We start from the raw sequence: 66,511 nt of genomic DNA, 5'->3' as shown, positions 1-66,511 counted from the left end.
AACACAACTCTAATTTTAAAAATTTCTTGAAAAGTTTAAAATATTTGATTTCTAATTATATATGATGAATTCTCATCAAATTCACGATCTATTATTTTTCTTCTAATACTCGAATATTAAAATTATCAAACGTGTTATCTAAACATAAGAAATCATAACATCGATCAAAGTCTTTTCTGAACCTTAAATTTTCAAAATATTAAATGAATAGTTACATAAAAACATTATCTATATTTTATTTAAAGCAAATATGAAATAATATGTATAAAAATAACTTGCTGACAAATGTTGACTATATATTTGTCCACCCAAATTACCTATTTATTTAGTTTTTGCTACTCAAGATATAATTGAATTATCAAAATTTCTCAAAAAACACACCCCATTGTATCACCCAAAAAAGAATATAAACACAATAAACTTCTATTAGTTTTTTACTCATATTCACCAGTCTAATATTATCAATTCATGATATCAATAGATTAAATGAAGATGTTTCGTTAAATGTGGATATTCATTTAGTGAGTAGGTGTAATAATAGCGGTGTTCAAATTTTTTGATCAAGTTATGAAGTTTTTTAAGTTTTAACTTTTAAATATTCATAAATACACAAAGTAATACTATAACAAAAATAATATATTCAATCTATTTGAGGAATTTTAGAAAAGGCAATGAGCAAAATATACATACTTCATTAACTGGGTATATAAGCTATTAACCCAAATTAGCATAAGAATTTTATGGCTTATTAATAAAATAAATTGAATTAAACCTTCTATTATAAATATTAAGTATCAATTTGTTTCACAATTATAGGGTTAAGTGGACAGAGGGTGCAGTGATATTTTAATTTATAGAGATGTTTCATATCATCTTGTCTATGCGTATTTATATAAGATTATGCATTAACTTAAAAATATCTGAAAATTGTCAATGTATATATTTAGCTTATTGAATAGGGATGTGTTGGCATAACCTTTCTAATACAAGTCAAGTTTTAAGATGATGAGGATCTGAATGGTGATGGAATTATCATTATTTTAGTCTTGACATATTTTTTTCTCCTTGAAAGCATTCATCTTTTGATCTTTTCTATATTTTTAAGTTTCTTTCTTCCTCTTTTTGAAAATTGAATGAAAAAAATTAAGTTTTTTTTAATTGAAAAGATAAATTGTTATGTATTATGAATGAAAAGATGGAAAAAACTAAGAATTTGAGGGAAAAAAATGTCTGAGATTAATATATTATAAATTTACCTCACTTATTTGATGAAATTTTTTAAATTTAAAAGAGTTGATAGAAAATAATATAACCAATAAAAATTATAAAGAAATTACTTAAGAAAAAAATAGGCAAAGCAAGAACATATAATTTTTTTCTATATAAAAATGATAAATGTATGACGAAAACGCACATATATCAGAGTTTCAATTCAACATAGAAAACAATCACTATTCAAAGTTATTACAAAAGTACAAATACATATTGAAATTTTAAGCCGAAAGTAAAAAATATTAACAATGTCCAATAGCTATGAGAAATGTATCATAGGTAATACAAATATACAAACAAGAGAAGAGAGTTTTCTTATTCTTCCAAGTATATTCAAGTGTTTCCCAAATCTTCAAATGTACAATAAAATCTTCAAGACCTCTATTTATATTGTTACATAGAGGCATACAAAGAGATAACAATAAACATGGCATTAATCCTTGAGAATGTGGGGAAGATCGAGGGGTGTATATAGAAAATAAATGAGAAAAGGTGGTGGAGGTGTGGGTATTATTACACATAATGATAGAATTACACCTTGAAGTTATGAACATCAACAATTAATATAACATATTTACAACAAAACATTAATTATTCAACAATTATATAAATAATAACTACATTAAAATGAGGAGAAAAACTAACAAATGCTCAAAAAAAGGAGAAAAAGATAAATAGGAATGGAGGTCATAGAAAGGTGTCACATCACTTTGTTTATATCTAGTTTTATAATATATGTATATATATATATATATATATATATATATATATATATATATATATATATTTCTTATTTTACACTTAATGAGAAGTTTTTATAATCACATAAATTTTATCACATATTTAATTAAGACTACAAATTTCAAAAAATTTATTACCACACAAACACTATATAACATATTTTAAGTCACAAATTTAAAAAGAGTCCATTCCTTTTTCAAACTTTGCCGTGATTCACATGTAACATCTGACAATTTTTTAATTTAATGAGTTGCGTGAAAGACTATTTAAGTTAATTCTCTATTTTTTAAAATTATATATGTGGGTATGCCTATGTGTATGAAAACAATAAAATTTTAAAAATATTGTTATATTCTAAATACATAACTTCAAAAGTATAAGAAATTTAACGGAAAAGAGCCAAAAATATTCTAAACCTATTAAATGTGGATCAAAAGACAAAAATACCTTCCTTACACTTATTGGACCAGATCAATATCCCTAATCTATTCAATTTGATTACAGAAATGCTCTTTCTTCCACCTATTGGACCAAATGACCTCAACGTTGGATGGATCAATCGTTTGATTCAATAGGTGGAAGGAACATCAATTTCTTATGTCAAATTCAATAGATTAGGGACATTTTTAACACAAAATTTTAATAATTCAAGCCATTCAAATTCAAAACTTAGATATGCTTGTGTTCATGACATTTGGCCATCCACTTTGCTTCATAGAATTAGAAGAGAAGTGCGATATGCATCGCTTTCATATGCATTAGAGTAGCTAGTGAAAAACGTGTGGAAAATTGCGTAATTAAAGCAAACATGTGATATGTATTTATAATGCATCATTATAGTTTAAAAGAATTATAATTTATAGCTATAGTTAGAAATTTATTGCTATTTTTCTCTCCTCTCATCCTCTCTCTCCACTCTCTCTCTGCAATCTCTCCATCGCCTCTCTCCTCTCCCTACCCCTCTTTCTGTCTGGCCTCTCTCTGCCTTCTCTTTTTTAATACAAATATAAATGATAGCAATCAATTATTAAATACAAATGTTAGCAGTCAATTATAAAAATACAAATGATAACAATCAATTATACAAATACAAATTATAAGTGTCAACTATACAGATCTTTTTTAGTGATACAATATACAAACAAATACACATGTATTCACTTATACAACATTGATACAAATGATAACAATCAATTGTACAAATACAAATATTGAACTTGATACAACATTGATACAATTGTATTCGATGATACAAATTACAATACAATTACAATTACAATTCTTTTCATATGTACATATACATATTAATTACATATATATAATTATCCAGCAGATATACAAATACAATCATTGATATATATACATATATACTAGTTACATATATATAATTATCTAGCAGATATACAATTACAATTCGCCTCTTTTCTATCTCTCCTCATCTAATATGTAACTACAAATCGTAATTAAGTAAATTATAACTATTTGCCTAATTATGTTTATAGTTTTAACTATTTTTAAAATTTCCTCAAAAACGTATCTAGGAGTGTTTATGGCCCAGTTTGAGTCCTTTTTTTCTTCTTCTTAAAAAGAACAAGTAAACTGTGTCAATTTACTAAAAATCATAAATCGAATCAATCAGAAGTTAATTTTTTTCTGTTTCAGTTTATTTTTCATTTCCCCCTCGACTCTTTTCTTCATACGCAGTACAAATGATTGTGGTAATTTCAAGAATAATCACTTCACTTTTATTTTACAGTACCAAAGTCACAAAACTATTTTTTATAATATAAAACTCACTCAACTTTTTCCAAGTATAGACAGAGCCATTATTAATGAATCTTCAAATTAGACACAAAGAAGACATGCCACAATTTGTAATGACTAGTTATATAAAGGAGGGATTACACAAATTTCATAGTGTTAAGAGTTAATTACATCATATTCTTATTTTTTTTTCAAATTATAAAAATTCTTTAAATTTGGTGGAATCCGGATACATCCCAAAACGTCCTGATGTATCCGACCGATACATCGGGTAAAGTGATGTATCCGGGAATAGGAGAGAGTAGGAATTTTTGTAATTTTTTCCAAATGATAGAAAAATTTAAAGAATATGATAAAATAAGTTGTGTAGCTAGGTAATTTTTCCATATATGAAACATGACTTCTCAAGGAAAAAATAAGTAAACTTTACCTAAATCCCATAATGGAAAAGTTTAATTACTATACATCCCTCATTGTATCAAAATTACCCGATATCCCCTTTTTTCAACTTTTCTGATACATTAGATTTGTATCTGATACATCAATTATCCAATCAGTAATTAATGAAGATCATCTATTTATGGATAGTATCTTAATATAAGGGATGATTGGTTCTTCAAATCAATTAGTGATCTAATTAATGGGATTAATTTGGTTAAAAAAAGAACGGTTGTGCAGTTGAAGATTTAAGCCAAAAAAAACAGAGCATAAAAACAAACCAACTTCGTTTCCAATTTTTTTTCCAGTTTGGGTTATGTATCTGATAGATCAGTTATGTATATGATACATCAATTGTTAAAAAAAACAATTGTTATGTCCATGAAGATTCAAGCCAAAAAACATAGCGTCGTCTTGAATGGAAAAAACAGAGCATCAATTCATACCGAAGTTGATTTCAATTATTTTTCAACTTTTGCTGATACATAAGTTATGTATCTGATACATAACTTTAGCTATAGAATAGTTAATGCACATCAGCTATTTATGGATAAAAGATTGGCTCTTTATATCAATTACTGATCTATTAAAGAAGGCGACAGTTATGTAGATGAATTTTGAAGTCAAAAGTCAGAGCATCGACTACAAGGAAAACAACAGAGCATCAATTCAAAGAAAACTTCGTGTTTCATCAATTAATCGATATGAATATCCTGATACTACTGAGACATTCTGGAGTTTGGCAATCCGATATTACTTATGAACAATACAAAAGTGATGGAATCGTTGTCGGTGACAATGTATCTTACTCAAATTTAAAAGCAGCAATCGCTGCTGAATTGAGTGTGGATGAATCAGAGAAAGAAATTGAAATCCGATACATAGTTGAAGGTAACTCGTCGCCAATATATATTCGTAATGATATGGGTGTTAATCTTTACATAGAGTTGAAGAAGAAAGAGCCTAGTTTCGTGAATTATCCCCTGTGCATATCAAGCTTTGATATAAAAAGATGTGAGATAAAATCATTCGACAGTACATCTGGAGCAATCGTTTGTGCCGAATCAAATGCGAATGAGTTCCATAATTTTGATTTAGAAGAATCTGGTAAAGTTGCAAGTTGTTATATAGCAGAATTGGAGTTGACGAACTACATAGATGATACAAATTATGCGGAAGTGAAGGAGAATCAATTCTATAAGGATAAAGCAACTCTAGTTGATGTAATGGCCAAATACAAAATCAATAATGAATTTAATTTCAAGGTTAAAAGATCCGACAGTAAAAGGTATGCGCATATTCTGCATTTGGAAATTTTGATGTTGGATAGTATCCAACAGTATGTATCAGATACATATTACTGTGTGTATCTGATACATTCTTAAAGTAAAATAATTTTTCATGTCATGATACATCAAAACTACATTTCTGCATTTGGAAATTTTGATGTTGGATAGTATCCAACAGTATGTATCAGATACATATTACTGTGTGTATCTGATACATTCTTAAAATAAAATAATTTTTCATGTCATGATACATCAAAACTCCATTTCTGCATTTGGAAATTTTGATGTTGGATAGTATCCAACAGTATGTATCAGATACATATTACTGTGTGTATCTGATACATTCTTAAAATAAAATAATTTTTCATGTCATGATACATCAAAACTCCATTTCTGCATTTGGAAGTTTTGATGTTGGATAGTATCCAACAGTATGTATCAGATACATATTACTGTGTGTATCTGATACATTCTTAAAATAAAATAATTTTTCATGTCATGATACATCAAAACTCCATTTCTGCATTTGGAAATTTTGATGTTGGATAGTATCCAACAGTATGTATCAGATACATATTACTGTCTGTGCATGATACATTCTTAAAATAAAATAATTTTTCATGTTATGATACATCAAAACTACATTCCTGTAACTCAGTTAAAAAATGATAATAATGCTGTCAGTATGTATCAGGTTCATAATACTCTATGTATCAGATGTTTTTTTTTAACAATACATACAAAGAAGCATGTATCAAGTACATGGGTTGACACACTTCCTATCAGTATGTCACTGTATTTGTTGATATTATAAATGAAAAAATATTGATATGATACATGTCATTTTTTTAATACAAATGCAGTTATGTGATAGTATGCCTTTCAGAAGGATGTTGTTGGAGAATGAAAGCTTCATGTTGGAAAAAAACGGATATATTCAAAGTTAGATATTTCAATAGTGAACATTCATGTGCACTGAGAGATAGGATTTTCAACAAAGTTCATGCTACAAAGGCTTTTGTTAGTGCATTCACAGCCCCTAAATTGGTTAATCATAAGAGAATTGTCACCCCTAATGATATACGAGAGGATATTAAATCAGCGTATGAAATTGATATTACCTATCAACAGGCATGGCGTTCAAAAGAGCATGCTTTGCAGATGTTAAGGGGAAAACCTGCTGATGGATATAGATAGCTGCCTGTATATATACATATTCTAAAAACCGTATATCCAAATTCGTACATAAGTATGCACAAGTCATCAACTGATGAATTCATGTATTTGTTCATAGCGTTAAGGCCCTTGATGAGGGGGTTTCAGTTTTGTCGACCAGTAGTTGTTGTTGACGGTGCACATCTTAATGGACCTTATAAAGGGACGTTTGTATCAGCTAGCACACTTGATGGGGCAGGTATTACTTTCTTATACTGTTTCTTATTGAATAATAGTGTGTCATCTCATTTTTCACGTTTGTTGTGATTCTGGTGAATTCTAATAACTATTGTATCGCTATTATTGATTTATTAGGTTGCATATTGCCGTTGGCGTATGGTATTGTTGATACGGAAAATGATTCATCATGGACGTGGATTTTTCAGAATTTCAAGAATGCATTTGGAGAGAGGGACAATATGTGTGTTGTATCAGATAGGAACGAAAGCATAATCAAGAGTGTAAGCATGGTATTTCCCAATGTTCCTCATTTTGCATGCATATGGCATATATGGAAAAATGTGTGTACTAAATACAGAAGGAGCAAAGCTGTACTAAGTGACATCTTCTATTCAATGGCCAAGGCATACCGAAAAGATGAAGTCGATAAATTAATGGCCAAAGTTGAAAGAATCGATCAACGGGTGGCACAATATTTAAAAAATGCAGGATAAGAAAAGTGGTCAAGGGTTCATGCCACTGTCAACAGGGGTAGAATGATGACTTCTAATATCGCAGAATGTATCAATGAATGTCTTGTTGAAGCACGAGAGCTGCCTATAATTGACTTTTTGGAGCAAACGAGAATGTTATTTGGTTCTTGGAACTGCAAAAATAGAGAAATAGCATCTTATACAAAACATACTTTGGGTAGAAAATTTGAAGATATCCTAGTTTCAAACACGATCAAGTGTTCGAGAATGAAGGTACACGATACATACTTTCAGACGCATATATACTGATATATCAGTTCTAGTACATGATAGATACTTTCTGATACATACTTTCTGATACATATATATTGATACATCAGTTCTAATACATCATTTCTGTAATTGAATCATACTTTATGATACATATATGTGTTATTTATTTCTTGGTGGCTGATGATTCATCAGTTATGTATAACATGTGCTAATTAAATAATGAAACTTCAATTATGATACATAAGTTCTACATTTGATACATAAGTTCTGATACATATATGTAAAGATTATTTTCCTTCAGGCTGATGATTAATCAGTTATGCATAAATTGTTCTAAATATATACTGATACATCAGTGTAGATACATTATTAGTGTAGATGATACATAAGTACTATTAGATATATGTGAAGTTTATTTATATCAGTTTGTTGCTTCGTCATTCAAGTAAAGCCAGTGCACATTATACACTGATATATCAATTTGGATACATCAAATGTGTAGTTGATACATAAGTACTGACACATATAAACATAACATGTTTAAAATACATACTGATACATCAGTTCTGATACATCATTTCTGTAATTGATACGTACTTTCTGATACATATATGTGAAATTTATTTCTTGCTGGCTATTGATTCATCTGATATGTATATCCTGTGATAATTATTACCCTTTAACATCAGTTCTGATACATAGTTGTGTATAGGGGTGGGCATTCGGTATTCGGTTCGGTATTTTCAAAATTTAGATTCGATAATTCGGTAATCGGTAATTCAAAGTATATACCAAATACCGAACTTTCAAACTTCGGTTCGGTAATTCGGTAATCGGTAAATAAAAATTTGGTTCGGTACGGTATTCGGTAATACCCAAATTTCTGCATCTTATAAGATCAACACAAATACAAGCACTTTTGTTTACAAGATAAATAGCCACAAACCATCTTAAAATAAAACCTAAAACTAAAAGGCAACAACAGGCAACAACAACAAAGTGCTTCAGCCTTCAGCTGCAACACACAACAACTAACAACAATACAACATAAGCTGCAACAATACACCAAGCAGCAGCACACTACAACACCTGCAGCAGCTCCCTACACACACTACAACACCAAGCAGCAGCAAACTACAACACCTGCAGGCTGCACTGCAACAACAATAAGCCAACCAGCAGCAACAATAAGCTGCAACACACTCAAGCAGCTCCCTACACACACTACAACCAGCAGCAACAACACCTGCAGCAGCTCCCTACACTACAACCAGCAGCAACAACACCTGCAGCAGCTCCCTACACACACTACAACCAGCAGCAACAACAAACTACAACACCTGCAGGCTGCAGGCTGCACTACAACAACAATAAGCCAACCAGCAGGCAGCAGCAACAATAAGCTGCAACACTACAACCAGCAGCAACAATAAGCTGCAACAATAAGCTGCAACAGCATACAACATGCAACAACAACAATAAAATGATTCAGCTGCAACACACAACAACAACAAACAACATAAGCTGCAACACTACCTGCAGCAGCATCACACTACACACAATAACAACACCACCTGAAGCAGCTCCAAAATCAGAAGTCAGAAACAGTAGCAATAGAGAAAATAGAGTCCAAAATTTGCTTTTACTGTTTTTCAGCTTGAACAATGCAAGTCAATATCATCCATAGCTAAAAAGAATTTAAAATGTGTCAATAATTAAACAAAGTAAAAAAATATAAAAATAAAATACCAAAACTGAAAAACATACCAAGTTCAAGTTTCATAAGGTCATTAAAATCTTCTTCAACATTTATGGGATAAGGCTCATTTCGACGCCAATCTTGAAGACAAATAACAGCTTGCACCAATTTCGGAGTCAAAGAACTCCTAAATGAATCAAGAATACGGCCTCCGGTGCTAAAGGCACATTCCGATGCCACACTAGAAATTGGAATTGCCAACACATCACGAGCCATCTCGGAAAGAATTTTATATCTAGGAGAATGAACTTTCCACCACGACAAGATATCAAAATTGTCGTCATCATCAGTCGGCTCTAGTTCTTCACTAAGATATCTTTCCAACTCCGACTTACTACCCAAACCTGTACCATCTAGTTTGTTCCTCTTCATTTGGATCCTATTTCTTACTTTTGTTGATTTTGTGCTAGTGTTAGAGATAGATGAATCCGATGTCTGACCCGATAAATCAGAGAGAGTAGATGGGCGTCGAGATACATTAGAGAATTTTGCTACATACTCTTCAAACATAGATTTCATGTAAGTCACCATTTCATCTTTTATTTCATTCCCCTTTTCATCTCCAAACATATCCTCAAGTGCGTCGCCAACATACTCAAGTTTGTTACGAGGATCTAAGATAGAGGCAATAAAAAGCACTTTATTCATTTTTTCAGGAGCACCCCAATACTTGACAAACTTTTGTTTCATTTTTTCTCCCATTTTTGCCAAAGAAGGATCATTGTCTTCCATACACTCTCTTAAATGATTGTGAAGCTCAACTATATCTTCAAAGTGACCAGCAGAAGTGACGTAGAGTGAACCTGAAACCTTTTCAGTTAGATCATAAAATCTTTTAAGAAATATTACCATATTACTTACCTTTTGCCAATCATCACTTTCAAGTACACCTGCAACACTTCCATCTTCACAAACATGATTAGCAAGATAAGTTGACAATCCACCATCTTCGAGATCAAAGTAATCAAATGCACTCTCAAAATGTTGTGCGGCATCCAACATCAAGTAGGTCGAATTCCACCGGGTTGAAACATCTAAACATAATGACTTCTTACTGTCTATATTTTTTAGTTCACAACATTCCTCAAATTTTCTAATCCTTGCGGGAGATTGTCTAACATATTTCACCATTTGCCTAACACGTTTGATCGATGGACCAACTTCTTTCATTCCATCTTGCACAATAAGATTCAAAATGTGAGTCATACATCTCACGTGAAGATGGTTACCACATTTCATGTTAGATCCCCAATTAACCATTTGTTTGTGTAACTCTTTCACCATGACATCATTAGAAGAAGCATTATCTACAGTTATAGTGATTATTTTCTCCAATTTCCAATCAAGCAAACACTTACTAATACAACGGGCCATTTCGTCACCCTTATGACTAGTAACAACCTGAAAGTTTAAAATTCGTTTATGCAAAAGCCAATCACTATCAATAAAGTGTACTGTCAAACACATATAATTTATTCTTTGAATAGATGTCCATGTGTCTGTGGTTAGACAAACTCTCGGTGATGTTTTTTTCAAATACTTCATAAACTTTTGTCTCTCTTCACCAAAAACTTGATAACAATCCCTAGTCACTGTTCTACGGGAGGGAACTCGAAATAAAGGTTGGGTTTTTTTCATAAAATTCTTAAAACCTTCCTTTTCAACAAAACGAAAAGGAAGTTCATCAAGGATTAACATCTCAACTAAAGCCCTCCGAGATGCCTCTTGATCAAAAGTCCAAATTGCCCCATCACACATTTCACCTTCTAAGGGAAGGTTTAAATTTGATTGTTTGTACTTGGAATTGAAATTGTTAACCTTATTTGGATTTTTAGGACAAGTTTTCAAATGTTTATTCAGTCCACTTGTTCCATTTTTAGTTGAATCAGCTAAGAGAACTTTACCACAATACCTGCACTTAGCTTTATTAATTCCATCTTCTATGAGCTTCTCATAATGCGGTCAAGCAGCAGATCTTGATTCTATAGCTTTTCTCTTCACCGTCAATGCATGTTGTTGAACTTCCATTGTTGAATCAAGAGACTCGGTAAGAGCCAAAGGTGTGCTTCCAATGACATTGGTCGTTCGACTTGTTTCATCTTCCATCTAAACATTGAAGAGAATACAAATGTTATAAGACATAAATTAACAATCATTTTTATTTGAAAGAAAGGAAGCAAGAAACTAAGAGCTGATACAGTGAGTTGGTTACTACTTTTTCCAATTCATTTCAAATCACAAACTTCACTTATAGTATATAGAAAATGAAACCTTCTCAATCTTAAGACATAAATTAACAATCATTCAAAACACACAAAAAATATGCAGAATCACAAAAATAAAATAAAAAATCCACATTCCCATATACAAAAATTAAGAATAGTTATTAGAAGGAGGGATGGGATGACTTACAGTTAGGAGGCAAGTATTATGTCTTGTGTGAGTCTTGGTTCAAAAAATGTCAATACAACAAATATGTGAGTCTTGGTTCAAAAAATGTCAATACAACAAATATGTGAGTCTTGGGGTATCTCATGTTTGGTCAAAGCATATTATCTCAGATAACTTTAAATATGCCGGACAATTCAATTGCTTCAAGAGTTGCAGTATGGACCACTGTATGTATGCTCTCTATTTTGCCCCCCACCCACCCACAAAATGAATCTAATTTTCCTATCATTCATTTTTATGTATATTTTTCTCTACTATGCAGGTTATCAACCCATTCACGAAGTATCCTCTTTCACTGTCAATTGTTGACATTTCTTTTTTCCTGGAATATTAGTTTAACACTTTAGATTGCTTGAGTTGACAAAAATAGATAATTATGCATATCCTATGGTTTAACTTAAAGTTCACACTTGCACAGATATGCGTTGTTGATGAATCCCTTGGGAAGAAGCATAGAGGAATTGCTGCATTATTTTGGGGGAAAATAGAGACAGAATGTGAAGGAAGACTGGAAGAGGAAGAGGAAGAGAAGAAGCAAAGAGAACTTACCTTCAATTGAAGCGGTGAAGGTGAAAGCGGCGTGAAGCGGTGAAGCTGATGGCGGCGTGACGGCGCGGTGAAGTTGAAGGGCTGAAGGCGACGTGAAGGCACGGTGAAGATGAAGGGCTGAAGGCGGCGTGAAGGGCAGAAGCAGAAGTGCAGAACTTCAATAGTAGTGTATAGCCCTTTATGTTTAAAAATTAAAAGAAATTTTTAGGGTATGTTGAAGACAATTGGGCTGGATTAAATTATAGGGTATGTTGAAGACAATTGGGCTGGATTAAATTATAGGGTATGTTGAAGACAATTGGGCTGGATTAAATTATAGGAATGGGCCTATAGCCCTTTATGTTTAAAAATTAAAAGAAATTTTTAGGAGGCCCAACAGAAATAATTCGGTATTCGGTAAATCCCGAATACCGAACGGGATAATTAATAAATACCGAAACCGAAACCGAAATACCGAAATTTAATATTTCGGTACCGAATACCGGACCCAAGTACCGAATACCGAATACCGAAATACCGAAATAGCCGGTTCGGTTCGGTAATTCGGTTTTCGGTATTTTATGCCCACCCCTAGTTGTGTATGTGAGGAAGTAGTACTGATACATAAATTTGAAATATAATTCCTGCAGGTTGTTGCTTCATCAGAGTATCTTTATTCTGTTTACGAATTAGGTATAAGATACATTGTGTGTCTAGAGAGAAAAACATGCACTTGTGGTAGATTTCAACTAGACGAGATACCATGTCCACATGCAATTGCAGTGTTGAAGAGCAAGAACATTACTGACCTACACCCATATTGTTCTGATTACTACAAACCAGAGGCGTTGGAAAATACTTATGAATTACCAATGGTTCCAATGCCAGATAAGAAAGACTGGACTGCTCCGAAGGAAATTTTGGAAGAAATTGTCTTGCCGCCAATATACAAAAGGATGCCAGGAAGACCAAAAAAAGGGAGAAAAAAGTTCGCTAATGAGAAAATAACAAGTAGCACAAATTCTTGTGGACGTTGTGGCCACGAAGGCCACAACAGAAAGACTTGTAATTTCATTCCTAAATAGATATGATGTTTGTGGTATCTCGGTGTACATTCTAATTGAATCATAAAATAACATCTATTATTATATTTTATATTTGAGTTTGACATGTGACATAAATATAAAAATCTTTTAATAACAATTTTTTTATGTATCAAGATTAGAACATTTTATTGCTACAATTTTTTTTAAAATAAAATACAGGACGTCCATCGGTTCGCCATGACTTGGATTAATGACAAATCTCACATGGTTTATTTTTTGGATCGTTATTTTCCCAAACATAAACATTCTTGTCTTTTCGACAACCATAATTACACAAAAGTTGTTGGTGATACATAAGATCCTATTTGATATAGGTTGTAGATTATCATATGCAGTAAATCTTGATAAATGCGAATCTGATACATAAGCAAGATGTATCATATACTTTAAATCTTGAGACATAGAATTCTTATGCAAAAAATTAATGTATTAGAATCATTAAATATTGAGAAATGAGAATCTGATACATGTGCATGATGTATCATAATAAAAAAAAACTTGATTCATGTATCAGAATTCACAAAATGTGACACTTATGAATATTATACTCGATACAAATTTGATACAGTAGAGTATAAAACATAAACTTTGAATTTATATTCCATTTTGACACCAGAGAAAAACATAGTAAATCTGAGGTATGGAAATATTAAAATATACTAAATCTGATACATTACAGTTTATGTATCAGATACATTGGAAGAATCAGAATCACCTAAAATGTTTACTATCAAAAAAAAATTATTGGACATCAATCAGTTCTCCTTGGTTTGAAGATATGTCTCTCCTTGGTTTTTTTGGATCGTCGTTATCGCTAACATAACCATCCATGGCCTTCTGACAACCATATCTCCATAAGAGTGCGACATATCTTGAATGGAAGAATTCAGCGTTTAGTCCGGTACTTGGAATATAAATTTCATCACTAAGATATTCAGCAAACATGGCTAGGAAAACTCCACAATCCCTGCAAATAAAGGAATACAGGAATTTAAAAAAAGTAAAATTGACATATGAATAATTTAGGTATACATAGCCGATGTTAATACTCACAAGCTGCCACTTCCCTGTTGCGCAATTCCTTCAACATACTCAACTGCTAATGGGTGATGTGGTTCAAGCATATTACCGGTTGATTTGTCCTTGTATGAATCAAGAGACGACCAATCAGTACGTTCGTTGTTGTCAAAGAAACCACTGTCTTGCAGGTATGTTGGTAGCATTGCTGCTATCTTTTGGATCTCTTGGGAAGGGTTGCTACTTCTTTGTCTAGGCGATGAATCATACACACGTATCAACCTCTCTTTCAACACAACTACCGCAAGAACCCAATGAAAATCCATGTCGCAGTTTACTGGAATGTATACCTCATCTACCAAATGCCAGGGCAAACCGGCTGGTATTGAGAAACCTCTTATTATGTTCTTCACGGATCTCTCTTGATGAGCTATAACAGTGGCTCTTGCCATATCTTCTTGTGTAGAAATGTTAGGTGGAAGGTGATAGTAGCGTGTGTGTGTATATTCGATGTAATTTTTGAAAATGCAATTTGTCGTTGTGTATCGATACTGATTGCTTCGATTTCTTTCGAAGGTAGTAAAATATTACATCGATGTGCTGCACATTTTAAGAAAGTATTAGTTATATAACAACTAGCATCGTGTATCAGATTATGTATGTATCAGATACATTTATCTATCTATGTATCAGATACATTAATATGTATGTATCAGGTAGTTAGTATGAGTTGTATCATATTATTTATGATGAAATTTTTACCTCATCGTTCCAGCATCTGTCTGGCTGTGACATTAGGTAGAACCAGTTCTTATCTTTAGGAAATGCCACAACAAAGTCCATTTTTTCAAAGCCGAATGAAGAACACTTAGATCTGTAATGATCCTCCTTCGAATTCCTGAATGGAAACTTGTAGTTTAATAACATAACAAATATAATACACGACTTGTATGGGTATAAGTTGAATATGTCATACTTACTTGTTGCCATGTGATTTTAGAAGTCATTTATCTATCCATTGAGAGTAGTCTGTGACAAGCTCGGAAGGGGGTTGATAGCATATACCAAAACCTTCAAAAGGGTGTGTCTGATGCGTAACATCTGACAAATTTTTCTTTCCCTTTTCACTTGACCCAAAGTTTGAAAGATACGGCGACTGTAAGATCTTCGAAGGAATCCTGCTTCTTCGAGATGGTGTCTTCGCATCGTCAGACAATACATTAGCTTTTGATGGAAGAATGGTTGGTAGCTGGCTATCGCGTAATAGACATTCATCCTGAACTTGCTCATGACTAACAGCTGTCAATGGCATGGCTGGTAATGGAAGTCCGTATATTAGAGCATCTATCACATCCAGAGTTTCGGTCGAAAATGGTGCTGAAGTATTGGATTCTGATGTGCTTGGTTTGATTTTTTCTTTTTCAATCTCCTCGACTTGCTCTTCTACTTTGGCAGATTTATCATCAGCTACTCTTCCATCTTTCTTTTCAGTGTTCTACACGTAATGTATAACGTCATTAAAAAAATTAATAATGTTGACTTTATCTCAGTAAAGAATCTGATACATTACCTGTAATGTATCAGAATCAGCAATAAGCTGATCAGTATCTGCTCTTTGTGGTTCCATTTGGTGTGCTGATACATCCTTGACGGATGGTTCATCTTCCTGGAAACATAATAACATTTACTTATGATATATATGTACTAAATGTCTAGATATATATATATTTAAAGAGGTAGAGCTTATACAAAATATATATATATAATCAAATTATTCATCAATTTGTTTCTGATACATTACCTTTAATGTATCAGAATAAACTTGCTGATCAAATAATTCAGGAACATCTGCTAAAATGCTTTGTTCCGATATGTTGTCCATCTGATTTATCATGGTGGATGGTTCAGGTCCCTGAAAACATAATAACATTTACATTTAATACATGACAATGAAAAGTATCCAGAAGTTTAAAAGCATAAATATCAAATATTACATGATGTATGTACCTTAATATTTTCCTGGACATTAGATTTGTCATTTTTTGGGGGTGGGTCAGATTTATTTGCAAAATTGTGCACCTCCAATCCAGTAGGTGCTTCTTGTTGTTCAACCACATGGAATGATTGATCAAAATCATCTTTTTTAACTTGAGATGATGTGCCAGTCATTCGGTTCGCCATACTGTCGATGGCTTTCAAAAGATCAATGTGATTTGAATCCATTTTGTTCTCCAAACGCTTGAACTTCTGGTCAACCTTGATACATGTATATGAAAAATTAGAATGTATCACCTAATTAAAAGTATATTGTACGTGATACATCTTAAAGTAATAACTTACGTATCTCTTTAGAGACTTCTTTATGGACTTCTTCAATGCTTTGAATTGCATATGAATAATTCGATCCGAATGACCGGAAGATTCACCTCCTACAGCTGACTTCGCCCCTGGTACATTGTCAGGAGAAACAAGCTTTTCTGATTCCTTTGGTGACTTTACCCCCGGTTCATTGTCAGGAGAAACAAGATTTTCTGATTCATTTGGTGATAAGAAATCCTTGTGCATATTGGCTGTTTCTACTTGAATTGGCTTTTTAGCAGGGAAAGTCTTCATTCTCTTGGAAGGAGGTGGAGAAGATGTCTCAGCGACATCCCTGGATCTCTTTAAAAATTCAGTGGGTGGTGTTGTTGAAAAGTCCTCAAATCCAGTGATTTCATGAGGTTTTTTGAAATTGACCTTGGCAGCCGATGTTGAATCTTCAGGTTTCTGTTGGCTGTCATGAACGACAATAGATTTCATTTCATGTTAAGATTGGACAATGTTGGAGCATGGATACTGCAAAAAAATTGAATAATTGATACATGTTAATGCTGATACATAAACATGATGTATCAAAAACATTAATCCTTCATACATGCTAAACTGATAGAAAAACAACATTATCTGATACATACATGCAGATGTATCATGAGATGTAATTCTTGATACATTATAATTTGATACATAAGATATAGTTTTCATGAGTTGTAAATACTGATAAATGAGTTTTCATGAGCTGTAAATACCTTTCTGATACATACCATTATATGTATCAGAAAGGTTATATAAAGTATATGTATAAGATACATTATATCTTGATACATTTATATCCTGATACATAAATATATGAGCTGATACATCTACTTTATGAATCAAATTATACTGTATCAAGGTCATTGATATATAATGTATCTTAGATTTTATGTATAATGAATCAGTGCATAAACGAATAATATTCAAAGCATGTACCTCACTGAAGATGGTAGACATGAAGGTCTCAAATTTTGGCATCACGGCGACAACACGCCAGTTAAGAATTCTAGGAATTTTATTACCCACTCTTACAGCAATTTCAGAGGGAACTTGAGATGCACATTCATATATCCAAACATTCAGAGCGTATGGCATGCCGCCTAGACGATACATTTGTTTGGCATTTGAAAACTCCTGACGCATTCCTTTTATCAATTTTGAATATGCTAATTTCCCCCATGGATATTGCTCATAACTACCATCTTCTACCATCTTGAAATCATCAACTGATATAGGTGCATCACCTAGTTGAGAAAAAACAAAAGTATGGATGAAATAGAGAATGGCCATCTGAACGGCATCTTCGTTTGTTTTCCATCCTCCAACCAGAAAACGCTCAACGAAACGAGCTTTGTTGACCCCATTTTTGGCACCAGGAAAATATAAAGACAATAATCTACTTGCTTGATCATCAGAATACTTGAAGTCATTCATATTACCGGTGCATCGCAAACCAGTAATGATAGCAAAATCATTTATTGTAAATCGCAGTATATTACCCTGCACATGACGAATGTGCAGTTCTTCTTTGTTTTTTTGGTCTACCTCAAGAAGTAAGAGGCATTTGATGATTTTCCCTTGAAAGTTACAGTTTGACATATCTAAGTAGTGACCAAATATAGATTGCCTAAATAACTTTATACCTTCTTCATCTATTGATGATTCAAAATCATCAAGAAAATTAGCCCTATATGCCGTTCCGAATCTCAATGGGTGTGACGGGATCTTCTTGATGACGTATTTCATTTCCTGCATTGACATGAAAATGGTTAAATACAACTTGAACTCTATACATGGATACGATGTATCATATGCATTAAGATATCTGATGCATAAGATGAGATTCTGATACATACAGAAGATGTATCAGAAACAATTATATATTATATTCTGATACATACATGTATATGTATCAGAATCATTAAAATTTGAAACATCAAAAAATGACACTTACACATGGTGTATCAGAAATAGTAAATCCCTAAAAAAATTGCATTTGAAAAATACATTATGTATCTGATACATAAATGTATATGTATCAGAATCATTAAAACTTGAAATAACAAATACTGAGGCTTAAAGATGATGAATCAGAATTAGTAATTCTCAAAAAATTTCATATGAAACATACATTATGTATCTGATACATAAATGTAGATGTATCAGAATCATTAAACTTGAAATAACATAAACTGAGACTTAAACATAATGTATCAGAAATAGTAAATCTCAAATAATTACATTTGAAAAATACATTATGTATCTGATACATAAATATAAATGTATCAGAGTCATTAAAAATTAAAACAACAGAAACTAAAACTTAATAATGATGTATCAGAAATAGAAAATCTCCAAAAAAAATACATTTGAAAAAGATAATATGTATCTGATACATAAATGTATATGTATCAGAATCATTAAAAATTAAAACAACAGACACTTAAACATGATGTATCAGAAATAAAAAACCTCCAAAAGATTTCCTTTTAAAAAGATATTATGTATCTGATACATAAATGATATGTATCAGAAACATTAAAACCTTCACAAAATTTTCATTCTAAAACAAAAAAACTTAATTGAACACATACCTTTGGGAGATTAGGGCGTGTTGTAACCCCTTCAATCTTTTTGACTATTTCATTGGGTGCATGTTTAACTGTAGCTTTTTACTTCAAATTCTCACGTAGCTTATTCATCACTGCTGGATCGTTACGATGTTTGGATCTAACTTCGTCGTAACCTTCCTAAGACGAATCAGACCCGGGAGAAATAAGAATTCGTTGATTTTTAGTGGACTGTTTGAGACCATGAACGGAATCCATATGTATAAGCTAAAGTATGAGAAACACAAATAGAAAGATTTACAGAAGAAAGCAAATGATAAAAAATTAGAAGATTTTTCAAAGATTTTCAGAAGAAATCAAAATATACAAATTTTAGGAGAAATCATATTGAATGAGGATGAATTAAAGTTCCATATAAGGAAAGATTGATACATTACCTTATTTGGAACCTTGAAATTGATTAACACTTGAAGAGTAACTAACTAACAAGAGCAAATTAGGGCAAGAATAGAGGAATAGGGCGGATGTATCAGTGACTTTTAGAGAGAGAAAGGAAAAGGAGGGAATTTGGAAATTTTTTGATGTATATGGGAGTAAAAGTAAATATATTAGGGAAAGTTGTGTAAAAGGGTAATTTACATACTTTTATTAGATATATTCTGCTGGGGTTTTCGGGTACATCAGGGAAGCTCATATGTCAGCCCAATGGGTCTAAAAAATGGCCCATATATAAATTGAATTGAACACATGCGGGTACAACGTATAACTACTACACCAAAAGAGACATTTAGTGATAATAATTCTTTTAAGCAGCAATATTTATTGTCACAAAAATATTTAACAGTAATTGAGTTAATGTCATTATATACAAAATTGCTAAAGTCTTTAGTCACATTTATATAAAATGATGGTTATAAAAAATCATATTATTATTACCACTAAATATAATATAGCGACAACATTATTATTGTTGTTAGATAATTGCTGCAAAATTCTTTGTTGTAATGAACGAATCACGTTGGACATTCAAATTTGGTCGAAGTTCTGTTAAATTACCGATTATATTATTGTTCATATGTTAAAGGTTTTCTAAATTGCATATCATTCTCAAAATTCAATTTCTTTTGATTTTATAAAAATATTCATCATTTAAAAATTAAAAAAAAAACCTTTTCTTTAAGAAAGAGAATGGATGATTAAATAGCAAGAAATTTTAAAAAATGACACCGTAATAAATAGTCTTGAACTTTTGGCTACGCTTAACAAATTCTTCAAGAAAATGACCTTGGTTGCCCCTTGGGCATACGTTCGTTATAATATGCACTTCCATTAGTTTTTCCTATTGAGACAAAAGTTGGTAATGTTTCAAGATGTTAGGAAAAGTGAAGACACTATAGTGTGTTGTCTATTAGACATGAATTTCAGTTGTATTTGACATGTGCATAATTGAGTAGTTTCACATTGTAGGTAAATGAGAGAAAAAAAGATCACAAAATTATGTCTATTTATTTATATATCAAACACAATATACCATATATAATGCAGACCCTACAACATTACAATTTTACTTAAAATCTTGTATGATTTATTTGATGAATCTTTAGATAAAACACTTAAAAAGGACATTGCAAAGCACATGACATTGTACAACAGAGGAAATAAACATATTGTAAGAAGTAAAAAAAAAACAGAGGAAGGCAGCTGCCTAATTATTTAATTAGTCTAGTAGAAGGTAGGTGTCATAAGCAATGCCAGCCTTCCATTCATCAGGAAGAACATCATCCAATTTCACCCAGTTGGCTGCCTCCCCATTAAGGCTGACTTGAATCCTGAAAGAGAGTGATCCTTTTGGTGGATTGGGCATGTCCCATACTGCTCCATATGCCTTTCTCATACCCCTCCATTCCTTGCAATCTGCCTGCATATACATACAATCCTCTTATTTTTCAGGCTACTAATTTCACTTTTTATGTAACATTACCTTACTTGTAGTTGTAGTTATCTTTTAGGAGTAGATTTCTCATATGCTTACTCAATTAATAGTTATTATCTCATAAAATCAAATAATTTTCTGAGATAATAACTATTAGGTGAGTAATCAACTCTATAGTTTAGATAATACTTTTTTAATTTATAGTCGCATAAGCTATCCTATATCATACAATGACAAATAATGAGAAAGAATTGTCAATATATACTTATAGATTCTATTTTCTAATATATAGTGTCATTGGTATGTAGACATAGAGATTCGCTGGAAAATTATAATATATAAGATTATAATATTTTATATATATGTAGTAGGTATTATATCTTCTCGATTTCTTCATATGTTTACTTACTTCTTTGTATTTTAAACTCTCTTGAAAATCCCAGCTTTGATACTTTGTAACACTCTTAACTAACTTAGACACAAAACTTTATTCAATAGATTAGTTGATATTGCGCAATATGTTTGTATAAACTAATTGATATCGCGTATAAATAATAATATCACATTTATACTGAATTCACTGACACTAAATTTTGATTTCAACTATGCATACAAATTAAACACATGTGTATATGTAAGTAAACATACCTGCCAAACCTCGACAGCTTCAATGTCAAATGCACCACTTTGGTATATTGGTACAATAGCCAAATAGTTACAAAACCTGCTGTGTTCATGAACTTTAATCATTAAATTGTAACCATAGTACCTACAAGGTATCCTTCGATATTCAACGTCAACAACTCCATAGGCTAACAAATGATTAGCCATTCCTGAGGTAGCCATGTCTGAATAAGCACGTACACTTAGTATAAAATCTGTATGGTCACCTTCACCACAATCTGTCACTACTATTTTTGTACCTTCATCTGTGCAATGACCTGGTACCTTGCACCTAACCTGTTTAAGGTACGTTCGTGAAATTTTGGAGGAGAGACAGATTCAGAATTTAAATTTTATTAGTTTGATTTTGGAATTCTAATGTCGTCTATTTGATTTGATTTACTGGATTTGAAAATTATTCTTCTTGTTTAGTAGATTTTTAACATATATACAAAATTTGAAATAAAATTATTAAATTTAGATGAATTCGTAACTTGTACAATAAGCCCATCTTGAAGGGAGGGAGAGCCTCTAGTAAAATTAGCTAGAAATGTAACATTAGTTTGGTGTAAATAATCGATGCAGATTAAAAAAATCCACCACAAAAATATCTTTCGTTTTCCACCTTTTTTGAAATGGTTATTTGGGTGTCATTTTCATTGCTTTTTTATTTTTTAAAGTTCAAACTGAATGGATTGTGTTTAGTAAAGTTATTACTCTCTCAGTTTTAATTTGATTGTCCTATTTTAACTTGACACGAAATTTAAGATAATAAAGAAGAATTATAAATCTTATATTACGATCTTAAGCAAATTAAAACAGAAAGAATACTAATATACCTGGTAGCAAGCACCACAGCCAGTTCCATTCTTGTAGAGCCTAGAGACACCACTCACTTTGCCATCATAAATTGTCCTTCCATATTCACCAAATCCACATGCTCCACCTGTTTTTATTTTTGTAACGAACACAAATTTAATCACCTAATTATATCATAATAGAATTAACACGAAATACTGCTTAAGATATGTATTAGAAAACGAAACTCTAATTATCACACTAGCTCGAATTATAGGTTCCTATTAGTATCACACGTTGGAGTTACAAGTATCACCTCAACATTAGAATTTGCACGTGTGATACTAATAGGTCCATGATCAGAATCACACGTGCAATTTTTTTTTGTATGTGGCTCATCCGTACTTTTTGAGGTGATACTTGTAACTCAACATGGGAGGAAGGGATGAAATTGCACAATTTCGTGTTTCTTAGTATCATTCAAATCATTTGTCAACTAAATTCTTTCTAAATCTCATGTTGGTTACGTAACGGATCGGAACATTTCAACTTGTTTTTAATCCGTTCAAACTCAATTCTAAATAATCCGTTTGCCACGACTACGTATGTATAACTATATAAGTATTTATCTTTGACGGATTATTTAAAAAAATGCACAAATATAAAAATGAAAATATTGAGGAGATAATTAAAAGTTTAAATTAAATAAAATAGAATATACATACTAGCGGTTCCATAGCAATCAGGGCTGCCATAATAAGTAGCTCTAGTGTAGAGTGAATTGGCTTCTTGGCCATAGCAAATTGCAGGATAAATTATCAATGTCACAAGTAGAATAATTATGAAGTGGCTATTATTGAAAACCATATCTTATGATAAAATTTCAATATTACTTAGAAAATTCAAAAGGAATGTTAAGATTCCAAGAAGTGGATGAGAAATGATGAAATATAAAGGCTATATATATAGTTGAATTTTTGAACTATTGAAAGCAGCCATTGAGGGAAATATTTTTATTTTTCATATATATTATATATATTTTTCCTCATGATTTCTTCCACTAAAGAGTAGGGAAACAAGTGGAAGATGGGGTTAAGTACTTAAACTTGATTAGTATATAAGCTTTGGCACTTTACGATATAATTTCATCACGCGTTACTCCAATGGCACTTTACAATATAATTAAAAGGTACATAAAGATTAATTTATACAAATAATTAACAAAGGTATCTAATTAATTATTTTTTACTAATTAAACATTTATTTTCTAACTCATTGCGTACCTTTTGGCAACCACAATCACATTCAGTTCCATTAGGAACAACAATAAATATCTTTAATTTCCTTGCTCTTTCTAATATAAATATTTTATTGTCACTTTTCATCAGTGTCATATTGAGTATTTTAAATTAGTAAATATATAATGCCATTGTACCAATTTGATGTTTCGCAATTTCATAATTCAATTTTTTCAACAGGCAAGCCAACGTTCGTGGATTGGTCGACGAAATACTGATCATTGATTTAGTGGTATGAGGTAGGGGTGTATATGGACCGGGTTGATTCGGATTTTTTACAAACCAAACCAAACTATTTGTGTCGGGTTATTAAATCTATAAACCAAACCAAAACAACAAAAGTCGAGTTTTTCGATATCAATTTTTCTCGGGTTTTTTCGGATCTTTTCAGGTTTTTCGAATTTTTTGGATTTTTCATAGTATCTAATAAAAAGCACAGAGCAGTGCTTCTTAAAAAGAGTTCTAGTACAAAATATCAACATATAAGATGGAGGCAGAACACTGTTTGAAGTTTTAACTTTATAATATAACTTTATAAGATAGACTTTTTTGTATATTATTTAGATGGACTTCTCAAGTCCAAATCTAAATGTAAGAAAGAAAACAAAAATTATGAAAAAATTTTAAAAAATATTTATAAATTATATTTTAATAAATATTTTTATGTATAACATAATTTAAAAGTAGTATATCTATAATCGGGTCGGTTTGGGTTCGATTTGACTTTTTTAGTTAAAACCAAACCAACCCTACAATGATCGGGGTTTTTTTCCAAACACCAAACCAAGTCAAACCAAATCACTAGTCGGTTTTTTTTTCCGGTTTGGTTCGATTTGTCGGTTTGATGCGGTTTATCGATTTGCCCTGTACAGCCCTAGTACCAGGTCTGATGTAACAAAAATCTCCCCAAGTTGTTCTTCATTTTTTTTATAACTATCTGATATTCGAAAATATTTGTTTGATTAATCCAGATCATTGCCAAGTATGACTAATTTAAGGGGATGACTCTCTAGCATGAGTTTATTCATTTCAACTCTCAAATTCAAATCTTCTAATTAATTATGAAGAGATTTCATCCATCTCACCAAGTTTCTTAATTGTTGATATGAGAAGTAACAGAGACAAAAATTTTGCCAAAAAGAATTTAAAAGATTAAAAATAAAATGCACGAAGAGCTAAAAACATTAGAAACTATGGCTAGCATAAATTGAACATGCGTCATTTTAAAAAGTTTTTGAAACCCCTTTATGGCTTTATCGTTGAGCTGAACTTTTAGTTTTTGTCAAGAAAATACAATATCTAGTATATATACATAAAATAATATTTTTATATACATATATATTATATAATTTTTCGATGAAGGGATTAGGCATAAATCCACCTATAACTATCAGATAGTATAAAAAGATCTATATATATTATGTAGGGCATATAATTTCAAGAAATCATGAAATTAGCTTTGAAATTTATCGATAATCCCTAGCTAATAATTCATCGCTAAAATAATCCTAGCTAGTTGAATTTTTTTATAATCCATCGCTAATCTGTAACTAAATGAAATTATCATGAAGATTTTATTGTTTAATAGAAAATTTTGTATGTAGTTAATTTCTCGTTTTCCAATGATATATAACTTAAAAATATACAGTAGCCAATTGTTTTTCCTCTTATGCGTCTCTAAATCAGTTGTTTGGCGGCTAAGGAATAGTAATAAAACATAAAAGGGAAAATTGGAAGAGAAGTACAACTGGACTTTGTAATAAGATAATATAATAAATATCTCATTGTTTTGCATAATTAATTCATAACACTTGATTATGTCATAAAGTCTTGTACTAATTAATTTAAATTCTGAAAAACGTAATCATGACGATTGCTCACGAAATCCTATCACTCATAGCTAGCCAGTATTTGTTTAAAATTTTTGCTTAGCAAATTTGATTAACCTAGCAAATGCTCAAAAATTTTAATGTGCAAGTCATTCAATTAAATATTCCAAAATGGAATAAATACTTGCTTAGAACTTCAAGGTGAAAATATAAAAAATTTAAAGTGATGATGATCGAAGTAGTCCTTATATTACAAGAGAAAAGGTTGAATTTTGCCTTTGTACTATGTGAAATCTCTCAATTTCATCTTATGCTATATTTTAGGATTATTTAACTTTATCTTTAACGGAGCTCCAAAACAAAATGGACCTACTTCACATGCCAAAATACTTCAAAGAAAACAATTTAAATATATACTCGCTTATCATATTTAAGATTAAAGCTCCGTTAGAGATCAAGAACAAAAAATTGAAATATTTTCATAAATATGATGCTAACATTAGATCCAGAATACAATGGGGATTGCAAAATCTCTCAATTTAAATAATACGGTGAACGAGCGTTTGCCTTTTCTCCAAATACAAATTACTAAAAAATATAGAATTAGCTATGAAATTTGTCAGTAATCTCTAACTAATTCATAGCTAAATAGATTCTCTTATAATCTGTCGCAAATCCATAGCTAAATAGAATCCAAACAGCCCGTCAAGATTTTGCTTACTAAGCAAGATTGGATTAAGTTGCCAGGTCAGAAATATAGAATAAAATACCATCCAATATAAGCAATTGGGCTAATAGCATTATTTGGAATAACCCTAAGGTGAGATATGTTTGGTTCCAACGCACTCAGAACTTGTCAAAATAAAAGTAAATGCTCTAGTCATATCCAATGAACTACTAATAACTAAAGAGATGTGGACTAGTTACATATCTAATCGATCAGCCAAAATAATTATATTCGCCAATTAAATATATACACTATTATCATGTAATAATATATATATATATATATATATATATATATATATATATATATATATAGGTTCTTATTTTGATGGACGATTATACATGGATATGCTCTATCGTAGAGTTTCGCTAGCAGTATCGAGCTTTGCTCGCGATTCAATTGGAACTAAGGACCTGAATTGAATGAAATTTCAGAGCTCTCGATTTAGGCTCCTTCCCTTCTACTGTATAGCCGCGCTAGCAGATACTACGAGTCCTCTTTCCCAGCAGCTAACCTGCACGCGTGGTTCACTGGTTCCACCGAAACATCTCATTTGTTAAAGCGGAGCATCGTACGCGCTAGCCATAAACGCTTTCTTTCAATGACCGATGAACAGACGAACCAAGCAGGCGCTGAGCGAGAAAGATCTCGTCACCTGATTCTATGGAGGGTCTCACTTTATTATCCGCTTTGATTCATATAGCTACTATGATAACACTGTTATTTTTATGATAGCAAGGTGCTCCCGTTTATTTGAATACCCACAGTTTCCCAAGAAATATCCAGTGACAATACATAACCAGACTCAAAATCTGGGGAAAAGCACTGAAGCACCTCATTTTGTCCTATGAAATATCCAATGACAATACATAAAGCAGATTCAAAATCTGGGGGAAAAGCACTCAAGCACCTTATTTATTTAATTTTTTAAAAGAAATTCTCTTTGCGTGGCTACTTGGAAGAGCCCTAATTGAATACATAATCTATCAAGATTAATAATTGGTAGGTGCCTTCCAATATTTGTCATCCACTTGGAGTTTTCAAATGCATTATTATTTTATTGGTTTTTCCTCTATTCAATGCATATGTCAATTGTACAATTTCTTTTAAGATTGGAGATTACCATGTAATATACTAAAGCACGTTGAGCTAAATGTCTTGAATAGTCACTCCACTTATAGTAATTGATCATCGTAGTTAATTTGTTTTGTCTTATAAAAGTTATTTAACTTTACATAGTTAACTTTCACAATTATTTTAGCCAAACATATAATTTTTTATATTTATTTAATAACGTTACAACTCCAAAGGTAGGTGAAGTCCTATATGACAATACATAAAATATACTTTTTATTATTTACCAAACATTAATGTCTCGTCATTTAGACAACAGACAATTAACACATCAATGCCTTGTCATGAGTTTTAAAATTAATTGCTTCAAATCATTTGTCAGTTTAGAAGTTCAAGAAGATACTAATCATTTATTTTTGAAGAATACAAACACTCCAATTATGAAAAGATGACACATAAATAAAGTAAATATTCGGTGGAAAAAAAGATAAGGGTGAAATAGTCACCAAAAAAAAAACTCTGAAGGAATATGTTTTAGAAAAAAATGGAAAAAGAACACTTATACCCCCAAAAGGGAAAATATTTATCCTTAAACGCCTGGTTACTTTCATACCTCCTTTTTATTTTAAAATGACATAGATTTATTTTAAAATTCGTGCGCTGACGCTATACGGACGTCAGCGCCAACCTATATGATACCGATAGGGTATCAATATACCGAAGAGTAGCACAGAGGATTAAACTCAGTCTTATATGATACAGATATGATATCAATGTACTGATGGAGTATCACAACAACAACAATAACAAGCATAGTATAATTCCACCATGTGGGGTCTGGGAAGGGTAGAGTGTACGCAGACCTAACCCCCACCTTAAAAGGTAGAGCGGTTGTTTCCGAAAGACCCTCGGCTCAAGAAAAGAGAACAAGAGAGGAAAACAAGAAAAACAGGACAAAGGTCAGATAGATTCAAGCATATCGAAAATAATATGAAAATAAGGAATAATGAGAGTAAGAAAGTCATGGTAGGACAGTCCAGAAAGAAAGAAGCATTAACTACTATAGATAAATAAGCTAACCAAAGTATACCGGCCCAACAAATATAAACATCAATCAAATGCAGAAATCAAATGGCAATAGACAAATGAGTAAAACTACGACTACTATGGTGAAAAGAGAAACCACCTAGCCTTCTATCTTAATCTGAGTCCTCCACAACCTCATATCTAAGGTCATGTCCTCGGCGAGCTACAACTGTGTCATATTCTGTCTAATCACCTCTCCCCAATACTTCTTCGGCCTCCCTTTGCCCTCTTGAAACCGTCCATAGCCAACCTCTCGCACCTCCGCACTGGAGCATCTGTGTCTCTCCTCTTCACATGCCCAAACCATCTCAGTCTCGCTTTCCGCACCTTGTCCTCCACCAATGCCACTCCCACCTTGTCTCGGATATCTTCATTCATAATTCTATCCATTCTAGTGTGCCCACACATCCACCGCAACATTTGCATTTCCGCGACTTTCATCTTCTAAACATGAAATTTCTTGACTGGACAACACTCCGCCCTGTATAATAAAGCCGGTCTAATCACCACTTTATAGAACTTGTCTTTGAGTTTTGGTGGCACTTTCTTATCACACAGCACTCCGGAGGCGAGCCTCCATTTCATCCACCCTACACCAATACGATGTGAAACATCGTCGTCGATATCCTCATCTTCTTATATAATAAACCCAAGATATTTGAAGCTTCTTTTCTTTTGAATGGCCTGGGTACCAAGCCTCACTTTCCCGTTAGCCTCACGTGGCAGGCCACTGAACCTGCACTCCAAGTATTCTGTCTTGGTCCTATTCAATTTAAATTCTTTAGACTCCAACGTCTGTCTCCAGCCCTCTAGCTTATCGCTAACTCCGTTGTGAGTCTCGTCAATCAGGACTATGTCATCCGAGAACAATATACACCAAGGCATCTCACTTTGTATTTGTCTCATCAATTCATCCATCACAGGGTGAATAAAAATGGGCTAAGAGCTGATCCCTGGTGCAACCCCATCATAACATGGAAGTGATCTGAGTCTCCTCCTACCGTCCTTATCTTGGTCTTAGCTCCATCATATATGTACTTAATCGCTCTAATGTACGCCACAAGTACACCTTTAGCCTCCAATCATCTCCATAGGACCTCTCTTGGCACTTTGTCGTAGGCCTTTTCTAGGTCAATGAATATCATGTGTAAGTCCCTCTTTCGCTCCCTATACTGCTCCATCAATCTCCTTACAATATGAATGGCTTCTGTAGTCGAGCGCCCCGGCATGAATCCATATTGGTTCTCTGAAATAGACACACCTCTCCTCACCCTTATTTTCATCACCCTTTCCCACACTTTCATAGTGTGACTTAGCAGCTTGATACCTCTATAGTTGTTGTAGCTTTGAATGTCTCCCTTGTTCTTGTACACGGGAATCATTATACTCCACCTCCATTCTTTCGGCATCTTCGTAGTCTTGAAAATGGCATTAAACAATGCAGTCAGCCACTCCAATCCTACCTTGCCTGCATTCTTCCAAAATTTCCCAGAAATCTCGTCAGGTCCGATCGCTCTTCCCCTGCACATCCTACAAACAGCTCCCTTAACCTCATCAACCTTTATACTCCTACAATATCTAAAGTCGCGACGCCTATCCAAGTGCTCTAAGTCTCCCAACACAATGTCTCTATCCCCTCCTTTGTTCAAGAGTTCATGAAAGTATGACTGTCATCTCTATCTAATGCGAGATTCCTGTACCAGCACTTGACCATCCTCGTCCTTGATGCACTTCACTTGATCCAAGTCGCGTGCCTTCCTCTCTTTCTCCTTGGCGAGCTTAAATAGTTTCTTATCCCCACCTCTATCATCTAGTTCTGCATAAAGGTGTTCAAAGGCTGTCGTTTTAGCCATCGAAACTTCCATCTTTGCCTTCTTTCTCGCTATCTTATACTTTTACCTATTCGTCCGCTTCTCTTCATCATCCGTGCTATCTACCAACTTCACATATGCCTGCTTCTTTGCTTCTACCTTGCCTTGGACTTCTCCATTCCACCACTAATTCCCTTGGTGCCCACCACTGCGGCCTCGTGAGACCCCCAATACCTCTCTAGTTGTTTCCCTAATGCAGTTGGCCGTCCTATCTCATATATTGCTCCCATCCCTCCTACTATCCCACACCCCTATAGCCATCAGCTTCTTCCCCATCTTTAGGGCACTAGACGGAGTCAAATTACCCCACCTAATCCTCGGTCGGTTATTCATGACCCTTTTCTTCTTCTTCTTTTTTTATCTCCAAATCCATCACCAATAGCTTATGTTGGGTTGTAAGATTCTCACTTGGTATGACCTTGCAGTCCTTACAGAGGCCTTTATCATTTTTTCTAAGGAGCAAAAAGTCTATTTACGTTGCAGCCCTCGAGCTATAGAAGGTTACCAAGTGCTCATCCTTCTTCGGGAAACTCGAGTTGGCTACCATTAATCCAAAAGCTTTTGCGAAATCCAGGAGTGAGACTCCTCCACCATTCCTATTCCCGAAGCCAAATCCTTCATGCACCTCATCATAGACCGACAAAACAGACCTAATGTGCCTATTGAAATCTCCTCCTATGAATAACTTCTCAGTAGGCGATATACTTACCACCACTTCGTCCAAGTCCTCCCAAAAACGCCTTTTTATCTCCTCGTCCAACCCCACTTGTGGTGCGTAGGCACTAATAATGTTCAAGATTAACCCTCCAACGACTAACTTAATCGCCATCATCCTATCATTGATCCTCCTAACCTCTACCACCTGATCTCTAAGCTCACTATCTACAAAGATCCCTACCCATTCCTATACCTCGACTTGTCCGAGAACCAAAGTTTGTACCCGTCCACCTCCTTAGCTTTAGGTCCTACCCATTTAGTCTCTTAGACGCAAGCTATATTAATCCTCCTCTTCTTAAAAATGTTAACTAACTCTATGGACTTTTCCGATAAAGTCCTAATATTCCAAGACCCTACTCTCAATTTAGAAGCTCTCTCCGCCCCCTTAGCCCCCCAACCTTGGCCCCCGATTCCAATCGAGAATATGACTCTAGTCTACCATCTCTCACCAAAGCCAGAAAAGCAAATATACGCTAGTGAAAGGATAATTTAAGATAAACGAAGGATCAATAGTAAAGCACAAGTTAGCAATAGTCTAGTAGCAGTGCAATAGGTATTTAATTAGGCGAAGCAAGCAAAATTTATAAGGCTAAGATACAGGAAATGGGCTATTGGAGGTACCAATTCCAAGTAAATAAAACTTGTTCACCAATGAGAAATCTCTGTTTGCCGTCGGAAATGCTTTCTTACTGGAAAATACTGTTCATTGGCCGAAAAATATTATTCACTGACCGAAAATACTGTTCACCGCCAGGAACTGTCGAAAATACCTGTGCAAAAACTGCCCGAAAACCTACTGATGGGGGATTTCCAGTCACAGGCAAAAAGGAAAAAATACAAACAAAGGAAGAAGGGAAGAAGAGAGAGAACAGAGGGGAGAGAGAGAGAGATCTGGCCGGAAATACTGTTCGCCAGAAATATTGATCACAAAGAATATATTTTCTACTAATTTAGAGTTTAGTAAATAAGATTATGACTTTAATAATTTTCTCTTAATTGTTTCATTTTTTTTCCTTGAAAAAAGAGTCAAATCCTATATGATACCGATAGACTATCAATATACCAACGGAGTAGCACAAAGAATTAAGCTCAATCATATATGATACTGATATAATATCAATATACCAATGAAGTATCACAAAAAAATTAATTCATAGCAGTGATGTTGACGTCATGATGAAGTCATGCGCGAAATAAGAGAAAAAATAGGGTAAGAAAATAAATAGTTCGGATCATGGATCCATTAAGGATAAATAATTTCACAATTAGGTTTATTTTATGTAATTTTCTCAAAAAAAGTTGCGCCATCTTTTTTCCATTAGGTCCAACGGAAAGTTGAAGACCCCAACTTCTTGTCACTATACAAATATCAAAATTTCAATTTTGAAAGTTCTTTTACACTGAAATAGTACACAATTACGACCAGTCGTGATTCAAAATCTGAATTCAAATGATTTGACTATAAGTAGTTCCATAATCCATAGTACATTAGTTTATCACTAGTATAGAAACCATAGGAACAAATATATATTTTAATTTGTATTTGGCTCGATTCTGTTTTACAACAAATAAATAACAAAGTCAATCAATGAAACTCTTATTGAGTAAATAGTGTCTGCAATATTTTGCCACGCATCTGGCATTGCCAATATGATCGTAAAAGACACATTAACCAGCACACTACCCACCCTCTCAAAGAAGCAAAACAATAACATACCCAGTGTAATCCCACAATAGAGGTCTGAAAAGGTATTCAGACCTTACCCTTACTTCGTAGAGAGAGAGGGGTTGTATTTAATAGACCATCGGCTTAAATCACAGTAACATAATAAGTTTGCAACTGAAATCTCTGTATTTTGGCACCATATATGAAAAAATGAAATAGTAAAATAGATCAAGAAGCTGCTAGAACCAAGAGCAAACAAACAGAATACCAGAATGCTGGACAGTGACACTAATGGGCATGAACTGGTGAGCAAAATTGCACTTTCCATGAATGGCTCCAGTCCACTATGAAAATTAATCTACACACTTGTAGAGCTAGAGACATCAGTTGTAAAAATTCAAATTAAACCTGTCTCTCCTTAATATCTGCTTCATACACTAGTCTTTTTAGGATAAATGGATAGGGTCAGCTGTAATGACTTTAGAATCTTAAACAAGAAAAAGTCAAGAGAGGAAAGTTGTAATCATGAAGCTACTATCAACCAGAAAAAAGGGAACAATCAAAAGTAGTTGTTGCAAGTTGTAAAGCATAAAATTCCCCACCAATTTAAACTAACAACTCCCTTCTTTCCAGATGTCTCTCTTCCCAAGTTTTGCACCAGAAGAGAGACAATTATTGAAATGGTGGGGCGCCCCCGAAAAGAACTATCAATTTCAGTTCTAGAATATGTAGTTGCTCAAGCTATTGTGGTGGAGATGAATGAAGATGTTTGCAGATGTGAACATATGTCTGATTGAGGATGTGAACTTCGTGGAGTGATGGAAAGGTCCAGAGTGAAGGTCACACAGTTTCTTCGCTAACAAAACTATTGCTACTCATAGTTACAAAAGAAAGATGAACTAAATAGTTGTGATGCTTCATCATTCAACAAACAAATACTGGGTCTAATTGTTTCACCTTTCTGAGATCTCCACTTAATGAATTGGTGTAAAGACTTGCAGTTAGAATATTTTACTGAAATGTTGGAACATCTTAAGAACTAAACATTCTAAAATAGTCGCAAACTTTACATGCGTTCTATAAGCTACTCCGTTGAGCCAACACAGAATGTAGAATCTAAGTGACTAAGATCTGTATAAAACAAGTACAATAGCTGTCCCAGTTGGTGCCTCTAATAAAGTTCGAGGCAATCTGTAGATAAAAGGGAGCATTCATGATGAGAAATAGCCATGTTGATGAATTGCCGGTGAAAGGTAGATGCCAACTGCCACCCTGGGCCTAGAAATGAATTTTTACGTTTGAGATTGCTTACTATGCAAAGCAAAACTAATATTAGTTAAGGTGAAGCTTACCTCAATCACTGTGGTTTCATGGCTGATGGGACTTTTGACTCCTTTCAGATAAGTTGGGCCTTCTTCAGATCAGATATAACTCCTCTATCTCTTTTCCCCCTCTCATTGTATAAAACCTTTAGACATTTAAGTTACAATGTGAACGGCAGGTCCTTTCATATTAGGAAGCAAGTTGAAAAGGTTTTAGTTACTTCATGGAGATACCTTATCAATAATTCCATATTCTACTGCTTCACTAGGACTAAAGTATTTTGGACGTCTTATGTCTTCTACAATCTCCTCAGGTGATTTTCCAGTATTCTTTGAATACAATTTCACCTTAAAAATAAATGTGAAGTTAGAAAATCAGGCTTATTAATATAGTGCTCATCTTTGATCCTTCAGAATGTGTATCGCAGGGCAGAAAATGAACATCTTTGAAAGCAAAGTTGTCCCTTGAACTTTTGTCACAGTAAGTAAGCACTAAGCTTAACAGAAATTTCAAGGATTACCAATTCCGCTTTGACATTCGTTACTTCTTTCCGCATGAGCTCAACATCTGTTGCTTGACCCTGAAACTGAGCAATTGGCTGCAAAGATATATATGCATTAGCAATTCCATCTTTAACAACATGGTTATGTGTTTGCAAGATTGGAATTTTTTAGAGGAACTCATGGACAGGTTACAGAGAATATTTTAGACGAAACAAGAAATGGGAGTAAGCAGGGAGAAGGAAGACAGAAACACAAAAGGCCTCCAAATGACCTGCTTAATCATAATTGTAGATGAGGGCAATGCAGCACGATTTCCTTTTGCACCAGCTGCTAAAAGCAAGGCAGCTTCTCCCCATGCATTCCCAACACACAGAGTAAATATAGGTGGCTTGACGTAACTGCAGCAAAAAGTAAAGGTGTCAGCTGCAGATTGCTAAAAGAAACTAAGGAGTCCCAGAAGAACAATTCTATTAAGTTCCTCAAGTGTAGCGGAAACGGGCATGAGAGCAGAAATTTCAGAAAGTATTGATGCTGTGAACACCTATAAACAATCTACATAAATAAGTCTTTAAGTCAATCATTATTGTAATTAAAAAGCCTGTTTTAGTTTTTACACAATATTACTTATTAAATATATGGAAATTATTACTTGATCGAAAGAAACAATATTACTTATTAAACTGATAAGAAACATCTATACAAAATGTTGAATCGTAGGCACCGCTGCATCTATAAGCTTAATATGTTTTATGTTAGAGATTGGACTCCTTATATATTTTAGGTCTGGCATGCCTTCTCACACACAGCATGGTTCTTTTTCATAGGTTAAGCAAGTGAAAGATTTTTTTGATGGATGGGGAGACTCAAACCAAGGACCATTGCTTGTTTTAATACTATGTTGAACTGTGTTAACCGCCTCACCTAGAAAACTTAACTGTCAAACGGATAACTTTATTCATTCACTTTAGATCCTTAATACAAACCTTAGCTGAATAAAAAGATTTCATTAATGGCTATGCAAATTATAAGCGCGGATAACAAATGGTTTAGTATGAACAGAAGAGTCTTAAGGTTACATTTTGGTGCAAGCAAGGAATACTCAAACATCTAGTGAATTGTGAAAGCAGCAAAATAGGAAACACAGGCAGGCAATTGCTCATTTCAACTGGAGACCTACATTTTGTATTGTAATACACTGGTAAAATACTACAACACTTGGGTTTAAACCATCCACCCTCTTGTTCTGAAAATCCAAATTTTGGTGAGCTAAAATATGTAGCACTCCCATTTAGTTGTATAAATTATCCGATTTCTAATCCTACAAATTCAGCTGCCAAACTAACTTAACAGTGTGTTCTCTAGTTGTGTTTTGTCACGTAATTTATTAGAATAACTAGATATGGAAAGAAAGTGAGCACTATGGCTCCGTTCCTCTTTCCCAATATACTTCTGAGTGAAGATCCTTCAGAACAAACAAACAGAACCATACTTCCCTGCAGATCAGCCTATCACAGCTTTCTCATTTTCCGGTGCACCTTCATCACATCAACTAATAAGTTGAGAGAGGCTTACCAAGGTCGAAACACTTTTAACATCTTTTTTTTTCTGGCAAAGATATATCAGGAATGACTGAAGATTCCAAAATAACAACCATAGAAACTTCAAGGATCCATTCTGAATCTATCTTGTCGAAGAACCAAAATCCTATCTACACAAAAATCTTATCATGCAGATCTTTTATCATAGAATCACTACCAGAAAAACAAATTAGTAAAAGAAAAACAAAAATCAATACTAAATAGACGTCTTCAAATATAACTTAAATGAGCAAAATGGATAGAGAAGCGATATGTAACCTCATAACATCATATACAGCAAACGCCTCTGTCTCATAACCCAACTTTTCACCATCCTGTAAAGTAGAAAATTATCTAAAAGTAAGTATGATAAGAACATATGTAATCAAAAGTAAACAAGGTTCAAACTAAGCCTAGTAAAAACTCAAACTGTGCTTCCAGTGAAATAAAGGTGATCGCAATTTACTTTCATAGAACTGCCCGTATAGTGCATTTCTGAAACTAGAAATGCATCAAGAGTGGCTTTCAGATGAATTCTCAAAATCATACTCAACTTCCTCAAGTTGGAAGAATATAAGATCAAATTGGTAAAACAAAAGGGTCTTAGTTTTTTCTAAACATGTAGTTGCACGGACTCTTCACTTTCGATGCCGCAGCTGCATGGATTCTCCAAAAACACAATACTTTTGGAGAATCCGATACGCACCCGCCTAACATTTATGAAGAGTCCAAATAACATGGACACACAGTGCCTGTAGCAATAAATTTTAACCCGTTCGAGTTTATCCTCTAGCAAGCAATATCTACAGAAGAACCTCGGAGTAGCACCTATTAAATGAAATGAAAATTGAAAACTACTCTTCATTTGCTACATTTAGACCAAACTTTAACTTCTTTTATAAAGCTATCTCATTAGAAAAAGTAGTGATTAGAAAATTAGTGAAGCGAAAACTCCAATACAACCAGCTGAACATTGGACCAGGAAATCAAGGACACAGATGATAAAAAATACAAGACAAATAGAAAGAAAGAAACCATTTTAAAACCTTGGTAGTCCCAGTAGAATTTATATAAAGATAGATTGGCTTTTCGTCATCCTCATACTGAAGGTAAAGAAATTCAGCTAGTATCAATTCCGTCACTGATGGAACTAGAGACATGCCCAGGTAAACGATTCGATTCTTAAACAAGTAAGATGCTAAATCTGGAGGATGTTGCTCCGATGGGTCCCCTGAGAAAGGAATAACCTGGCACCAATAATGTGGACATGGTTAGAGCATTAAAGTCAAGAGTAGAAAATACTGATAGTACTTTCCATTCAAAATTCTATCACATTAATGACGATAAAAAGGAGCATACAAAAACGTTCTTTTTTTCTTTTTGATCTGTAGGTATACATGCAAAAGTTTGTGATAATAACGCATCAACTGATAACACTTGAAAGTACTTCCTACAAGCTCACTGCCTCCACTACTTTCTATTCTAATGACCCAAAATCTTTAAGTTAATCGAGAGTATCATCGGCAGTTTATGAAAATAAGCCTTTTTCTCCTATGTCATCAGAATTCCCATCTAACAAATTTCCAGTGGTAAGAAACATGTAACCCAATGAACTGTAGATCATTTTTCCAAGACATCATACCAGTTTGAAGAGAGTTCCTAAATAAGCAACGGCAGTCACATAAAACTGTTACAAGTTCTGCTTTATCAACAAACAAACAAAAAAGAACTGTTCCAAGTTCTGTTCTGCTTTATCCTAGTCCTATCTGTTTTTTCTCTTGTACGCCTTCTATCGTCAAACTCATCAGTTAGGTCTTTTATTCAGGCCCTACAGCTACTAAAAACTCTAATGCAAACCAAAATAAAACTCTTCATGATCAAATGGACAAGGCCTGACCATGTTAATATTTTTTGTATTTTTGTGGATGAAAATGTCAGAATTTTATTCAATAGAACCAAGAATGAACTGCAAATTTACAACTAAAAATAGAGCATCCTTCTATAGATTTAAGGACTGCATATGTAACAGTGAGTCTAATCAGAAACAATACTCTTCTTACTCCACATATAGAGACTTTTAAACATCTGGCCTTTACAATTGAAATGTTGTCCCTTCCTATCACTAAAGCACCTTTTATTTCTCTCCATCCTAGCATTCCAAAACATGCAATTAGGAACAGCATTCCACAACTGTCTACTGTCATTGGAAAATCTGTCTATACCAGCTGCATAGAGCAGGCTTGATACTTTCTGGCATGACCATCTGGTCCATGCTTCCTGCCCATTTATAAAGCTGCTGAACTATAACTGCAAAATTTGGAGTTTAGTTTGGCAATAACAGTTACCAGTTGGAAGAGTTGTCACACAACAATTGGATGTTTTCTAAATGTTTACGTCCCAGACGATGGAAACTCCCACTACCTATCATCTTCTAAACCTGATTTACACTGACTTCTGATTATCCCTTCTTTATCAAAAGAGCACCACATGATTGAATCCATATGGACAATAGCATAATATAGCTTTGGAGCTTAACCACTCATCCATGATATCCAGAGTCCAAATCTCTCAAAGAAAGAACTGACTATTAACTTCTTCCTTTTATAAATGAACTATTGATTTAATTTAAGTAACTAAAATCCCTCTCCATATTCCATCAAGCTCTTTAACACATTCTTGGGTGTTTACAGTTTCATTTGGCGGTTTAACCACTCATCCATGATATCCAGAGTCCAAATCTCTCAAAGAAAGAACTGACTATTAACTTCTTCCTTTTATAAATGAACTATTGATTTAATTCAAGTAACTAAAATCCCTCTCCATATTCCATCAAGCTCTTTAACACATTCTTGGGTGTTTACAGTTTCATTTGGCGGTTTAGCATCGAAATTCAATTATTCAAACAAAACCATCCTATGTATTTCCAAAAAAAGAAGGGAAACAAAAAGGCCGTAGCTCTAGTCATCCGGTATGACAATTTCAGTTTCCTAGTTGACTAGTTCATGTTTTGGATACTTTGACATATGCAAAAAGATCTTAACTTGTATATGTATGTTAAAGTTAGCTCAGTCACAATTTTCTTACAATGTTTAGTTTACTTCTTGGATGTCTTAAACTGATTGGAGTCTTTTGATATTTCTACACAGATTATCAAAATCCACTTTACAAATGTACAAAACCTTCTTGGGTTCCTATGATAAGTATGACACAGAAACCAAATCACATGAATTATCATAGTTTAATTTTTTTATGACAAGGGAAACCCGCAGCCGCTACCCTTTGGGTGAACACAGGATAAAAACCCCGCTCCTATGCAATAGCTCGCAAACTACAAAAGAGGTAACCTTCACTAGGCAAGCCCGGTGCAACGAGCTCGATCCAGAAGTCAAACCCCTTGCTTTCACTGAGAGGGAGTTTCGAACTTGAGACCTCCAACATGGAAGTTCCAAGCCCAAACCACTGGGCCACCCCGAAGGATATGAATTATCATAGTTTTGAGTTGACAGTTCTACAAAACCAACCAAGCAATATACTTTTGGTTTGAGACACAAACTGCTAAGTGCCTGCCAACATTCTCTGGCAGAAGCTATCATACCCAACAATTAGGCAGATGAATTATAAGTTTCTATATTGTTCTTTTTTCCCTATAACATTGACTCCAAGTCAGCTAGTGCTCACCTCGACTATTGCTACCTCCCACCAGCACAGCTACATTAGTACCAAGTAACTCTACCCACCAAGACTTAGTTAGTTTGGACCACCAACAAAATCCTCAATTCACCCAAATGTCCACACTACTTACTGAACTAATTTGAAAAAATGATCTCCTAAGTATGTCTTTTCTTTTATTTCTCTATTAACACATTATTACATAGTGTAATTTCTGCATTATGATAGGCATAACATTATTCCAACCCTCCTTACTATGTAGCATCAACTAATGTATGATACCCATGGACCTATCATCACAGCAGAGGTTTCACCTAAGCAACAATATCATGTTAAAGTTATCATCTTTAAGTATCTTCCTAATTATTCAGACTAAAAAACATACTTACCTATGCCTCAACCACTAATTTGAGTTTCAAGTAGAAAACACAGAACAAAATTAGAAGTCAAAATATGTAGTTACCATAGTGACAACGGCTCGTTTGGGGATAAATCCAGTAGAGGAAGAAGGGTAAAGAGAATCGGGTCGGATTCTCTGACCCGATAAATCCGAGAGTAGACTGCCGCCGACGAATGGGGAGATAAAGCTCGTCGTTAGAGAAGATTTCGTAGAAGGGGAAAATCTGAGAGTCCGTTTAGGAGATGAGGAACGGCAACTCGCCGGAGATGATAGCCGGATTCCGGTAGCCGGCGAGAAATGGGAAGCAATAGTGACAGCTTCCATTGTGTTCGAAACTCGGAGAGAGTGAGTGAAGAGTGAAGGATTGGATTAGTGAGAAGGGAATGGGGATTGAATTGATGGAGACTCGGGTTAACCCGCCCCTTTTTAGAACCCAGAAATCACGCATATGATGGGCCTATCCGATTCCAACAAGAAAAATTCAGTAAAAATATTTTTTAATAAATAATTATTTATTTTAGTGATATTTTTTATTTATTATTATTTATAATAACACATAGAAATATTATGATATATTTTTCATTTATTAAAAGTGAATTATGCATGCAATATAAGTATTTTAAAATATATTATACTTGTTTGATAAGAAATTGACACAATGTATTATAAGTGTATTAAAGTATGTGATAAATAAATTATTCATGAATAAAACTTGTATTATATGAGTTTTATAAATTATTATCGCTAATATGTATTAAAATTGTATTAAAACTGTATTAAAATATATTATAAGTGTCCAGTAAAAAAATATTATTGTTATAAATGATAAATATTTTCTTAATAGAGTATATTTACGTAAGTTTCCCAAATAATTTCTGGAAATTATAGGACCTTAAATTTGACGGGTTTGAACTTTTGATTCTATTTGCTTCATTGGTAAATTTTCAAGGTTAAAAGTATTGTTTCGAAAGTAAAAATGATTAAATATAAAGTTTTGTTCATGTGACAAATAAATTTAAAAGTTTAACATCATTAATTTCAAAGTATTTTTATAAATCACCCGATTAATTTTGCGTTTGCAATCTAACATATTCATAAATACATTTACGCTAAAGAATAAAAAGTTTCATTATTTTAGGTTTGTTTGGATCAGCTTATAAGTCAATTGATTTATTAAAGTTATTTTGACTTTAAAATATCTAAAATAAGTCAATTTAATTAGGTTCTTAAATGATGTAGATGAATAAAATTCTTTTCTTTTTATGTATAAAAAAAGTTATTTATCTTTTGTTATTTCAATAGGTTACTTGACCCGAAAAAATATATACATACAATTTTTAATATGCTACACGTAATTTTTTGAGTCAAAAAATAAAAATAGAAACACTAAATCAAACTCATTGTAACCAAAAACTTTGTATCTGACTCATTATATGACCCTGAAATATTTTTATTTGCCAAACAAATACTAAAATTATTTAAAATTACAGGCTTAATACTTATTAGTGATTTTGGTCGGTTAAATTTATATAACTATGATTCAACACCAAATTTTGTTGCTAACAAGAAAAATTCACTAATTGAAGCTAGATTCTCTTTTTAACTTAGTAGACGTTTTTATTTTTGTTCCTTTTGACATAAAATGGAGGTTTGGTTGGGAGGAAAGGAGTTATTGTATTCTTTAGATTTGCTTATTTTTGTTAGTTGACTTGTTGGGTACCGTGTTGGTTGGTACTCACCTCTTACTTCTACACTTGTGTAGGTTCTGAGTCGGGACAGTGAGTTTGAGAATTCACTATCCTCTGAGGCTTCGTAGTGACTTAGAGAGGTAGCTGATTGACGTCCGACAATCTCTTAGTTTATGTTTTGTTCTATTTGAGATACAAAATTTGAGACTTGTATTATCCTTTTGTTCATATTTATTAGTGTCTTGGACACGTGACAACTAGATTTTGGTGTATTTTAGATTATTAAAGACTTCCGCTTTTGTTCATTTGATATATTTAGTCTTTTCGCATTGTTTCTTAAAATTATTGGGTTTAGTCTGACTTGTCCTGGTGGGATAGAACGAGTGTCATCACACCCGATTTTGGGTCATGACATATGAAGGTAAGAATTTTTTTATTTTCAAGCCTTTGTTTTCATTTCCTTCATTTTGCTATATAAATTCCTATTTAGTTTTATGAAGATTCACATTCAAGATTATGTTTTCTTTTATTCATTATATTGATTTATGTTTAACTAACGTATAACAAAAAGAAGTAAATGAAGGTAAACTTTAATTTGTAAATTTATGGAGTCTAATGGAATTCCTCTATATGCTTATATAAATTCATATTTAGTTTTATAAACATTCATATTCAAGATATCATTTCTCCTCTTCATCATATTGATCTATGAATGAAATAATATGTAACAAAAAAAAGTATATGAAGGTAAGAAATATTTTATTTTCTAGTCTTTCTTTTTATTTCATCTATTTTGCCTACACAAATTCAAATTTAGCTTCATGAAGATTCACATTCAAAATTATCTTTTCTCTTATTCATTATATTGATTTGTGATTTAACTAACATATAGAAAAAAAGAAGTACATGAAGGTAAATTTCAATTTATAAGTTTATGATGTCTAATGGTATTCCTCTATATGCCTATATAAATTCATATTTAGTTTTATAAACATTCACATTCAAAATATCACTTCTCCTCTTCATCATATTGATCTGTGAATGAACTAACATGTAACAAAAAAGAAGTATATAAAGGTAAGAAATATTTTACTTTTAAGTCTTTCTTTTCATTTTCTCTATTTTGCCTATAAAAAATCATATTTAGTTTCATGAAAATTCACATTCAAAATTATATTTTCTCTTATTCATTATATTGATTTGTGATTTAACTAACATATAATAAAAAAGAAGTATATAAAGGTAAGAAACATTTCATTCTCAACATTTTCTTTTTATCTTTATGTACTTTCATGCTTTCTTAATATTTTATTAATTTATGTAATTTCATCCTCCAAGCACGATTATTTTCTCTAACGATCAGTTTGTGGTTGACACTAATATTATAATCATATATTGTAGTTTGATTACAATAATTATTGAATTTGAAGAGATGATTATTGTTTATTGTTAATACAATTGAAAAAACAATTTGTAGATATATTATTTAGTTTAGATTTCTTTCTTTCTTTTGATATAATTATTTTTTAATTGGTATAGTATTTTATTTATTCATAATTATGTTAAAAAAATTATTCAATTTGTAGCATATGACGAAGAGTTTGACCTAGCTACGGTGCATAATATGGTGGTAGATCTACTTGCAAAGGAAGACGGTAGAAGAAAATTATTTTTGAAGCATAATTAGGGATTACTTTTGCTAGAATTTTTTCTTACATTGACTTATATTAGTAACTTATAAGCTACTTTTAATGGGTTAATTTGTATTAATAACTTAGCTAGATGTATTGACAATACTACTCATTTGGCCTTTTACTATCTTCCTCTTTTTTGTTATGAGTACAATTAATATAAGTATTCCATTTCAATCAAAAGAATTAGAATGATTAGGAGTTTCATTTTTATTATGCTCACAAAAAAATAACTAAAAAATAAAGTATGAATTCTATGATATCAATTTTTTTTATTTTGCGTATGGAACAATTTGTTTTCATCACTATTTTTTTTAGTTTCAAATGTGTAACGACCCATTAGGTTGTTTTGAGCACGTGAGTTTTTTATTTTATAAAAAAATTCATCCCGTAAATTTTTAATGGGTATTTTAGACTATTCGATAACTATGATTATTTATTTGAGGGGTAATTTTAGATAATTAATTTAGTTAGTGGGCTACATTGATAACTTATTTTATACCCTATACCACTTATCTCATATTTATTAAAATAAATTGGAATAGGGTTTAATACTTTATTTGTCCATTACTACGCATAACTGAAAAGAGAAAAGAGAGAAGACGGGAACTTAACTGCGGACGACGAAAGCAGCCGCAAACTGCTTTAGGTAACTCTGAAATCCCTGTAATGTTTAAGGTGATATTAGTATAACGTATTGTTGAGTTGAGGGAATAAAAGAATGAAAATTTCAAAGAAATTTTAGGTTGTAAATTAGTTACTGTTCGTTTGGGGTTTTGGGAAGGGGACAAAATTTTTATTGTCATTATTAACTAATCATTGAGACAATGATTGGCTAATGAAAATTGGAATTGATATATATGTATATAGGGGTATGTTTGAGGTTCTGTAATGGTTAGTTCCGTAATAGTTCATAGATTTTCTTCATTGTTTCTTTTCCAGATTATTTTCTTATTATTATTATATTATAATTTAAGTTTTGAACTATTGAGATAAGTAATTAAATAATAGGTGTATTGTATTATATGAATATCATTAGATTTATGTTATTGAAAGAAATTGAGGCTTCACCCTAGGCTTGAATCTGAGGAAATTAATTAAAGGTTTGAGTGAGTTTTTGGGTCTAATCTAGACATATAATATAGGCTAAATAGATTTTATACTTGTTTGATGTTGCTTCATATGACATATACTTCTTTATAGGGTAAGTGCTAGTTCCATCTTGACTAGCACTGGTGACATAATCATTTAACCATCCAGGCTGCTTAGTTATCCTAGTTGGTCTGTAATTAGTGACCACAAGAGGAGTAACATCAGCAAGCAATGGAATTTGTTCAGCTAATCCATGTTCTGAACCAATATCAGATAGCTCAAAAACACTCTCAGGTGTCTCAACCACCTCTTGCACTACTTGTGGTTCTGATGAATTTGTGATAACAACAACTTCATTGTCATTGTCAAGTGAGAGTGGCACCCTTGCTGCTATTGTGGGAGACCGTTAAAGATAGGCAAGAGCAGGAGAATCATAATAGGTTAGAACTGGACATAGTTGGAGAAATGTATCAACACCTGAGTCTGAAACGGTGATAAAAGGAAACTTAGTTTCTCTGAATACCACATCCCTGCTGGAAAAAAACTTGTTAGTGGATAGGTCAAGCATAACATAGCCTTTTTGAGTCTCTGAGAATCCCATGAATACAGATGTTTTGGCTCTAGAAGTAAACTTGTCAAATCTAGATAATGTAGTGACAAAACACAAACACCCAAGTACTCTCAGATGATAAAGGGAAGCCTTCTTGTGAAATAATAATTCATAAGGAGTCTGATCTTTCAAAGCATTGATTGACAGTCTGTTCATCAAATAAATTGCAGCCTTGACACAAAAACTCCAATACTTAGTTGGAAAATCAACTTGAAACTTGATTGCCCTGGCCATCTCCAAAATCTGCCTATGTTTTCTTTCAACCATCCCATTCTGCTAGGGTGTATAGAGGCAACTACTTTGATGAACTATACCTAGGCTATGTAACAAATCATAGCATTGGGAATTAAAAAAATTTGCATCATTATCCGACCTAATAGTCTTGATTCTGCAATTAAATTGTATACACACAAAAGCAAAAAACTGCTTCAAAATAACAATTACTTCAGTCTTTAATTGTAACAGAGAAATCCAGGTATACCTGGTATGATCATCAATAATAGTGAGAAAGTAGTTCTTCTCATCAAATGTAGGAGTTTTGTAAGAACCTCACAGATCTAAGTGAACCAATTCAAAATATTTACCAGCTCTAGAAATGCTTAAAGGAAACAGCTCTAGAAATGCTTAAAGGAAACAGCATTTTGGTTTGCTTTGCTAAGGGACAAATCTTATAATTATTATGCACATTATTATCAATCTTATTCTTAAATTCTACCATAGTCTTCATAGTTGATATAGAAGGATGACCTAGTCTTCTATGCCATAAACTACATCTCTTATTAGAATTTGCTAGGTAAACTTATGTTTGACTTCCTCTTTGCCTAGCATGATCTTCATTTGATCCTTGAAAGATGTATAATCTTCCTTGTAATCTACCAATCTCCTACACCTGCCACTTTGTAGATCCTGGAAGATATAGTGATCAAAAAAAAAGTTGACTGAGCAACATAATTTCTTAGTCAATTTTAACAAGAGGTTGTATTAAAATCAGGCACAAATAACACATTTGAAATCTTCTCCTTTCCAAACAACTCTGTACATCTTGTACGTGTAATTAGAAATGTGCTTCTATTTGGAAAGTGCATTCTTACTCCTGACTAGTTTGTATACTATGTATATTCTTTAGTAGCTTCTTATTTGTAGTAATATGGTGAGAAGCACTAGAATCAACTATCACTCACATTTTTCTAATTGAGACATCAGAAAAATTACAATACCTGTCATGTGAGTTTGATATTCTTTAGAGTCCTTGTCATATATGTTGTTGTGCTGCTTGTACTGATCCTTTGAAGCATGATGACTACTTTTGCCATTGCCATCACTTTTCCTGCTCTTATCAGCATACTGGCCTCTATTATCATTTTCACCTGCATATTTTCCTTGAGCGAAGTTTGCATTGTTAGTAATTATAGCATATGTCTTCTTTCTCCATCCTTCATTGTTGTCCCTCTTGTTTCTTTCTTTGTATCTATCCTTTCTTCATCCTTCACGATAGTTGTTTTTTTCTGTAACCTTCATAGTTTCCTTCCATTTTCCTGTTATTTTTGTTATCCCTTTCTGAAGGATATCCAACAAGTTTGTAACAATCCTTCTTTGTATGATTTCTCAAGTGACAATTCTCACAATACATGGATTATTGAGGGTGTATATACATGTCGAGGTCATTTTCGGTGAGATTATATTGCCGAGGTCATTTTCGGCGAGATTATATAGCTGAGGTCATTTCTGACGGGATTATATTATTGAGGTCATTTCTGACGGGATTATATTATCGAGATCATTTTTGATGAGGTTGTGGGACCGAGGTCATTTTCGGTCAAAATTTATTATGATGAGGTCTTTGCTGGAAATTGCACACATGCATGATCATTGAGTGTGCATATACATGTTCTGCATATATGTGTGTGACAGTATTGATGCCTATATGTGACTTGTGATTATTTGTACGTTATATCTTGTGATATTGAGCTGTGATCTGAACCTTATTGAATTATTTAGTATGAACTGTTAGGTTAGGCTGATTTCTGTGTAGGTTGTAGTTACGGAGATTCGGTTGGGTTGGAAAGAAGTTCATGTATTCTATTAGATTTACTTAGTTTTGATAGTTAGCTTGTTGGGTACCGTGTTTTTTGGAACTCACCCTTGCTTCTACAGTTGTATAGGTTTTGATCCTGGACTTTGATCACCGTCTCTTTCTGATCATTTGAGGCTTCAAGGAGTTTGAGAGAGGTAGTTATTGACATCCAGTAGACTCTTAGATTTTCCTGTACTTTTATTTTTAATCTATTTGAGAGTTGAAGTCACATTGAGACTAATATTTCATTTAAGTTTTGTTTTTCTTTAGCGGCTTATACATGTGATAACCAATCTTTGGGGGTATTTGAGTTGAAAGACTTCTGTTTTGTTTATTACTCTCCATAAATATTGAATTTTAGGCTGACTTATCCGATGAAAAAGGACAGATGTCATCATACCCGGATTTGGATCGTGACATGAATCAACTTCCGAACCCATCATTTGGGTGTCTGACGTCCTAAAAAAGAAATGTTTTATGTTAACAGAAAATAACATAAGTGAGAAAAGTTTTTCATTGACATTTTTCTGTTTCAAACTTATTGGATTATATATATTGTTAAGTCCTTGGTGGGATGGGAAAAGTTGGATTTGGTATATGGATTTGGTCATTTGGACAATATTTTCCTTATGATAAGCTAATTCTGAGGTTTTGAGTTAGGTTCACAATTATTATTTTTTATATAATATTAAAGTCAGATTCTTCTCAATTTATGATTTATCAATATTAAATCTCATATTAAAATTAGGTAAAACTACACAAACATCCCTATTAAATCTAATTATCCTTAGATAACTTTATTGTTGAATTGTGAATACAGTGGTAATTGGCGATCGTTTTAGTATCCACTAAAATCAATAAATAGAGGAGAAGTCATTGATAAGATATATACAGTGAAATCAAGTGCATATGAGTGCTTTAATATACCAGATACATGTATTTATGTATATATATATATATATATATATATTAAATATTTGATATCAGATATACTGAAGAAATTGATTTTGGATAAACAAATACATAAAATTGATACTGGATACACAGATACATAAAATACATAGAGAGAAACGAGCAATATAAGAGAGAGGTTAGCGAGAGAGTCAATGTATCCAAAATATATGTGAATCACGCTTTAAAAATATAATAATTTGAATCATAAATGAATTTGTCTAGTGCGATTTACTTGTTCTTAATTATCTCATAGTATTTATCTATTACTATTTAGTTGTTCTTAATCATCTCATTTAGGGGGTGTTTGGTATGGAATGAAAAATGTTTTTCTAGACAGTACTGTATCTTGAAAAACAAGTGAATTTTGTACTTAATTATTTTCTCATATTGGTTGGTGGATAATGTTCTATTGGTGAATGGAAACATTTTCCATGCAATTATAAGAGAAGATAACTTTAAAACTTAAATTAAAAGTCTAGCGATCAGACAATAAATTAATAACAATATTCCCGTGTGACATAATTTAAATTCCCAAACAATGAGTTGTTGACCAGATTTTAAGATAATATATAGTACTCTCGTCCTAGTTGAAGTGATATACTTTCTATTTTAGTTTATCCCCCCAAAAAATGACACTTTTTTCTATCATGAAAATTATTTAGTTGTCCCGTCCTCATTTTAGCCACAGTGACATTACTCGTCGGGATTTCCGTCACCATTCATTTAAATTAAATGCAGGTGAAACTCTCTTCGCCACTCATTTTAAAAAATAACTTTGACACTTTTACACGTTAAAAATCTTTATTATTTTCTTAAAATTTCATGTACAGTCTCAAACACTACTCACTTCGTTTCATATTAATTGTCCATCTTACTAAAAATAGTTATTCCAAATTACTAGTTGATTTACAAAGATAGAATTAATAACGTATTTCTAATCGTATCATTACAATTAATTTCTATTTAAAAGTGTAAATAAATTTATAAAGTTTCAGTAAACATTTCTTAAGAGGTCAATTAGTAAAACGATCCTTTTTATTTATAATTTCGAAATAAACGTATAAAAAATGGATAACAAATATAATACGGAGCGACTACACGTTAGTTGGTACAGACGCGGCAAAAAGAATGTGTCATCCATTGATTTAAAACAACGAGAGTTTGTAGCCTCTAGTATCGTCAATTTAGACCTTATGGGATTTTAAATCATATTTAATTAGCTATTGTTGCTTCAAAGAAGGTGATGATCAAATTGTAAATATATATTTACATCAGAAAACGGATTTTTTAATTTTTTTTAATGATGCGATCCATATTTTTAATTATATTTGGGTCAGAAGACCAAAACCGTATATGTATATGGTAACTTTGAATATTGCTTTTTCAAATAAAACTAATGACAAATTTAAGATTGATTACAAAGTTGGCCATGAATTTAAGCAAAGTCAATACCTGCCCGTAAGACACCCAACTATAAATAGAGAGCTTCACTTCTACATTTCTCATCATCCAAATTAATTCTTCTTTACATTTTTAGCACCAAAAAAAATGGCTATTTCATTCAACAATTGTTCCACTTTTATGATATTCATGGTTTTGCTTCTGCCTGGACTTTGCTTTGGTACTGAAAACTATTATTATTCTAAAGCTACCTATTATAAGACCTCTGATGGCAAAGGAACACCTAGTAAGTCACATTTGATTTTCAACTTTTCTTTTTCCTTTTAAGATAGATTGATTTAACATTTGATTAATTTGCAACATATATTTGATCAGCTGGAGCTTGTGGTTATGGAGAGTATGGCAGATATGTCAATGATGGGCTCGTTACCACCGCATCATGGAAGCTCTATAAGAATGGAGCTGGCTGTGGTGCATGCTATCAGGTATTCAAAAAATTTGAACGTTATGAATTCGAGTTTTGAATCTTATAATACACTACCCCATTTGATTTACCGGATTACGCTCGAAATATACATTATTTATATTAATTTTAATAATTTTTTTATACATATAAAATGAATATTCATATATAACATGTACACATATGGCTAGTTTAAAGCAAGTTGTAGACCTTTGAATTGTCCAAATGGATAAATACAAATTATTTCATATAATTTTGAATCGCAATAAGTTATATATATAAATTTTAAAAAAATTACTTGTAATTACATGATAATTGGCGCGCATGTGACTAGTAATTATCAACAATATATTACAGGTGAGGTGCAAGGACAAGGCATTATGTAGTGACATAGGAGTTAAGGTGGTGGTGACTGACAGTGGTGAAGGGCCCGGAACTGACTTCATTCTCAGCTCCGATGCCTTCGCCAAGATGGCAAAGCATCCAAAGCTAGCTCACATGTTGTTCCCAAAGGGAGTGGTTGATGTAGACTACAAAAGAGTTTCTTGCAAATATGGCAATCTCAAAATCAAAATCAATGAACATAGCAACTATCATGGCTACCTTGCTATAATTCCATTTAACAATGGTGGCTATGCTGATATCATGGCAATTGAGATCTACGACGTAAGTATATATATTTGCTTCTTCTTTTTGTATAATTATTTTCTTTAGTATTACGAGATGTTTGACTACGTGTACTTATAAAATGGTCAACATAAGGTTTATTAGAACTCTTCAACTTAACATAACAAAATGCTTATAAGTAAATCAATCAAAAGTCATAAGTTGGTTGTCATCCCCAACTTATGATTTTTGATCTTATAAACACTTTGGTCTGATAAAAAATATTTCCCAATTTTATGTTTAATATATTTTTAAATATTTAAAATACTCTTCCTAAACATACTAACTTCTAATTATCTCTCTATTTTATTTCTCCATTCGCCCTTAATTTCTTATTCAAATATACTTCTAAATTTATTTATTTGTAAGTAACTCAAGGGACATTTAAGTCATTTTAACAAAAAAATAAGTTACTTATCGTTATATTTTTACCAAATACATTAAATGAATAACTACTTATTGTCAGTTTCAATACTTTTATCCGAATAAAATATTATACAAAATATATAACATTGTCAGTGAATACATAACATAATTCAATAAATTCTAGACATGATTTGATATTATAACATTAATTTTTGGGTTGATATATACAGGCAAAAACCTACAAATGGATACCATTGAGAAGGTCATATGGAGCAGTTTTTGATTTGGCAAATCCACCAAAGGGAGATTTGAAAATAAAGATCCAAATAAAAGAAGGTGAAAAGACCAAATGGATTTACTCTGACAAAGTTGTGATCCCATATTACTGGAAACCTGGATCTGTTTATGAAACTAACATTCAAATTCCTTGAACAAATATATATTTGTTCAAGAAAAGTGTGATATAAAATTATCAATTTCTATATTATGGTTTGGGGTCAAATGAAGTTTAATTTGTCTAGGGTTATCATCAGCCATTGTGGTTTTATGAATAAATGTTGTGTGTTAATATTTAATAAGGCTGATCAAATAAATTAGTGTATTAACTCTTGTAAAGAATATTATTTATAAAAATTGTGGTATATTATTGTGTTATATATATTGGTGACTTGGTGTATGTAGTTTGTCTTCATGACATTTCATAAAATTGCAATATTATGGATCATTTTGAACACAAATTGCATTTTATAAACACTTAACTTATACCGATAAGAGTGTAATTGATTTTTCCAAATACTATGTTATAATGAGTTTAGAACTTTATAAGTAGCGTGCGAGGTGATAAAATTAAATCATCAAAGAATTATTGGAAGTCAATATATAGCCATAATTATAACTCTTAATATAATAAAAAACAATATAGTCAAGCACCTTGGGAATTATTCATGGCTCTATAATTCCAGCACAAACTATCACCATTGTAGGCAGGGGCGGAACCAGAATATTTGATAAGGGGGTTCAAGAAAATTAAAAAAATAAATGCGCAAAGAAATCAAAACAAACACAATTCTCTATTGAAAGTGCAAGTATATTACTACAACTGTACACGACGAGGTTTCATTCCTTGAAATGTTTTTATAATAACATCATTAGAGATCCTATTAAACACATCTTTTTCTACATAAGGCACCAAGCAACCACTAAAATAACTCTCATTCATTCGACTCCGCAAGTCATTCTTGATAAACTTTATTGCCGAAAAAGTTCTTTCAACGGATGCAGTGGCAACTGGCAAGAGCAAGGCAAGTTTCACTAAGAGGAATACATGAGGGTAGTTTGAATGCTTCTTTGTCTGAACTAATCTTTTTGAAAGATCATAAAGTCCTTTTAGATCGGAGAACCTTTCATCAAGATCATGAACATCAATAATGTAACTCTCAAGTTGATTCTCAAGAACCCCCATACTAAATTCATCAAAGTCATCAGGATAATGTTCAGACATTCTCATTATTTTCCTAAGATCAAAACTAGAAAATGAGTCAATTGGATTTAAACAAGCAATTCCATGAAGCAAATCAGTCGTTACTTCATCAAAACGATAAGAAAGCTCTTGAATTTGCCAATCAATAACTTTGCAAAACACTTCAACATAATAATGGTGTGAGATAGTACAACCAGCAAGTTTACGTCGTGATCTCAAAGAGGTAAAGTACGGCTCATCTAACTTAGGTATCAAAATTTGATACTTGATACAAAATTTAGATACTTTATCAATAAGCGAACCCCATTCATCCTCTCTGAACTTTTGCAACCTTTTCTTTGCTACTTGAACAAGTAGCATGGCATTTACGATATCTTGCTCTTTTTTCTGTAAGCATTTGTTAAGCTCATCTGTGATTGCTAAAATATCTCTCATCAAATGCAATATGAATGCAACATCAAATGTTTGACATGCTCTGAGAAATTCCATTGCCTTGGCACTTTCATCTGGACAATGTGAATCAACAACAATATCATTAAGTACATCAACAATTGAACCAAACATAATAATAAAGTTACTAAAAGATTTGTAGTGGGATCCCCAACGAGTATCACAAGCTCTAGTAAGACCAAATTCTTGATGCAAGCCTCTACCAGTTTCAAGTTCACCCATATCTAATGCCTCTTGAACTCTTTTCTTTTGAGATTCTCGATATTCATCCATGCGTTTAAAAGAAGCTCCCAACATATTCAAAATACTTGAAACCAATAGTACAAGTTCCCCTACTTCAACACACTTTTTAGAAACCGCAACAAGACTTAGTTGAAGTTGATGAGCAAAGCAATGAACAAAATGAGCCGATCTACTTTCTTGCTTAATCAAAATTTTAAGGCGATTGATTCTACCTTGAATATTACTTGCCCCATCATAACATTGTCCACGTACATAAGAAAGACTCAAGGAATGTTGAGCAAGTAAATTAACAATTGCTTCTTTTAGAGATGATGCACAAGTATCTTGAACATGAATAATATCGATAAGTCGCTCCATCACAAATCCCATTATATCAACATATCGTAAAACAACGGCCATTTGCTCCTTGCGCGATACATCAAAAGATTCATCAACCAACAAGGCAAAGTAATCACCATTTAATTCTTCTATGATAGTCTTAATTGTTTCAATTTTGCATGTAGTCACAATTTCTTTTTGAATCATTGGAGAAGTCATCAAATCATTTTGTGGAGCATGTTTCAATACACAATCTTTAATGTTATCACACATTTCAGAATACCATGAAAGAATTTCAAGAAAATTACCTCTGTTAAGTGATGATTTAGATTCATCATGACCCCGAAATGCCAATCCTTGATTCAAAAGAAGCCTTACAACATCAACTGAAGCAGTTAAGCGGAGCCAATACTCATGCTTAAATTGAGAATCTTGCCTCACAAGTGCAGATTGAATAGATTGTTCTTGTCGCACTAGATCTTCACAATTCTTTCTTGACTGATTATGAATGCTATTTCCTCCACCAACATGTTTTTTAAGACTCTTCTTTTTTTGCCAACTCCTAAACCCTATGGTCGAAAATACATCACCCCCTCCTTGATGAATATTATCGTTTGCAAATAGATAGCAATTCAAACAAAAGACTGCATCTTTACTTTCACTATACTCTAACCAATTAGAATACTCACTAAACCACTGAGGATTAAAACGACGCATATCTCTAGAAATTTTTGTTTTAGGATACTCTTTAAGCCGAGGTTGACAAGGACCTCTCCTAAGGTATTCTCTTCGAATGACATCACGATGATTTGGATGAAAGTCCAAGATTTGAGTTCTTTCACCCGGGTCATGCTTTAAAGAATTCAAATCAAATTCCTGAGAAGAAAGCAATGGTACTTCTGAGTGGTTGACATTTTCTTCTAGATTAGGTTGATCATGAGAGTCCAAACTTGATTTTGGAACTTTGGTAAAATAATTCTTCACTGACTTTTGAGACTGAATTATAATAAAAAAATTAGTTACAATTAAAGACACAATGTCAATCTTAAAAGTCAATAAAATAAAGCCTATTTAAGAACATCTAACTGTTAGAATAAAAACTCAATCTTATGAGAATAAAAACTCAATCTTGTATATATCAATACAACAAAAAAACAATTAGTAACCTTAACTCCTTAAGCATATCCCATTTCAAAAACTCTACCAAATGTCTCAATAAGCAAGAAAATAACTTAACCACAAATCCACAATCCAACACACATAAAAGGGAAATAGGGAATTGATTACTAAATAAAAATCTACACTTTAATTTTTTTACTAGCTAAAAATAAATATCTAGAAGACCAATTTTGCAAACAAACAACATTTAAAAATAAAAACAATCAAGGCTTGGGGTTCATGAATGGAAAATGGATCAGCCGTCAGCTACCTATTTCACAAAATGGGTCAGCTACCCATTTCACAAAATGGGTTGATTAACAACTAACAAGAAACAATAATGGATTTATTGTGATTTTGAGTATGGTTTAAAAAAAAGAGGGAAAAAAAAGAAATACCTTGGAATTGGAAGCCATGGGTGATGGACAAGAAGCAATATCATTTGGCCTCTTCAGTCTTCATCACCTTCACAGAACAACTGAACAAGAGAAAGGAAGATGAACAGAGAAGAAGACCCAAAGTAATTAGGGCTTCAATTAGGAAAGTAGTGTGTAGAGTAGATTAATTGCTTTGGTTTTTGTATAGTTATTTACACTACATTACTATATTTACCTTTTTACAAAGTAATAAAAAGCCCAAAGGGCATAATTGACTTTAATAAAATAAATATCCCAAAGCCAAATGGCCCACGTTTTTTTAAATAATAATAATAATAAATAAAGTGTGTCTTTTTTTTAAGGGACCGATGAAAAAAGAAAAAAACATGTCATTGCTGAGAATCGAACACGCAACCATGGGCTCAATCACAGGCACCTTATCCACTGATCCACAATCTTTATTTGTTAAGGGAATGCAAAAATAATATTTATACATGAATAAAAAAATTCGTAGTATATATATAGTGTAATTTTCCGATGAAGGGGGTTCGGTCGCTACCCCTCGCACCCATGTGGCTCCGCCCCTGATTGTAGGATATAACTACGAAAATAGTGTTATTTATTTTCTCTATTTTTGGATTTACGTCCTTTCGTCATAACAAGTGGTATCAAAGTCTTGATTGTCTATCAATGATTTTTTAATGGAGGGAAATATGAGCAAGATGATGTGTTTAAATGGGAGTAACTACAACATATGGAAGAGCAAGATGAAAGATTTATTGTTCGTCAAAAAGATGCATTTTTCCGTTTTCGCTGCTCATAAACCCAAGAATGTGACAGATGAAATTTGGGATTTTGAGCACCAACAAATATGTGGATATATAGGGCAATGGGTTGAAGAAAATGTTCGCAACCATATTGTGAATGAGATACATGCAAGAACATTGTGGGAAAAGTTGGAGATGCTTTACGCTTCAAAAACTGACAATAACAAGTTATTTTTGCTAAAGCAATTGATGACCTTAAAATACAAGGAGGGCAGTCCTATTCTTGATCACACATAAATGATTTTCAAAGTATTCTTGATCAACTGTCAGGAATAAGTGTCAATTTTGATGATAAAATACAAAGACTTTGGCTTCTTAATACTTTACCAGATTCTTGGAAAACTCTTTGAGTTTCTTTAACAAATTCTGCTTTCGGTGGTAAGAATACTATGGAATATACAAAAAGTGGTGTGTTGAATGAGTGAGTCAGAAGAATATCTCAAGGCACATCCTTACATTTAGACGTTCTCTTTACTGAAGATAGAGGAATAGGTAAAACAAGAGATTCAAGAAGTAGAGGTAAAAGTAGAAGCAAGTCAAGATCCAAGTATCAAAATGTTTCATGTCATCATTGTGAAAATAAAGGACATATTAAAAGATTTTATAATAAGTTGAAGCAAGACCTTAGAGAAGGAAAGAAAGAATAAAATAATAGACTTCTTTTCATATTATACTCCTGTTAATTTCGGCGTGTTAAAGATGGGTAATGTTGATGCGGTTAAGGTACTTGGTGTTAACACGTTATTTGTAGACCAATATCAGTACAACGTTAGTCCTTTAGAATGTCAAGCACGCTCCAGACATTTCTTTGAATTTGATCTCTGTAGGATAATTAGATGATGATGGCTACCATAATGACTTGTTCAATGGCCAATGAAAGCTCACCAAAGGCTCATTGATTGTAGCTCGAGGAAGAAAATATTCAAATTTATATGTGACACAAGAATCAATTCTTAGGGACTTTATAAATTTGGTAGAAAGTGAGAATTTGTCAGAATTGTGGCACAAGAGACTCAGTCATATGAGCGAGAGAGGATCACATGTTTGGCTAAGAAAAAATTGCTTCCTGGTGTGAAACAAGAAAAGGTGAAAAAATGTGTTTATTGCTTAGCTGGAAAACAGAAAAAAAAATCTTTTCACAGTCATCCTCCTTTAAGAAAGTCTAAACTACTGGAGCTAGTACACTCTGACTTGTGTGGTCCTTTTAAAGTGAAGTCAAAAGGTGGTGCACTTTACTTTGCAACCTTCATTGATGATCATTCTCGCAAGTTGTGTGTATATCCTTTAAAATCCAAAGATCAAGTACTTGATGTGTTTAGGGAGTTTCAAGCCTTATCTGAGAGACAAACTAGAAAAAAATTAAAATGTATCCGCATTGACAATGGTGGTGAGTATATTCGTCTCTTTGAATAACTACTGCAAAACACAAAGAATTTGTCATCAGAAGACTCCTCCCAAGACGCCTCAATTGAATGGTTTGGCAAAAAGGATGAATAGAACTCTTGTTGAGAGAGTTAGATGCGTACTTTCAGAGTGCTAAACTTCCAAATTCCTTTTGGGTGGAAGCACTTAACACTATTGCTTATGTTATCAATTTGTCTCATACTGTTGCTTTGGATGGTGATGTTCCAAACAGAGTTTGGTTTGCAAAGAATGTCTCCTATGATACACTTGAAAGTCTTTGGGTGTAAAACTTGTGTGCATGTTCCAAAAGATGAGAGATCAAAATTGGATATTAAGACTAAGCAGTGCATCTTCATTGGTTATGGTCAAGATGAGTTTGGATATCGCTTTTATAATCCAATTGAAAAAAGCTTATCAGAAGTCGTGATGTTGTGTTCTTTGAAGACCAAATAATTGAAGATATTAACAAAACTGAGAAAATAAATTTTCAGACTGATGAGAGCTCGGTTAATGTTGATCTAGTTCCTAGCATTGACACATCTTTTGCACATGAAGGAATCCAAGATACTAATGTCGATGGGGATCAAAATCAAAATGATCATCAGAGTGTAGAACTTGAAGATGCTCCGAGTAATGATGTTATAGTTGATCATCTACCAACTCATGTTCAAATGAGTACTCTAGATGCTCTAGAAACATCTTGTAGAAGATCTACTAGGGAGAAGCTAAAGTCAACACGTTATTCTGCTAATGAGTATATACTTTTGACTGACATGGGAGAACCTGAAGATTACGATGAAGTCATACTAGATACTCCTAGAGATAAGTGGATAGAAGCCATGGAAGATGAGATAAAGTTACTTCATGAGAATGACACATATGAGTTAGTAGAGTTACCGAAAGGTAAGAAAGCTTAGAAAAATAAATGAATCTTCAAAGTAAAGCAAGAGCAACATACATCTTCACCTAGATATAAAGCGAAGTTAGTTGACAAAGATTTTGGCCGGAGAAAGGGAGTTGACTTTGATGAAATTTTCTCTTCTATTGTGAAAATATCTTCTATTCGCATGGTTCTAGGCTTAGCCACAAGTCTAGATTTAGAGGTTGAGCAGATGGATGTCAAGACTATTTTTTTCATGGTGATTTAGATTATTTTTTTTTACATGGAGCAGCCTAAAGATTTCGTTGTTAAAGAAAAAGAAAACTATGTCTGCAAATTGAGAAAGAGCTTGTACGGCTTGAAACAAGCTCCAAGGCAGTGGTACTTAAAGTTTCAATCTGTCATTGAAAATCAAGGATACAAAAAAACTTATTCAGATCATTGTGTATTTTTTCAGAAGTTCTCTGATGATGATTTTATTATCTTACTACTTTATGTGGATAATATGCTGATTGTTGGCAAAAATAAATCTAGAATTGTAGTCCTTAAGAAGGAGTTGGGCAAATCATTTGCAATGAAGGACTTGGGACCAGCAAAGAAAATTTTAGGCATACAAATTCATCGAGGCAGAAAGAAGAATGAGTTATCATTATCTCAAAAGCAATACATTAAGAAGGTACTCAAGAGATTCAATATGACAGAAGCAAAAGTGGTTAGTACTCCTCTTGGTAAACACTTTAAGTTGAGTACGATCCAAAGTCCATTTACTAATGAAGAGAAGAAGGAGATGTCATGTATTCCATACTCTTTTGCAGTTGGTAGTTTGATGTATGTTATGGTTTGAACTAGATCAGATATTGCACATATTGTTGGTACTGTTAGCAGTTTTTTTTCTAATCCTGAAAAGGAACACTGGAATGCAGTGAAATGGATACTAAGATATTTGAAGGGCACTTCAGATATGGAGTTGTGCTTTGGTAGTGGCAAGCCTGAACTTGTATGCTACACAGACTCTGATTTAGGAGGTAATCTTGACAATTCAAAATCCACTTCTGGTTATTTGATCATTTTTGTAGGGGGAGCTATTTCCTGGCAATCTAGACTATAGAAGTGCATAGCTCTATCAACCACAGAAGCCGAATATATTGCTATCACTGAAGGTGCCAAAGAATTACTTTGGATGAAGGAATTTATGAAAGATCTTGACTTTGAGCAGTCGAGGTTCGTCTTATTCTATGATAAACAGTGTTATTTATCTCACCAAGCACTCCACATTTCATTCTAAGTCCAAGCATATTAGTAGAAAGTATCATTGGATTAGAATAGTCGTGGAAGAGAAATTATCTGAGGCTGAGAAGATACACACTGATGACAATCCTTCAAATATGCTTACTAAAGTGATGATCGTAGAAAAATAAGAGTTTTGTAGAATAGCGGTAGGCATGGAGTCTGTCAAGAGTTCCTCCACTTGAAGTCCATTTCGCCCCTTGGCTGGAGGGGGGATTTAACGTGAAAAACCCTTCAAATTGAAGGCAACAACTACGGGATCTTCGAGATACGAATTGCTACACTATAACAATAAGAGGGTTACAAATATTCTCCTAAATGGCTACAGAACAATTGCCAAGCAAGGAGAAGTAATAGTTATACTAACAAAAGTAATAGAAAGAAAACTACCCAAAATAGAGCTATTGTCCGGGATCTAAAACAGGATATTTCTGAAATCCAAATTTGATCTTGACCATTCAAATCAAACACTAAGATGTTAGAAACACTCATTAAAAATTTCATCCCGATCCAACGGTTAATGAATCGGCAAATGCAATTTGAAGGTTGTTGGTCGGAGAAGCAAAACTGATGCGGAAAACACCTATTTCTTCTCTCTTGTTGAAAGCTTTCTCAAAAACCTCTCTTATGTCCCTAATGTCTCTCTAAGACACTACCAATAAGCAAATGCATAATTATCTCAAATCATCTTATTTATAGAGTGGTACTTTTCCTAAAGCCAAAACCTACTCCAAATAGAATTATAATTTCAATTCTTTTTCAAATAGAATTAGGAACCAAATTAGGAGAATTATTCCAATTATTTTACAAATAGGATTAGGCCATGGGTCTTTGGCTGAAATATGGGTCATAGCCCAACATATAGACGATATTTAATAAAAACATTTATACGAATACACTATTTGAGAAAAAGTAACTGAATTCAGTCGAACTTGATCGTACCCGGCTTCTAGCAGCTCCGTCCCTGATTGTGAATAATTGAGGAGCCAAAATGATATTGACCCTAATTCATATGAAAAAGAAGGCAATTAATAGTAATAACACCTGAAAGTAACAAAAAAAAGTAAGTAAAAGAAAAAGAGAGTAAGCATTTTGACAATATTAAACGGAGAAACTCTAATTTACAGTTATTTTCACTTCTATGATTTAATTAATTGATAATCATGAAGTATCTAATAGATGTTTTGACTTCTAAACAATAAGTGGTTGAATAAACTTCTAGATCTTGTATTAGACGTTTCTGTCTTGCCATTGCCTTAAAGTTAAAAGAGCAAAGGGTTAAAATATTAAGATATAAAAACTGAAAATTGGGGAGAAGGGTTAAATTTGCTTTGACATATGCTAAGGGTTGAAATTTGTCTTTGGTTTAAGAAAATCAATTTTTAATTGCGTGATACATGACATTATCGGATGCTAAATTTACGTCGTTTGAAAATAAAGGTAAATTTAGCCTATTTTTATTTCGGAAAAGGTTATATTTGACTTCAACTATTACCAAAGAAAATTGTTTCATTTCGCATAGTTCAGTGATAAATTTAACCTTATAGAATAAAAAGGAACTAAAGTTATGATGGGTGATAAATGCATTTTCATTCTTAATCAAATATTTTAGATTTAAGCTCTAGAATAGAATTATTTTTGATAAAAAATATATTTTATTTCCAAAAATTGATTTTTCCGCTTGAAATTAGATTAGTCGAGCTCCAAAAAATAAGAATAAAAAAGAATGTAAGTATCTTTGCGCTATAAAAAATAAATTAATTTAAACTTTTGTTGCACTATAATTTCAAAGTAATCATGATCTTAAATAAAATAAAATAAAATAAATTGATGCAAGTATCTTTTTACTACGCCACATTTGCCACTTCTTAGCATTATTACATTACAACAACTAGAAAATTCACAATGGATCGGGGGCAGCCCGGTGCACTTAAGCTCCCGCTATGCGCAGGGTTCGGGGAAGGGCCCGACCACAAGGGTCTATTGTACGCAGCCTTACCTTGCATTTCTGCCAGAGGCTGTTTCCAAGGCTTGAACCCGTGACCTCCTGGTCACATGACAGCAACTTTACCAGTTACTCCAATGGATCAAAAGTCAAAATTATTATGCAAGTGGTGGATGTCACCATCTAAGTGGGACCCACTCAATTTGTATTTGTCAAAATTGGCAACGAATTGCTATTTCATCTTGCCTATATAATAGGCACAATTATCTGCAATTGAAAGAATATGAGAAGAAAGACATATAGAGATCAGACTATTTTCTCTTCTGCTTCTTTTGTTATTCTCTCCGAGTTAATATTTCTTAAATTGCTCAACTAGTTTATTTTACAACACGTTATCAACACGAGGCTTCAGCTATTTTTAGAAGGTAACAAAAATTGGTAAGAGTTTTATTTAAATTTATTTTCATACAATGACAAATATTTCAAAAATTGAATTTACTGCTCTTGATATCTCTGAAAAAGGCTACTCATCATGGGCACTTGATGCCGAAATTTATTTAGAATCAATGGGTCTGGCAGACACCATTAAAGATGACAATATGACATCCAATCAAGACCGTGCTAAAGCCATGATATTTCTCCGTCACCATCTTGACGAGGAGCTAAAATTACAATATCTCACATTAAAAGACCCCCTTAAATTGTGGAAAAATTTAAAAGAAAGATATGACCACCTGAAGTGGGTCATGCTTCCACAAGCTCGTCATGATTGGCTAAATCTGAGATTAATGGATTTCAAAAATATAACTGAATATAATTCTGCTATATTTAGAATTATAGCTCAGTTAAATTTATGCGGAGAAGAGATCACTGAGCAGGATAAACTTGAAAAAAACATACTCCACATTTCCACCCGCGAATATGCTCCTGCAGCAGCAATATCGCAAAAAAGAATTTAAAAAATATTCTAAATTACTTTCTCACCTTCTTATTGCTGAAAGACATAATGAATTACTAATGAAAAATCATGATAGTCGGCCAGTTGGTTCTTTGCCACTCCCTGAAGTGAATCAGATAAATTCTAACCAACGAGAAAGAGGCCATGGCCCCAATCGTGGTCGTGGTTGTGGTCAAAGAAAAATTTTTAATCATGATGTTCGGCTGACACCGAGAAATAACCAACAATATAAAAGGCAGGGTAAAAAGCCAGAAGCTTTACCGGAGAATAATTCAGAAATAATATGTCATAGATGTGGAGGTGTGGGGCACAGGTCGCGGATTTGTCGGTTATCAAAGCGCCTTGTTCAGCTATATCAGGCATCTCTAAAAAGGGCAAAAAATAATCCAAAGACGAATTTTATCTCTGAAGATAATATTGAGCTCATGCATTTGGATGTAGTTGATTTTTTTTTAATTTTCCAGACGAAAATATGAATATTGACAAGACTAATAATATGTAAATATTTTTTTTTACCTGTATTAAATATGATGTTTGTATTTTTCTAGTCAATGTAAATAAATAAAATTTGTGTAATATACCATGTGTTAATACTTATTTTATTTTTTATTGAAGAAAATATGGAAATGCCTCAAATCTTGTTTGGATCAATGATAAATCAAGAGGATATTTGTGTAATTGATAGTGGAACAACTCATGCTATTTTTAAAGACGAGAAATATTTTTTCAATTTACTTAGAAGAAAAACTAATGTTACTATAATTTCTGGTAATTCAAAAATGATAGAAGGCTCCGGAAGAGCTACTATAATTCTGCCTAATGGGACAAAAATTGTTATAGAAGATGCACTATTTTCTTCTAAATACCCAAGAAACTTGTTAAGTTTTAAAGATATCCGCAGAAATGGTTATCATGTTGAGACACTAAATGAAATGAATATTGAATATCTTGGTATAACCAAGAGTGTCTTAGGCCAGAAATATATTTTGGAAAAATTACCAACTCTGTCATCTGGCCTATATTATGCAAAAATTTGTGCAATTGAAGCACATATGATCGTAAACCAGAAGTTTACTGATCCAAATACATTTGTGCTATGTCATGATCGAATAGGTCATCCTGGATCAATAATGATGAGACGAATTCTTGAAAATTCAACTGGACATCCATTAAAGAACCAGAAGATTCTTACGAATGATGAATTTTTATGTACTGCTTGTTATCAAGGCAAATTAATTGCCAGACCATCGACCCTGAAAGTTGGCATCGAATCTCCTAATTTTTTAGAGCGTATACATGGAGATATATGTGGACCTATTCATCCACCTAGTGGATTGTTTAGATATTTTATGGTACTAATAGATGCATCATTTAGATGGTCTCATGTGTGCCTATTATCATCTCGCAACCTGGCATTTGCGAAGTTGTTAGCACAAATAATAAGATTGAGAATGCAATTCCCAGATTATCCAATTAAGACCATTCGCCTTGATAATGCTGGAGAATTTACATTCCAAGCTTTTAACGATTATTGCTTATCAATTGGGATAAAAATTGAACATCCTGTTGCTCATGTTCATACTCAAAATGGCCTTGCAGAGTCATTTATAAAGCGCCTACAATTGATAGCAAGACATCTACTAATGAAAACAAAATTGCCCATTACTGTTTGGGGTCATGCTATCTTACATGCAGCAACACTTGTACGTTTCAGACCGATACATTATAATAAATACTCTCCGTCGCAATTAGTATTTGGTCATGAATCAAATATATCCCATTTAAGAATTTTTGATTGTGAGGTATACGTGCCTGTAGCACCATCACAACGTACAAAAATGGGCCCTGAACGAAGGTTGGGCATATATGTTGGGTTTGCCTCACCCTCCATAATTCGATACCTTGAACCGTTGACTGGAGACTTATTCACTGCTCGATTTGCAGATTGTCGGTTTGATGAAACAATTTTTCTGCCATTAGGGGGAGAGAAAAAAGAACCCGAAAAAGAAAAATAAATTGCGTGGAAAGTTTCATCACTATCACATTTTGATCCACGTACCCGCACATGTGAACAGGAGGTCTAGAAGATCATCCACTTGCAGAAAATAGCAAATCAAATGCCAGATGCATTTACTGATTTGAAACGGATAACTAAGTCACATATCCCTGCATTGAATGTACCTATCCGAATTGATGTCCCAAAAGGACAATCTACAAGTATCATAGCTTCTGAATCCCAAACACGCCAGAAGCGTGGTAGACCGTTGGATTCAAAGGATAAAAATCCTAGAAAGAGAAGCGTGAGAAATAATAAAGATGATACTACAATAGAACCTCTTGAAGAAGGTCAAGATTTGAGTAATCCTGATATTCCTGAAGAAATCAGTGAATCCGAGACTCAAGTGAATGAAGAACTTTCAATAAGTTCTTTCAATGATGAGATAAATTTAGATCGATCTAAAATCACGGTTGATAATGTTTTTGCATATAATATTGCACTTAACCTCATGCAAGATAGTGGAAGTCTTGAGCCTAAATCCGTCGAAGAATGTTGACGTAGACGTGATTGGCCAGAATGGCAAAAACCAATTCAATCTAAATTAGACTCACTTGCTAAACATGAGGTTTTTGGACCAGTAGTCCAAACCCCTGAAGGTGTAAAACCAGTTGGTTACAAATGGGTTTTTGTGCGAAAACAAAATGAGAAAAATGAAATTGTAAGATACAAGGCACGCCTTGTTGCACAAGGATTCTCTCAAATACCGGGAGTCAACTATGAAGAAACATATTCACCTGTTATGGATGGAATAACATTTCGATATCTCATCAGTTTAGCTGTACATAAAAATCTTGAAATACATCTAATGGATGTAGTTACAGCTTACCTTTATGGTTCACTTGATAATGAAATTTACATGAAAATCTCAGAAGGATTAAAACTGCCTGAAACATGTAATAAATCTCGGGAGATGTACTCAATAAAACTACAAAGATCATTATATGGTCTGAAACAATCAGGGCGTATGTGGTATAATCTCCTTACTGAGTACTTAATAAATGAGGGTTATATAAATGATGTCATTTGTCCATGTGTTTTTATTAAGAAAACGAAATCAGAATTTGTTATACTCGCCGTTTATGTTGATGATATAAATCTCATTGGAACCCCTGAAGAGGTCCAAAAGGCAATTGAATATCTAAAGAAAGAATTTGAAATGAAAGACCTTGGAAAGACAAAACTTTGTCTAGGTCTGCAAATTGAACATTTAGCAGACGGGATTTTTGTCCATCAATCTGCCTACACTGAGAAAATCTTAAAAAGATTTTACATGGACAAAGCACATCCATTAAGTACTCCAATGGTTGTTCGATCACTTGAAATGGAAAAGGATCCATTTCGACCTTCAGAAGAGGATGAAGAAATTCTTGGTCCTGAAATACCATATCTCAGTGCTATTGGTGCACTTATGTATCTTGCTAACGCAACTAGACCTGATATAATATTTTCTGTTAATTTGCTAGCAAGGTATAGTTCATCCCCAACGCGAAGGCATTGGAACGGTATCAAACATATTTTGCCATACCTGAAGGGTACTATTGATATGGGTTTGTTTTAT

General features: G+C 32.9%; 5 protein-coding genes and 1 long non-coding RNA gene across 6 annotated transcripts; 2 read left to right on the top strand and 4 right to left on the bottom strand.

Moving 5' to 3' along the window:
• The first annotated feature begins 11,927 nt into the window (after nucleotides 1-11,927).
• Nucleotides 11,928-12,316, top strand: LOC129888494 (uncharacterized). Its single transcript, XR_008766675.1, has 3 exons — nucleotides 11,928-12,022; nucleotides 12,118-12,137; nucleotides 12,274-12,316. It is a non-coding gene; the product is annotated as an uncharacterized LOC129888494 (long non-coding RNA).
• Nucleotides 12,317-15,509: 3,193 nt separating this feature from the next.
• Nucleotides 15,510-18,292, bottom strand: LOC129890762 (uncharacterized). The gene is made up of 6 exons (XM_055966249.1): nucleotides 17,795-18,292; nucleotides 16,940-17,272; nucleotides 16,514-16,762; nucleotides 16,308-16,418; nucleotides 16,077-16,172; nucleotides 15,510-16,001 (listed from the first exon to the last, which is right to left on the bottom strand). Exons 1-6 carry the CDS (start codon nucleotides 18,290-18,292, stop codon nucleotides 15,510-15,512), a joined length of 1,779 nt encoding a protein of 592 aa, XP_055822224.1.
• Nucleotides 18,293-20,914: 2,622 nt separating this feature from the next.
• Nucleotides 20,915-23,754, bottom strand: LOC129888491 (expansin-like B1). The gene is made up of 4 exons (XM_055963458.1): nucleotides 23,548-23,754; nucleotides 22,864-22,970; nucleotides 22,010-22,321; nucleotides 20,915-21,346 (listed from the first exon to the last, which is right to left on the bottom strand). Exons 1-4 carry the CDS (start codon nucleotides 23,687-23,689, stop codon nucleotides 21,146-21,148), a joined length of 762 nt encoding a protein of 253 aa, XP_055819433.1. The 5' UTR covers nucleotides 23,690-23,754; the 3' UTR covers nucleotides 20,915-21,145.
• Nucleotides 23,755-33,985: 10,231 nt separating this feature from the next.
• LOC129889787 (ATP-dependent Clp protease proteolytic subunit-related protein 4, chloroplastic) lies at nucleotides 33,986-40,947 on the bottom strand. The gene is made up of 8 exons (XM_055965237.1): nucleotides 40,626-40,947; nucleotides 37,540-37,740; nucleotides 36,773-36,828; nucleotides 35,188-35,314; nucleotides 34,934-35,011; nucleotides 34,647-34,760; nucleotides 34,443-34,558; nucleotides 33,986-34,368 (listed from the first exon to the last, which is right to left on the bottom strand). Exons 1-7 carry the CDS (start codon nucleotides 40,884-40,886, stop codon nucleotides 34,487-34,489), a joined length of 909 nt encoding a protein of 302 aa, XP_055821212.1. The 5' UTR covers nucleotides 40,887-40,947; the 3' UTR covers nucleotides 33,986-34,368; nucleotides 34,443-34,486.
• Nucleotides 40,948-50,201: 9,254 nt separating this feature from the next.
• LOC129888490 (expansin-like B1) lies at nucleotides 50,202-52,095 on the top strand. The gene is made up of 4 exons (XM_055963457.1): nucleotides 50,202-50,358; nucleotides 50,448-50,557; nucleotides 50,893-51,201; nucleotides 51,798-52,095. The coding sequence occupies exons 1-4, from the start codon at nucleotides 50,220-50,222 to the stop codon at nucleotides 51,996-51,998; spliced, it is 759 nt and encodes a 252-aa protein (XP_055819432.1). The 5' UTR covers nucleotides 50,202-50,219; the 3' UTR covers nucleotides 51,999-52,095.
• Nucleotides 52,096-52,660: 565 nt separating this feature from the next.
• Nucleotides 52,661-55,632, bottom strand: LOC129890761 (uncharacterized). The gene is made up of 2 exons (XM_055966248.1): nucleotides 55,615-55,632; nucleotides 52,661-55,054 (listed from the first exon to the last, which is right to left on the bottom strand). The coding sequence occupies exons 1-2, from the start codon at nucleotides 55,630-55,632 to the stop codon at nucleotides 52,661-52,663; spliced, it is 2,412 nt and encodes an 803-aa protein (XP_055822223.1).
• Nucleotides 55,633-66,511: the final 10,879 nt, after the last annotated feature.

This window comes from Solanum dulcamara, chromosome 5 (assembly GCF_947179165.1).
Source record: "Solanum dulcamara chromosome 5, daSolDulc1.2, whole genome shotgun sequence".
Classification (NCBI taxonomy): domain Eukaryota; kingdom Viridiplantae; phylum Streptophyta; class Magnoliopsida; order Solanales; family Solanaceae; genus Solanum; species Solanum dulcamara.
The sequence above is the reverse complement of the archived record's forward strand: the minus strand, read 5'-3'. Positions and strand labels throughout refer to the sequence as shown.

What these genes read in the sequence shown, in the direction of transcription:
- LOC129890762 (XM_055966249.1), bottom strand. Translation starts at nt 18,292, where the DNA reads ATGAATGACTTCAAGTATTCTGATGATCAAGCAAGTAGATTATTGTCT. An exon ending in TGTCTACCATCTTCAGTGAG is followed by an intron (nt 17,273 to 17,794) that starts GTACATGCTTTG and finishes GACAGCCAACAG; the next exon opens with AAACCTGAAGATTCAACATC. An exon ending in TTTATTCTGATACATTAAAG is followed by an intron (nt 16,173 to 16,307) that starts GTAATGTATCAG and finishes TTATGTTTCCAG; the next exon opens with GAAGATGAACCATCCGTCAA.
- LOC129888491 (XM_055963458.1), bottom strand. Translation starts at nt 23,689, where the DNA reads ATGGTTTTCAATAATAGCCACTTCATAATTATTCTACTTGTGACATTG. An exon ending in GCTGTGGTGCTTGCTACCAG is followed by an intron (nt 22,322 to 22,863) that starts GTATATTAGTAT and finishes TACCTTAAACAG; the next exon opens with GTTAGGTGCAAGGTACCAGG. An exon ending in AAGCTGTCGAGGTTTGGCAG is followed by an intron (nt 21,347 to 22,009) that starts GTATGTTTACTT and finishes ATGTATATGCAG; the next exon opens with GCAGATTGCAAGGAATGGAG.
- LOC129889787 (XM_055965237.1), bottom strand. Translation starts at nt 40,886, where the DNA reads ATGGAAGCTGTCACTATTGCTTCCCATTTCTCGCCGGCTACCGGAATC. An exon ending in CGAATGTCAAAGCGGAATTG is followed by an intron (nt 34,761 to 34,933) that starts GTAATCCTTGAA and finishes TTTATTTTTAAG; the next exon opens with GTGAAATTGTATTCAAAGAA. An exon ending in AATATGGAATTATTGATAAG is followed by an intron (nt 34,559 to 34,646) that starts GTATCTCCATGA and finishes AAATGTCTAAAG; the next exon opens with GTTTTATACAATGAGAGGGG.
- LOC129888490 (XM_055963457.1), top strand. Translation starts at nt 50,220, where the DNA reads ATGGCTATTTCATTCAACAATTGTTCCACTTTTATGATATTCATGGTT. An exon ending in TGATGGCAAAGGAACACCTA is followed by an intron (nt 50,359 to 50,447) that starts GTAAGTCACATT and finishes ATATTTGATCAG; the next exon opens with CTGGAGCTTGTGGTTATGGA. An exon ending in TGGCAATTGAGATCTACGAC is followed by an intron (nt 51,202 to 51,797) that starts GTAAGTATATAT and finishes TGATATATACAG; the next exon opens with GCAAAAACCTACAAATGGAT.